Source organism: Ammospiza caudacuta, chromosome 3 (assembly GCF_027887145.1).
Source record: "Ammospiza caudacuta isolate bAmmCau1 chromosome 3, bAmmCau1.pri, whole genome shotgun sequence".
Taxonomy (NCBI): Eukaryota; Metazoa; Chordata; class Aves; order Passeriformes; family Passerellidae; genus Ammospiza; species Ammospiza caudacuta.
In genome coordinates, this window is record NC_080595.1 from 79351839 (window position 1) to 79423927 (window position 72089).

At 39.0% G+C, this 72089-nt stretch overlaps 1 protein-coding gene across 4 annotated transcripts; it reads left to right on the plus strand.

The window, feature by feature from the left end:
* The first annotated feature begins 1276 nt into the window (after positions 1–1276).
* Positions 1277–57446, plus strand: CYRIA (CYFIP related Rac1 interactor A). Of its 4 annotated transcripts, none has more exons than XM_058800836.1 (13): positions 1277–1443; positions 17295–17345; positions 19152–19220; positions 37962–38041; positions 45777–45898; positions 46806–46911; positions 47933–48069; positions 48154–48231; positions 48507–48623; positions 48718–48797; positions 50287–50413; positions 54084–54154; positions 55298–57446. In XM_058800836.1, exons 4-13 carry the CDS (start codon positions 37972–37974, stop codon positions 55359–55361), a joined length of 972 nt encoding a protein of 323 aa, XP_058656819.1. In that variant the 5' UTR covers positions 1277–1443; positions 17295–17345; positions 19152–19220; positions 37962–37971; the 3' UTR covers positions 55362–57446. The 4 variants fall into 4 exon arrangements, with proteins under 4 accessions (XP_058656819.1, XP_058656817.1, XP_058656820.1 ...); XM_058800834.1 differs by lacking the exon at positions 37962–38041 and adding an exon at positions 38230–38309; XM_058800835.1 differs by lacking the exons at positions 1277–1443; positions 17295–17345; positions 19152–19220 and adding exons at positions 36113–36144; positions 38230–38309.
* The last annotated feature ends 14643 nt before the right edge of the window (positions 57447–72089 follow it).

Sequence of the window (72089 nt, forward strand, 5' to 3'; positions counted from 1 at the left end):
GTTCAGTTCTTTCTCCTGGTTCCAGTTTTCCATGTGACTGTTCTTCCCGCTTGAAAGTGGAGCAATGCTATTTACTTATTTTAAAAGGTACTTTGAGACTTGTGGGTAAAAAATGCAAGCCAGCATCTCAGTGTTCTACTAAGCTGGGTGCTGCAAGGGTAGCTATACTAAATGTGGTACAGCAGCAGAGACACAGCCTTTTAATAGACTAAGTATGTCACTTGAATTATTTTCTAACTAGACAATTTGGAATTTTCAGACCAAAAAAAGAACAATTCAAGGACATCTGGATCAAGCCTGGGTAAAGGGCAGAAGTTAAATCATGAAAGTGATGCTGCTTTGGACTGCTTGCTCAGAGGGAGTGACAGGCCAGAAGGTCAAAGCAGCAGCAGCAGGTCCTACACGTTCACAGCTTCACCAAACCACTCCACTTCGCAGCGCTCCAAAACTTGCCTTATTCATGAGAATCACACCTCTCTGAGCACACAGCTCTCCTCAACATATTTGCCCGAGGCAGAACGCAGCTGTGAACTCTCGGGTTCACTGGCACGGAGCTGTGATGGCTTTGTGGTCAGCATCACAGCATTTCTCACATTTAAAGAACTCAGCAAGCAAAGCTCTTTGAACAATTGAGGAGGTATTTCTGTACTGTACTTCTAATATTGCCACTTTTTGTTTTGTTTCTCTTTTCTTGCTTTCTCACTCTAAATGACGCACAGACTGGCTTTTGGGGAAGGGAGAAACCAAGTGCTGCACAGCCATTCTGGCGACTTTAACCTCATTTAACCCTCAGCACAGCAAGAGGAAGTACAAAGTATTTTCACGAGCTGTGAATGGGCTCAGATCTAGTTTTGACGTCTTGAGGAAGCGCTGCCTTCTGCAAAGCCAGAAACACAAAAAAAATGTATGTGAAGTTCCGAACTCCAGGGTTCAGAGTCGCAGAATCACACGGAAACCGTCCCGTCCCACTTCCCCCCACCCCACAACAGAGGCCACCGGAGAGAGGGGGATGGGATGCCTGCGGAACGGGGAGGGTTTGGGGCAGCGCCGATGTCCCCGGGCGGGGCGCAGCGCGGGTGACAGTCACACGCACCCTGCCCTGATCCCGCCGAGCGGACAGCCCGGCGCCCCGACCCGCCGCCTGGGGAGCCAGAGGGTGTCCGTGTACGGTCCGCACGGGGTGGGAGACGCATCCCTGTCTCCATCCCCATCCCCATCGGAGGGCGCCTCGCCCCGCGGCGGCGGGAGGCGGGTCCGGGGAGCCGCGCCCGGGGCGGCCGCCGGCGGGAGCCGCACGCAGCCACCGCGGGGCGGGGCGGCTCTGCCAGCGTCGCGCTGGGCCGGGCGGGCTGGGCCGCGCCGCAGCGCCGGCGGCTGATTCGGAGGCGGCGGCGGGGGATGGACGAGGGTACCTGCGGCGGCCAGCGGCGACGGGCGGCCCAGGTAAGAGCGGGGAGAGACGGCGGAGCCCGGGGCTGCGCGGGGTGGGGGCTGAGCCGCCTCTGCTGCTCCTTCTCTCGGCGCCCCCGCATCGCGGCGGGGCGGGGACGGCGCGCTGCAGCCCCGGAATCTCCCCGCTCCCCTCGCCCTCTGAGCCTGCTCAGCCGCCTTTGTGCCCGCTCCCCGGCCCCGAGGTGCCCCTGCCCCTCGCACCGTGGGGGCTGCGGGCGGTGGCGGGAGGGACACGGCCAACTGTTGCCTGGGAAGCGCCGGCCCCGGAGCGCTGCCCGCGGCCCCGGGGCGGGGAGCGCCGGGGGCTGGCTTCGCCCCCAGCCCCGCTTGGAGAGGCATCGGGTGCGGTGCGAGCCCGAGCTGAGATTCCCGATTGGCCTCGCCGAGCCGGGCAGGCGCTTCCCCGGCCACTGGGCTCTCCCCGGTGGACGTCTCCGGGTTTTCGGTGCCGGCCGGTGGATGCCGGAGCCGCCGCGGCTGCAGGGACGAGCAGCGCCCTGGCGGAGCCGGCCGTGCCCGCGGCTGGGCCCGGGAGCCCCGCGCCGGCCCGGGCTGTCGGTCAGACCGCGCGTCGCTGTGCCTGCCTGCGCTGAGTGCGGCGGGGAGGGCGGGGGGCATAGGGAGATTAGGCTTCAAACTTTGATTACACCGAAAACTTTCTATTCCAGCTGCTGGTGATTGCAGGGTGCCATAAGCGTGGTGTTTCCAGAGGGATGTACCTAGACAGGAGATGAAAGGCTCTGTAATGCTGCTTTCATCTCGTTTAAATTGCTGTCCATGTTGGGAGGTGTTACAGCGAACAGATAGCACGCTTGCATCTGTTATTCCTATTACTGTTTTTCTCTTCATTTGATTCCAAGACCGTTTAGTTTTATTTATCTTTATCTGGGGTTTGTTTTGCTAAGGGCTCAGTAACACATTGTGCTACTGTGTAGAATCGAATGCTCCGTAATTCACTGGCAACACAGCGAGGCTCTTAACTGCACACGCTTTCAGTGGTGCTGCTAATAACTTGCCGAGGGTGGTGATGTGAGTTGATTTCCAGCCTGTTCCTGGTCTCTAATTGCCATACTGACCATCTTTACACTGCATTTTTGTTACCAGTTCTAAAGTCAGTTTATATATGTTTGGAGAAAGGGTGGGTTAAGGGGGACAGAGATATCTTTGCTTTGCTTCTTCTGTTATGATCATCTGCAAGGCCATAAAAAAATTAAAATTACTTTGGCAGTGGGGGGGGTTTGGAATGAAATGCTGTCGTGACATGAGGTTGCCTTGTGGGCAGAGATTTTCACATGCTCAGCACAGCTTTACAAAAATACCCCAACTCCTGTTACCCAGGGAAGAACTGAGCTGATACTTCCTTTTTCTCTGTTACGGTAACTTTCGTATTTCTGTAACATGAAAGGAAGACTGTTACATCAGCAATATACTTTTTAAAAGTAATTTTAAAATTAAACCTTGTAAATTTAAGTCTCTTTTCTACTCTTCTGTAATACCCCCAATCTTCCAACTCACCAGGCCCAAATTAAAAATTAATTATAAACCCCTACTGTTTCCTATGGTACACTTTAAAATAAATGTTTTAATGAAAATAAATTACAGGTTATGGGAATATCATGAAAGGTTTGACTTAATTTTATAAAGAGCATAGAGTAGCAACCATTAATAAAATTCTAAGAATTTTATTCTTCAACTTAAACTGCTGTAGTATAGTTTAACTGCTGGTCTTTAAAGTTTCACTCAGTGTAAACTATGGCAAGTATAAGCAAGGCTCTCTGAGTTACTTACATGGTTTCTCAAAGACTGTGCAATATTTTGCTGTATTCTGTTCTGTACTTCTTCAGTACCCTCCTGTGCTGCTTTTGCAGTGATGCTTTGATTTTTCCCCCAAGAACTTCTGTTCTTAAAAACTGAAAATAAACAAACCACAAGCGATTGAAAAGACAGTGTATAGCAGTAATTAGAATGAAACCCCCTTGATTAAGTCAGAAAGGAAAAATGGCGATCATCTTGGATACTATTGCATAATTACTGTCGTCAGATGTCATTTTGCCATGACAGTGAGTCTACAGTGAATTTTACAGTGCTGAGAAAATAATTCATTGTTAGTGTGCTTAGCTTGTCCTCATGACATCACTTTTGACGCTGTTTTGTCAGGCTGAAATATCTGGTCCTCAGCAGTATGGCAGCCTTACAAAGGCATTGAGGATTTGCATGTGCAGTATGTTGCAGATTTCCACATTGTGTGATATACAAAACGAGCTTAAATGCTATATGTTATGCAGATGAATAACCATTTCTGTACTTTGACATAAATAATATTTCGTAGATGTACAGGTACTATAAGTAAGATCTGTTTATCATATTTTTATCTACTTCCAAATGCCGTTCCAATTAGAGTTTTTGGAGAAAGTAGAATATTTTTTGTAGAATTACTGACATTCTTGAGCACTAGTTGTATATTACATGCAGTAGCATATGAAGTTAATCATTCAATTCACATTTTATACAAACTAGGAAAATACTATTCTATGTCTAAGCCCTGTATATGATCCAGACATCATTAAGTCTCCCATTAAAATCCCTGGAGACAAACAGGGTATTTTATTGGGACCTATAATGTCAGTGGATAGGGGTGTATGAATGCTAACAATGTATGTTAATTTGAAGCAGCCAAACATGTTAGTGTTTCCTCTGTACTGAATTCAGTATGTCTTTGGATCCATTTCAGTATTATCAATCATTCTTTTAGCAGTGCTTTCTACTCATGTTATCTAGGAATGCAAAACAGTAACACTAAATCAGAGAAAACAGTTTGAGAGGCATGAATTAAAATGTTTAATATATGGGGCAGTTTGAGAGCTGCAAAAAATGCAGTCATAAATTTGAATTTTGTTGTTTAAATTAAAATTGTAATAGAAGCTGCTCTGCACTCGTGTGAATGATGACAAGAGCAATCTGAATGATTTGAGCTGTAGAGGTCCTAATTGTTATGAAGTACCTGGAATTTGCCATTCTTCTACTTAGACAGAATTCCAATTCCTGCTTTCAATTAAAATGAAAAACGTGTCTTATTTTCTATCTTTACATACTGCTCAATGTTCTTGATTTAAACTGGTAGCAGCAGCTGATCCTACAGAAAAAAAATAACAGTAATAGGTATAGGACATAACCTTTCAGGACTCAGCCAGTGCAGCACTGACACACAAGTGCTTGAAAGATTTATATTTAGTATTTTATTTTATTTAGTATTTTAGTAGGTTTAAAATGTTTAGAAATGATGCCAACATGAAGATACCAGCCATGAGATTAAGTTAAACATCACTCAGCCTTAACTCAGGAATGGTTACTTTGGCATGCTAACAACTGAAATACTGTTGTCTAATTTATGAACTTGTCAATAGACTAGAAAACCAGGGCTCTGAGGGACTTCTTTGTGCATATTACCTTTTTTTGTTCCTGTCCATGACAGTACTTCGGTAGTGCTTTTCATTGTGGACGAGTTGACAGATTTTAACATGGTTTGGATGACCAGCAGTGCAAAAGGTGAAGCTAATGCATAAGTTCTAGTTTTATCTTTGAGTAAATCTGTATAAGGAATTTGCAATGTTTATAATGTGTGAAACATTAATTTTGAAGGTTCCAGTAGCAGTGCAGATTGTGGTGTTAAGCGTGCCTATCAAAAGTGCCAGTCTGGTTTGGTTCAAGTCTTGGGTTATTAAATGTGATTAATGAACCTGTGTTCCTCAGGCCTGGTGAAGAGCCTCCATAACATGCATTCAGCATGGGAGTTGTCGTGATTAGAATGTGGCATGGAGCATGCTGAAATGTTCAGTTTGATCCCATTTGTCTGTGATGAGCTCAGGATGACAGAGTGCAAGTTCTCACGATATAAAAACACTGTGGAGGTGGTTTGGTGTTTTTAAGGGAATGTGTAGACTTAAACTGACATTTTAGATAAAAGTCATTCTGTACTGTCCTGTATCTCTCTGATACACATAGGTTTAACTTAAAGTTTAAATAGTTGTTAGAAGCTTTCTTATATCTAATTTATGGGATTTGTCGAGGGGGGAAAATTCTTCTCTCTGCTGTATTGCTGCCTGAGTTCATAAATTATTTGAGTGGCCTATTTTACAACTAGATGCCTCAAAGCTGAGGTTGATGGTCCAAAAACTCATGTCTGAAAGCACACTTTTCTACATTTTTTACTGTGAAGAAAATGAGATGCACAGTTCTGCATCCATCCATAGCTGTTAACCACTGAGACTGTTCTGGAGAGTGGAATCTCTCTCCTGCCTCACTGCCTTTGGCATCCAGAGATGGGAATGTTCCCTCAGGATTAGAAAAGCTTGTTTTGCTAAGAAATAAGTGTAATCTATTTACTCAAACTTGAGTAAAAGCATTTGCAATTATGTTAATCTCTCTCCTCTTCATGTTTTATGGTGCATTAGTTGCATCACACATTCATTAAGTATGACACTTTATTCTCTGTCCTTTTTAGCTTTAAGCACCTTGAGCTCACACCACCCTCTTCCCAAAAGACCGAAACAAGCAGAGTGTCATAAGCTGTCCTTTATTTCACCTGCAACCTCTGAAAAAAAAAAAATAAAACCAGTAATTAGGCAAGAGGCCTAGACTCCTGCCCTGTGATTAAGGCGTTCAGGTGAGGGAAATCTGGTTTCTATGGGTGTTTCATTCTTTAATCCAGTAAATATATTTCCATTTCAGAACTTCTGCAGGAATAGTCTTAGGACAGACAATAGCCTGTGGTTTAGGGCTCTACCCTGGTGTGCAGAGATGTGGCTGGGAGGCAGTCTCTCAACCTGAGAGGAGCCTGCCCCCCACTTCTCCTTCCTCTGTGGTTGCTTTCCTGATGCTGTTAAATAGCTCCATGGTGCTTGAGAGCATGCTCCTGCCCTCTCATCCGAAACTTCAAAATTGCATGACTCCTTTCCTCAGGAGCTTGTGAAAGGAATGTATCTTGCTTCTAGAGAGCCCTGAGGGTTTTACAACCCTTTTTAATAACATAGGTACCTCTTGAGCTTCCAGGAACAGCCTTCACAACTTTCTTACCTATTAGGTTAGGTGGCTTCCTGCTTGCTATCCCAGTTATCTTACTTTCCCTTCTATACCCAAATTTGTTGCAGCCATGCTCAAAATTCTCTTGTGAGTCCAACTTGGTTTCTAGACTTATATGGATAAGTAAATCTAGGAAGAGTGTAGATTTTGAAGGGATGAAGGCCAGACTTTGGCAAGACTGAGGACTTCTGGAGAAAGTCTTTTGGTTTTAGGATGCAGTTTGAGTCTGGTTTGATTCAGTTGTCCAGGGTAAATGTTTTGTCCTGGATGAGATGCTTTGCAACAGCTGTTGCATCTATACTTGGTTAGCAGGCACAAGGAGGCCAGAAGACCCATGTCCTGGAGCACCTACTGGGATATTTCAAAACATCTCAGTATTATTTGCTTCTGCAACTGAACAGAGCCCAGTAGTGTCCTAGGAGTGTTGTTGCCTAAGCTGTGTGTGGGAGGAAAGGGTTGTTTTCATGTTTTTCAAAGATATTTCAGAGCAAACCTGGTTTCTGTTTTATTTTCTTATTGTGAGTGTATTTAATACCTAGCTTGATCATTATAATTTTCATTTTGCAACTGCCCCAGATAAAATCTGGAAGGTTAGCTTGAGTTAATGGCTTTCTGGAAAGAGGGGAGAAGGTTCATCCTCTGGTTTCTCTCATGCATATTAATAATGGTATGGAGCTGTGGGGCAAAAATTCATTACTGTTTTTTTTAGCTGTTATCAGAATGCTGAGTGATGGTGCCACTTACAGAGCAGAATTGGTTTTGGAGAAGAAGGAAAATTCTCTCTGGTAACTGGTCCTTATGATTCTATCTCCAGTAAATTGATTCCAGAATTGTATTTAAATAGCCTCCATGGGAGACATACAGTAATATTTATTTCGCATGTGTGATCTGTTGGTCCTAATTTTTCAGAGGGGATTGCTATAATACTGAGGAAACTGAGGAGGAAGTAATGGCAAGGGGAAAATTCGGTAACATTTCTCAGAGTTGATGAGATCTGTTTAGATTTGAGAAGGCTAGATTGTTAAATTTGTTATGTTTTATCTCCAGGAACAGTCTAATTTTGTCTCAGTTGTACTTTGTCCCACCCACATACACACAGTCTGTACTGTATTGCTCTGTAATTGCAGTATTTTGCTTCAAGGATCATCTGTAGGCAGTTGGCAACTTCTTCAAATCCAGATTTCATGATGGACGTTGGCATCTTTAGAAGCTTCTGGAAATAAGCCTGTAATCCTCTCCCTAAGAATGGGATGGTGGCAGAGGAAATGGGTTCTGATATCTTGTAACTCTTTTCCTTATTTTTGTATTATTAAAGCATAAAAGCCCTGTAGGACTGACTGGAATGCTTCCCTCTCCCAAGGCTGTGCTGCAGCAGGGCTCTGTAATACCAATTACTGCAGGGATGGTTTTGCTGCTCCAGATGAGATCATGATGGGGGTGCTGGAAAATGAGTCGCCCTTAAAATGTATTTTATGCTCTGAATACATTACAGATTGTGTTATTATAGTGCAATACTTAGGTCTTTGGGGTTTATGTTTTTAGTTAGTGAAGGTGTTAAAAAATCCACTTAGAATTTTTTATCAATGTCTCTTGTATTCAACAGGAAAACAGAAAATATTTCCTGATCTTGAAGTATTTTGGGACTGTGTTGCCTGTAGAACTGATTTGTATTTCTGTAGCTAGATAATCTTCCTGCTTTTATTTATTTTATTTTTTCCCAGAAAGACAAGGTCATATCACACATATTAGAGGTCCTAGATGTATAGATAATATGTTTGTCCAGTTTTATACTGTGAGCCTGAAAATGATTGGGGTCTGACTACTTATGCCTTTGTTTTGCAGAGATTTTGATTCATTAAGGCACAGACAGTATCATGTTGTCCTTTACTGAACTAGAAGTAAAACTGCCAAAAAAAAATCCCCTTTTGTTCTGCTGCTGAGGAACACTGTGGGCTGCCAAATCCTGACAGTCTGAGTCACCACAATTGTAATAAAGTGTTTGTACTTTGTTGGTTGCTGTTATTCAGTGTCTTCTAATTTATTCATAAGGCAAAGGGACACCTACAGATTTTAAATACTACTTTTTAAATAAAAAGTCAGTGTTTATAAAGAAATAACATTTGTCAATAGAGAATTAAATACACTGTAGTTAACACTTGAAAGCTTCTAAGGAGTAAATAGTTAATCTTTAACAATAAGAAATATACATGTATACATGTATTTAACAAATTCCATGTTTCATGCAAGAGTAGTGCTAGACTTCAAAAAATGATGGGATTATTTTAAACTCCTTACTGAACTCTGTTGTTTTGGCCCTCTGATCTGACCTTATAATGATCTGATAACCAGAGAGACTGCTTCCTTCCTAAAAAAAAAGCCAAAAAAAAAAAACCAAAAAAAGTTTTAAGGACAGGGCCTGTGACCCTGGAAATGCTTATCTACATTTTAGCTTTGAAGTGTGTGGGTTGTGACCCAGCGAGCCTAGCTCATGTAATTAAATTCAGTTGTTTTCAGCATCACTTCCAAACAAAGCAGTCAAGTTCTAGTAGTCAAATTAAGTTTTAATAGTCACATATAACTCAGAATGAGCATGCATAAAAAGCTGGAGGAAGGCAGGGTGGCTCTGACTCAGTGGTGGTACCTGTAAGGCTGACAGGTGTGTTCCAGTACCCACAGCAGGTGTTCTGTCCGTGACCATGTGCAGGCTGTGGTTCTCTGGCTGATGGATCCTGCCGCCTGTGCTTGGGTGGGAGGTGGGAGTACTTACAAGTTCTGGATCCCATCACCTGTTCATGGAGAGGAGGTGGGTTTCTATATAATTTCTCAATACTGTAGCTGTTATGGATGTGAGTCCTCATATTGTCTAGTATCAGTTATTGAGGCAGAAACAATGATTCCTTTCTTTCCGTTGACAAAATAACAATAAGGCTTTTATTCTCGATACATAGGGAATTTTGTGTGTCATTTACCTTTTCCTACATTGAGCTAATGAAATTTACACAGTTCTCGCTCTCAAAAAAAGCACCAAATTAGCTAAACTGGATTATTAGTAACTTTCCCCGATTTTTTTTTTATAGAGCTGCTGGTGAAAAGCACCGGCGTGGGTGTGGGTGGTAGGCACTGGGGCAGTGTGGAACATGTGGAAATTCTTGCAGCAGAAAGTACTATAATTTTAATTGCTGCTCACTGTCATACTATCACTACAGCAGTTTCCCAAAGAGGTTCGCCTGCTATTGACAGGACATTCACACAAAGGAAGGAGATGGTAGATAAGCAAATGCAAATATATTACATGCCTTCTATCCTTTGGTTTTTAATACATTCTGTGGTGACGAGTTCAGTGTGAAACACTCAGTGACATGTAATTATATATGCATTAAGTGGATGTTGATTCATGGTGTCCCTCTCTGAGAGTACCTATTCATAATGCACTGAGGTAGGGATGCAAGAGGAGCAGCACAGCTCTGAGCTGCTTAATTCATGTGGCACTGCAGTCCCGCTCAGCTGCTGACTTCCTTTATCCTTTTTTTTTGCCCATAAAAGGAGAAAAGTGCTGCCATATGACTCTCTTTAGAGAGAATCACAAGATGAGGTTGGGGCCAGAGGGAGGGAGTGGTGGGGGGGGAAGTTATTCAGGTAGCTTTGTTTCTTGTACATGATACAAAACATTGTGCTTTCTGTGTTTATTTCTGTGGTATTACTAGCAAAGTATGTTGTAGTATTTCCTTCAACTGACATTGCAATCAGACATTTAATTCTTGTAATAACTTCTTTTTTTTTTTTTTTTCTTTTGCTTTTCCATGGATGAGAGATTCTGAAGGGAAGGGATATAAATGAGTTTGGAAGGAGATAACTTCAGTTCTTAGGGATTAGGCTGTCCTCCAAACTTGCAGACAGTTTCCTGCTGGTTGTTGAGGAATGACTGTATGTGGTATTCTCCCATCTTGTGCCAGTGACTGTAGGTAGACATGCCTGAATTCATTGCCTAATTTTGCACTGTTAAAAAGCTTCATCTCCGGTTTTTCCAGAAAGCAGACTAATTAGGTGATTCTCTGAAGATTTGCTCACAGATCAAATCTGGACCACTCTGTGCCTTTTCACAAAGTCCTTGAGCTCTCTTACTCTGCAGTCTCTCAGTGACTCTCTTTTACAGCAAAGCAAGAATTGCCTGCCTTCCTTTGGCATATTGTGACAAAAAGCACAGCCCTCCCACTGATGAGGGTCACAGTTCCTCCACAGAGCTAAGGCATTAGCAGCTCTGAATGAGTTCCACCCAGTTTCTGGCATGGGTTACTAGATGGTGTTTGGTGGGGTACTGATTCTGCATCAGAGTGCTCAGCAAGCACCAGGATGGTCAACTCCCAACCATGCTGCCTGCTAAAGTCCTGTGTGTGTTCAAAGCCATCTCTGAGTCAATGATTCACAGTATTGATCAGCTTGGGTTTAGTCAGCCTTGCTGTTCCCTTTATTTACTGATGCTGTGAAGTGATTTGACATGGCAACATACAAATCAGCTGTCTCTCTTCTTGCTCAGTCCAAAACAAGAAGTTTTAGAAATCACAGCAGAATATCTGTGCAAACCAGACTTGGTTCTTTGACAGTTATGGAGATCTTCGACCCAAACATTTCCTTTCATACAAAGTGAAGCAGTTTGTCAAGGAGTCCAAAGGGATCTGGAGAAAATTGAGATCTTACTAATGAACAGTCATTTCCTACATTTCCTAACATCACCCTTTTCTACTATCACTGTAGGTATCCTGGGGAGAGAGCAAAAGGACCATACTAATTATGGATCTAAAGTAATCTCTTTTTCCCTAGCTGTTGGGGTTTTTTTTGGTTTTTTTTTTTTTTTTTTTTTTTTGGTTTTTTTTTTTTTTTTTTTTTTTTTGTTGTTGTTTTTTTTTTTTTACATCAGAGCTAGGATGTAGGCCAAGATCTGTGAAAAACAGATGTCTTTCTCATGCCTACAGTGTTATCATCACTGGGATTTAATAAATTTGTTAGTTCATGTATGTGGGTGGGTTTTTATTGTGTTGTAGACTTCTGGTAGTTTTTCTTGAAAGATCAGACAGTTTTGTGGTTTATTGGAGTGATGGTCTTTAGTTGAGCGTTGATGTCATTGTTGAGATGTATTTGTCATCTTTTCATCTCTTTGGAAGACTGAAATTGTACCTGTAGTTGAAGGCACTACAGTTAAAGTATTCACAGGTAAACCAGTGTGGGACTATTAGGCTGGAGCAGATGGTTATTAGGTAGATTATTAGGTGGACTCACTGGACCAGATAGGCAGCTGGTATTGCAACAGTTATAAATGGGTGCTCAAGATTTTACAGAGTAATAAGCAGTTTTGTCAATATTGCCGTGGGTTGACCCTGGTTGGATGGCAGGTGCCCACCAAAGCTGCTCTGTCACTGTGCTCCTCAGCTGGCAGAGAACAGAAAACATAATGAAAAGCTTGTGGCTTGAGATAAGGGTAGAGAGAGAGATCCCTCATCAGTGACTGTCATGGGCAAAACAGACTCCACCTGGGGAAATTAGTTTAACTTACTACCAGTCATATCAGAGTAGGATATTGAGAAATAAACCCAAATCTTAAAACACCTTCTTCCCACCACACTCTTCTTCCTGTGCTCAACTTCACTGTCAATTTTTCTACTTCTTTCCCTCAAAAATGAGAGAAGAAGGAGAACAGAGGTTGCAGTCAGTTCAGCCCACCTCTGCCACTCCTTCCTCCTGACGTTCTTTCTCTTCTCCAGCATGGGCCCCTTCTCACAGGAGACAGTTCTTCATAAACTTTTCTAATTTGAGTCCTTCCCATGGCCTGCAGTTTTTCATGAAGTGTTCTAGTGTGGACCCTCCCAAGGGATGCAGTCCCTCAGGAACAGGCTGTTCCAGCATGGGTCCCCCATGGGGTCACAAGTGCTACCAGCAAATCTCCTCCAGTTTGGGCTCCTCTCTCCATAGGCCACAGGTCCTACCAGGAGCCTGTTCCAGGGTAGGCTTCTCACAGGGTCACAGCCTCCTTCAGGCACCCACAGCTCCACTGTGGGGTCCTCCATGGGCTGCAGGTGGATCTCTGCTCCCCATGGTCCTCCATGGGTTGCAGGGGCACAGCTGCCTCTCCGTGGGCTGCAGGTGGATCTCTGCTCCCCATGGTCCTTCATGGGCTCTGTGGGCACAGCTGCCTCTCCATGGGCTGCAGGTGGATCTCTGCTCCCCATGGTCCTTCATGGGCTCTGTGGGCACAGCTGCCTCTCCACGGGCTGCACCAGGGGCTGTAGGGGAATCTGCTCCAGCACCTGGAGCACCTCCTGCCCCTCCTTCTGCACTGGCCTTGGGTCTGCAGGGCTATTGTGCTCATGTTCTCACTTCCTCTTCAGCTGCTCTTCTGCAGCAGATTTTTCCCCCTTCTTAAGTCAGTTATGCCAGAGGTGCTGCCACCATCACTGATGGGGTCGGCCTTGGCCAGTGGCAAGTTGTATCATCCCATCCTGTTCCCCTTCACTGCCCTCCCCCCTACCAAAACCTGGCCACGGAAACCCAGTACACAGTGCCACTGCACTTAAGACTCCAAGGTGAGGAGTTGGCACTGAGGATGATGATCTGTGGGTCAGCAGTTGTGAAAGGGTTGTATGTTTTTGTATTGTTAGAATGATTTTTCAGTCCCCTGTGACACTGCATAATCACATCTATACAAAGTTTCACACACAGTAATTCTTGCCAAGTACAATATTTATGTCCATATTTGCACCACGGTAGTTGTGTTTTCCTTTGGAAAGTTTTATATGCCTCTCTTGTCTTTACAACAACTTCTTGCTCGTGTTCCTTTTTGTGCAAAATAAGGGTAAATGCTTTCAATTCAGGTTTGCATGAATTTTTAAAAAGTAATTAATTTGGGAATTCTGACTTAGATGTAAAAAAACAAACTTGTGAAGACATATATAACTTTGTGAATTATTGAAATAAATCCACAGATTTGTTCCTAGAACGCTGATCTTGTAAGATGAATTTCTTCCTTGCCCATCACTCCTGTGTGGGTGAAGTTTGGAGAAGCAGAATCTCAGCTGTGCATTGGAATGCAGTTGATAGAGCTATGCCCATTCTATACCAGCTGACAATCAGGACTAATGTGGTACTGGCAGCAGTCCAGGCCTGCCGAAATTAAGAAATCAGATGCTCATGTTCAGTCCATCTGAACACATTAAAAAGCTCCAAAACCTAGAGAGTGCAGATTTTCTCGTGTGCTGCATATGATACTCATTGTGGAAACACAAATGCTCAGATATTACATGATTTTGTGATTCTGTTTCCCTGATTTGAAAGCAACAGCCACCTAGGCAAGGGTGATCTGTTAATTCTGAAACACATTTGGCCGTTTATGGAATTAACTTCCATATTAACTAATAAAAATGATGTTCTCCAGAAACAACTGAGTACTGTATTTGTGATGCATGTTCATAGCAGGAACTAAATAAGGAGTGGGTATGGCATGCAATTCTACTGTTACATTTTTAGTCCTGCTCATGACACAGTTTTGTTCTATGCCAGCTAACACTCTCCCAGATAATGCCCAAGCATAGTTCTGGGGTTGGGAGGGACGATGGACTGTTTCCAAAAGTCTGTTTGGATCTGGCTGGGCTGTATGGAGGAGTAGGATTTTAGTTGTCCAGCTACAAGCTGTAACGTGTTTGCTGGTTCCAAGCCCAGAACGTGGCTGTGTGCCCTGGTCTGTTTTATTTTTTTGACATATATGTGGCCACAGATCCTGCTTTCCAGGAAGCTGGGATTCAGCAGCTTCTTTAGGGAGGCAGTAGCAGCATTGTCAGTGTGTGCTTAGGAAGGTAGAAGAACAATTCTTTCAAGCCTGGCAGTCAGAAGCTGTCTGGGAAGCTGGAAAAATGAGCCAGAGCAACTTAAAATCATGGAATAATTGAGTTTCATATTTGTTTTATAAGACAAGCCCCAGAGAATACACAAGTATAATCAGCCATTTTGAAAGCAATTGTTTAAAAATATATAGATATTTGAAGAATTATGGCCTGGCATTTTAAATCAAAATTAATAACCTGAGTATTAAGCAGATGGCATCTACAGTGTTCTCAACCAGAGGATATAAATCCTGGCAGTAGAGTAAAACTTATCCCTAACCTAAGCTTTGCTTTCTGTTAGCTAAAGGAGCAGTGCTAGTGCAAACCTGAGTTGTCATGATCCTTAGCTTTTCCCTGGAGAATCCCTGTCTTCAGCAGATGTCTCAGCCCTCTTCTAATTGTCTGTTTGCCTCCTGTCTAGGAGGTGCAAGTCTAACCTTCTATTTAGCAAAAACTGTAGGGTGTGAAGTTTTGAGTGTGGGTGTTTTTTTTCCTTTAAGCAGTGTTAAAGCTATTAGCATCCTAATGACTTAACAGTGTCTGGTCCGACAGACAACTCGGGGGTTGACTCTAGTCCGTGGGGCTCGGCCATCTGTCTCACCACCCCGCTCCTACAGGACATCAGGAATAGCTCTTGGGATGGCATGGGCTTCTTGTCATGCGTTCCTCCAGCTGGCTGTGCTCCAGTGATCAGAAACTGACCTCCTAGTGCCCACACGGACAGTGCCATTCCTGGGCTGGCAATTCCTGCTGCAGTTTGTGCTTTGAGGGTTGTGTGGGGTGAGCATCAAAGCTCAGGTCAGGATGCTCTAAGGATGAACTGCCCGGAATTACTGGGATTGCCATTGCCATCTCTTGCATTTTTTTGCATAAGATAGAAATATTACCAGATTGGTAGTAGAGTTTTTAACGAGTCTGTGGTTTTTTCAGTTTTTACATTGATAAGTGTGTTCAGTTGCTTCTCCTTTTTTTGGTTTTGTATTTTAAATCAGAATAAAACTCGTTGCTTTGTTTTGGAACTTGTACTTTCTACTTCTTGAGTAAAGGACTTCTAAAACATGAAATAATGTTGTGGTTGCGTAGTTAGGATAGAGAGTTTGGCCTCTGACACACGCTTCCTCTCATTTAACTCTCCTCTTTTTGCCTTTGAACATTATGTAGTCCATTCTGTAATGTAGCTTCTCTTAACTCCTTATTTCCAAATAGAATTAATTTAGCATCTCTGCTATTTATGCTTTGTTGAATACTGATCGTACAGCCTTAATTATTTCTTACACAGCAGGAAACCTTCAAAATAGCAGCTGTGTTTTTCCTTAAGTCAAATTGGTTGTGAACTACGACTGCTCAAATCCCTGGGAGGATAATAAGCTTTACTCCCAGCAGGTCCCCCAGACTACTATGCTAAGGGAACCGAACTGACTCCCGTGTTTCACTGTATAAATGCATTTTAACTAGAGATAAATTGACTTGCTGTAGCTTCCCAAAATAGTAAAAGAGGATCTTCTCTTCTGTGTTAATATATATTATGGTTTGCCTCCTTGCTAATACCCTTTCCTTTGAGCAACATTTTACTAGAGTTTCAGGGTGCCTTATTTACTTCAGCCTTATTTACTTCAGTCCATTTTTGTCAGGCTGGTGTTTAAGAAATGATCACTTTCCTTTCTTTCTGACTCCCAGTTCTCCCAAGAACAAGAGTGGTTGCTCATAAATACATTTCTTCATGCTGTGGTTAAGTTACAGTGCTGTAAGAAAGTGTCTTGATACTTAGTTTTTTTCTGAAGTTATTAAAGTGTTGTTCCTCTTCCCTCCCTCAGCTTCCCTGTGGAAAACTGATACCAGTCTTGGGATGTTTATCTCCACTTTTAAAGGAATATTTTAAAGATACCAAACTGGAAACTAAACTTTTCAGAGTAGTTTGTCCTCCTTCCCACCCATGGCATTGGCTTTGGCTTTCTCACTCAATGGCATCTCTCTCAATCCAAGTGTTATACCTCAGTGAACTTGCCTTGCAGCCCATTCCATGCAGTTATTGCTCACAGATAATAAATGGTTTTTGGCATCTGTTTGTAGTCTTTTTTTTAATGCCCATTTCATACCTGCTAATCACATTAACCCTGTAAATTACACTGACGTTGTTTTTATATCCCGTTTGATTTTGTGTTTCTTTTTTTTTTATAGTGAACAAAATTTAGCTATCTGAGAAATTTTTTTAATATATTAAAAAGCAGACTTCCAGAATGTTGTATTTGATTAAAAATCTAGTTCAGTCCTAGCTACTACCTGAGTTATGCTATTATGAGGGATAGCTATTCTGTATAAGTTGCAACGGTTTTGTAGTTTTATAACTCAGATGAACAGGAGGTTCTCCTTGATAGTTGCTGGGGTTTTCTTTCCAAAATTTAGGGGGTTTTTTTTTACATTTTCTATATAAATGTAACTAGTGCTGGAATTCCAGAGTCTTTCAGACCTGTGATTTTTGTTGTTGGGTCAAGAGGGAAGGGGACATGTTTTCTTACATCTTCAAGCAGTAAATGCTGTACTAAACAGAGGTATGTAGAGCTGATTTTTGCAGCCCTGTAGCACTGGAGGGTCAGGAGTTGTCTCGTACTCCATCACTGCTCTGTGGGAATGGGTGGGTGTCTGGGTTCTGTGCCAGTCCTTTCCCTGCCCTGCAGCAGTCCTTCACTACCCCGGTGTGCACTAGTGTGAGATTAATTGACCTTTGGCTCTGGAAGCAATGCACAGTAGAAGACACCTTGCAGAGTACTCTTTGCTTTTGAAAAAATGGAAGTTATTCTCCATTGAAAGCATTTAAGTAACTTTTCTGATTTTTACTCATTAATTAAAGCAGTTTCATTAATAACGATCCTTTTAAATAAATTTTAAAATCCACAGATTGCAGCCTCTGTTTAAGTATTGGGAAGGCTCTGGATCATCTTCAACAAGGTAAGAGTCACCTCTGGTCCTTTCATCCTTTCAGACTTGCACAGAACAGCTGTGGAGCAGATTTGAACATCATCAATGATAAATGAATGCTCAGCCCTCATTGAATACCATCCTTTATGCAGTTTTGCTGTTGCACCTCACTGATGCTTTCAGAATGCTATCTGGGCATAATATTCTCGCCTTGAGGTTTTTATTTGTTTGCTTTTCTTGTTATAGAACAACAATTGAGAATTCTTCTTCCCATGTACTTTTTTCATTTACTCCACTGTTTGTTTTGAGTCATTTCACTGTTATTGTTCTGGTCTGTCTAAACCCTTGGGACAGAATTGGCTTAGGGAGAGAGCAGGATTTGTTCACGTCCCGTTTGAAGTCCTGGTTCTGTGATTTTTATGGGTCTTCTGCTACCATTTTTTTTCCCAGATCTTGACCGAGTTCCCATCAAAGTGTCTGAAATACAAGTTGTAAATACCATGCATTGCTACAGAACTGGAGAGAATTTGCAGCCAGAAGCAAAATAAATCAATGCTAAAAAAAAAAATTGTTTTTCCCCTAGAGAGAGGGAGTTGCCTGACTTGACCAGCTACTAATTGGCACAAAGATTTGTTTACACAGAGGAGCAATTCCTAATTAGTTCCCTGTGTGGGTGTTCTACTTGGGAAATTAGTATTACATTTTGATATAATCTGCTTTTTTAAGGAATTGTTACAATTTGCAGTAAGGAATGTATTTTTAGGGAAAAAAACCCAATCTGCACTGTACCACATGAGTTTCGAGAGATAATTCCTCTTTAGGCAGCAATCAAGGTTACTATTTTGAAATTAAATGAATAAAAGTCGATAATTAGATTAAACCAAGTTTTTAGTCACATATTTATAAATATAGCTGCAGAAACACAACCATGTGTTTTTCAAAGCCAAAACCTAATGAAGCTGAATTAAGCTGATTTATGGATGGGATGGCTTGACCTCTGAGGCTATGAGGATAGTGAAACTCAATATTTGGGAAAAGTGTTTGGGGAGCTCTATTACCATTATTAAGGTTATGGTTGAAATTGAAGTTCACTTCCAAACTTTTCTGTAGTGGACTTATTTTCCTTATTACTTTCACCTTTATTCTGGGAGCAAGCTTGCATCTCTCTTAAGTTATTTTATTTAGAGAGTTGAAAAAGTAACATTAAAATAGCTGTCTGTATAGAACCTTATGAAGCACCTGGTCTCCTTGTTTTTCTAGTGACGTCCCCTGCCCCAACACTTGGAAAATGAAATGATCACTATTGCACATTTAAATTACATTCTTTATTTCAGTAGTTTCAAAAGATTGGAAAATTAATTTCTGAACTTAGAACTGCTTAGAACTGGACTTTTTTTCATTATAAATATTGCTTTAAATAAATATAGCCTTTATACTAAATTGCTAAATGTTTTGGAAATGTATTCCATTTCCATGATTTCATTATTATATCTTTTAATTCTTAATATAATGCATACCACTATCAGTGCACATTATTTTCCTTTGGCTGTACTAGTCTTGGCAACAGCTCGTTATAAAATCTAACTTATCTTCTGCATCTATTCAGCAGAATTATATGATATAAAATTTAGTTTGAATACCTGATCATTTCAACCCAGCTGCAGTATTTCATGATATGACTACAAAATTTTTGGATGTTACAAATCTCACTTTCAATAGAATAACCTCCATTTCTCATGGAAATTTCTTTTTTAAACTAGAAAGTTTTATTGCAAAATTGAGATAGGGAAGAGCGAAACTGACCCCAAGTGTAATCTTGAATGTTTTTCATGACAGACGGACGTTGAATGTTTAGCATCGCCTCTTTGGAGTTTTGCATGTGAATTGGAACCACTTTATTTCTAGGTAAGACATAACTGTGGGTTTGTGTTAAGTACCCTCTTCCTTTTATATGTGAGTTGTGAGAAAGCTGAAGAGTGCAGTATGCTGGACTTTGCTTTATGCACTGTTTATGTGTTTGTTGAATGAGTCCAATGTAACTTGAGATTTTAAGTGCTCATTTGTCCGAAATGTCTTTGTTCCCTGAGAGAGACCACACCAGCCACTCTGTATGGTCAATACATGTACAGGAGTTTATTTTGTGATCAGATGTATAGTTGTTCTGTTAGCTCATTGCCACCTTGAGGAGTTAGCTGAGTGCTGTCTGCCCCTTCTCTTGCATCAACACCTTCACTCAGCAGGATGTAGTGGTTTAGGGAATTTGCTGCTGAAAATCTGTGGGATTGCAAAGGCTTCCCGGAGGATTACTCTTCTGTCAGTTTAGGCCTCTGCATCAGCTCACTGCGGATTCACACAAGTACTGGTATCAACACAAGGGAATCAGTGCCAGTACCTGCAGTAACAAATCATTTCATTGGCTTTAAACTTCTTATTTCTCTCTGCTCCAAGAAAAGGATACATGAGAAGGACTATGAAGAGGTTGTGAACAGCTGCAAACTTCAATAGCTGAGGGGGAAGCAGCGGGGTGATAGAAATGAACTAGAAGGTTTTGATCTGTAGATGTAATTAAAAGAAAATGTGTCACTGGAAACAAACTACTTCTTAGTGAAATACTAGAGGTTGTGCCAGTCCAGCTTCTTGTGCTTTCTACAAAGACTATAGGGACCAGAAGGGACATCTCTGTCACATTTCACATGCAGCTGAGTTGTGAGCAGGGCTTCAGGGCTGAGATTCACGGACATTGGTTCTGGTTGTGACCCAAACAGTGCTGTTTGCCAGCCCTTCCTGGATTCCTGGGAAGTGTGAAGCAGACAGGACATCTGACCTGGACTGCTTGCAGCATGTAACACCTAAAATCTGAAAGGCAGTGGTATCTTAACCGTACTGTTGGAAGATGGTGGCTTTGATCCAGTGGCTTCTCAGAGAGGTGGAAGGCACTGAGTATAGAAAGGATTCTCTGAGTTAACCCTGCTTTAGTACCAGTGAATTCTGTCATTAATTCAGCTTGCTGTGAGGGGCATCCAACAAGTGGTGCTGTGGGCAAAAGACCACAAAAACTTCCACTTGCAGGTGAAAACAAGCCCAACACAGCAGCAGCCTGACTGGGTTTCTGTCAAAGCAGGTTCACAGTACCCAGGCGGAGTCAGGGCAGTCTGTCAAAATAAAGGTGTTTGCTGATCATGTGGAGGTTTGTTCAAAAGAAATAAAGCCACCTGCAGAGGTGGAAAGTGTAGTGGTTAATCAGTTTAAGGTTACAAAGGATGTGGAACCAGCATAGCTGAAAGACAGCAATATTCCTGTTTTATTTCAGTGGATGGGTCAACAAACCCAGGTCCAAGGGAGGAGGTGGATGGGAGGGGTGGCAGGAGAGACTTAAGATGAAAGACTGCAATCAGAGCTTTGACAATTTCTACAGGGTAGAAAATGATTCTCTGTGTTTTAAACTACTGATGTGAACTTGTAAGGACTGTGTACACAACCAGCAAACCTATTTTGCATCTTTTATTTCTAAGTTTTACTTTCTCTGTTAAAAGAGCTTCCAATCTCCTATTTGGTTACAGTCATATGGGAGTTGAAATAGGAATTATGCAAATGACATACCTATTAAATTTTATAATAGCATTTCAACTAAGATTAATGGCCCAGGATGATCCTGATCCAGAGAGGAGAGAATCTGAAATCCAGGTGTTCAGCATGGATTTATCCATTCCAGTGTCTGGGACTGAGAGGAGGTGAAGGGAAATCTTAGAGAGACAGGACAAGTAGAAGGAAAAGAAAAAATAAAAAGAAAAATGGTAGGAGTGGAGATGAATACTCTTGATGAGACAGAAGAAAACAGGAAATGGGGAGGAAAAAAGGGCAGTGAAATGAGGAAATAAAGATTTGTTAAATTATGCACTACTTAATATTATTCCATGTAAAGTTAATACTACTATAGCATGATTAACTGTTTTTATTAAGTTCATTGGTAGAAGGTAATAAACTGATTGTAATTACATCTGGTAAGAAAATTAGTTAGTTTTTTTTTTTACCTGATATATGTTTGAAGTCCTAGCTGTTGGCTGTTAGACCTTTTATAGTTAAGACTTTTTTCAAAATGAAGCCCTCAAATATGACTTTACTGATCTTAAAAATATTTTTTTTCAGACTAACTAAATATAAGATTTTTTTTTGTTTCTAAAAGGAAAAGTTCTGAAGATCAAATCTTAATATAAAAGTGAAAAGCCAATACTAAATTCTAAATACTAATACAGCAGAAGCAATTTTTTGTGTTCTGAAGTGTGAGCTGTTTGAGCTGTGCTGGGAACTTTACATGATAAGGTTTTCATTTCTGTCAGTGCAAAAAGGAAAATTGAATCTTGTAGACTGTTTTTAAAATGGCCAGTATTCCTTACTTTTGAAAAATTTGACATGAATTATTGCTTTAGTTCTCCAGAGTTTGAATGTCCCTATCAGATTAAATAATAGTATAACTGTTTTCAGAAGTGTTTTGTGTATACATGTATATGGTGATCTGTTACTGTTGGTTTTTTTTTTTAATGACCTTGGGAGCAGGAGAATATGGGGTGGGAAGGGAGTAAACTGTTTTTCATTTTCAATTTCCTGTTTTCTAAGAATACTTTGGAAAGTTTCTTAAATAATATCATAATAGACAGTTGGAAGATGAACTGTGATTATATTCAGGTCTTTACATGGTAAATATGTTCTTAAAGTAGTAACTGCTTGACAAGAATTAGGCATCATTTTCCACCAAAAGTAGTGTGAAGTGTTAAAGATGAAGTTAGCAATGCAGGGAGAGTAAGATCAAACATTTAGCCTAATCCAGACAATTAAGTTGGATGTCTAAAGCAGTCTTCACTAACTGCTTAAGCATTGATGTTGAGTGCCAGAATTAATATCTGAAGTTGAATCTCTGGAGTGAATTTGTACTTCACACACAAATGTGTCCTTAGTTTACCTTAGGCCATGATAACTTACTAACATCTCAGGTATCTTGATAAAAAGAGGAGCACTGTGGTTGTAGAATTTCAGAATGCATTTCAAACATTATTTTAGAAAGTTATTAAAAGTTTATAAACAAGTTGATAACGTTTCACACCTACTGCCGTTCAGTTTTTGAGCCTGTTTTTATCTCACAGAGTATCTTGTACAGACATGTTCTGTACGGTTATGAGGAGTACCACGTAATGAAGTTTTTAACACAGACCTCTAGTTAATTCATTGCCAGGTATTTTACAGATACAATGCATAAATGTGTTTCAGGGAGAACTGTGAAGAAAAATACTGTGGTAATTGTTGGGATTGCCTTGCATTGTTGGGCAGATGTGCTTTCCCAAGAACTGGGCACACTCTCAATCTGGAATTCAGCTTTATGCCAGATTTTGGTCGGTAGTGCTAGACTGTGACTCAGAACCTAAAATTAAAAGGCTTTTCCTGAGTTTTACATCCTCAAAGAATGATGGTTTTCCAGCAGGTGTTAATTATGAGTTGTCTGCTAATTTACAGGCGCCTCAGTGAAACTTCATGAAGTTTTTGAAATTAAGGGTAACATTTTTCAAAATAGCAAAGGACACAAACTCAGTTAATTCTTATGAAACAAAGGCTCAAATTCTTCATCCACAGGAAAAAATAAGGCCTTGTACTATCTCTTTTTTAATAAAAAGTCTTTCAAATACATTTTTTTAATGAAAAAAATTGCAAGCCCTTTTTTGCAATGTTCACCTTCATTAACACAACTTGCTGACTTCCTTCCTCAGCTGCAGTTCTTCCTACACTCAGAGGTCAGCAAAGAGCAAGATCAACAAGCCACACATCTGGCTCTCTCTCTTTCCAACTGGAACAAAGAAACAATTTTTTAATGGCTTTTTGAGTTAATTGTAAACAATTTGGTTTTGGAGTCGCTGACTTGCAGCAAATGTTTGTCGTAGGCGGATGTAGGGAAAAAGGACTATGTCCTAATGCAATTCCTCTGTGGCCAGTGAGGAGAAAAAAATCACTTAAAAATCACTTAAAAAAAAAGGAAAAGGAATGTCTTACTCCTTGTAGCATTGAAGTATGCTGAGAATTTTGAGTGCATATATAGGATATTTCACAAGCTTAAAATATATACTTTGATGAGGCAGAGAGATGGAAGTACTTGCTCATTTAATTTTTCTGTAATCTTGTATACAGTAGTACTGACTTTTCCACCCCCTTTAAATTCATGAGCTGTTTATGTATGAACAAACTGACAGTGATAAAAGACCAGAGACAAACAATAGGAATAGGGGAAAGCTATTTTAAAATGAGCATTCTGTTCTAATACTTTTCTTTGGTGTTCATATTGTTCCTAAAGGCGTTTTTCCAGTAAACAATTTTCAGAACCCTTTATTAATTAATATTTTGAAAACAAATTCTTAATTAGTGTAGTCGTTTTCTTACTTTCCCAGTTGTCATAATCTTTTATACTCCCTAGAATCAGGTAGCATCAGTATATCTAAATTATTAGAATTATCTTTTTTTTTTAAAGGCTTGTGTAAAGTAAATATTTGGTGTGACTTTTGTACTTTTGCACTTTACAACAGGCTTGCTGATTTACAGCACTTCTGAAACCCCAAATACTTTTAAAATATCTTGCTGTAATTTTATGTGTCTTAATTTGATGTCACATTGCTCCCATATTTTGGTTGCTTTGTTTAATGCATTTGTCATGATTGTTTTATTTTTAATCAGACCATCCTGATAAATATTTGCAGATGTCTTGATCTGAAAAGGAAATTGCCAATGCTGTTTGGAATTATGCCAAAGCTTATAACAAAATTGAATAAAATGAATCATTCAAAGGAAATGTTTTCCATCAATTTGTTTGTGGGAGATAAAGTGTTCTGTATTATGATTATTTTTTGTCAAAATTAGGTGTTTGGGTTGCTAATGCCACTTAGTGGATATCTGCCTTAACTGCAGCCTGTTCCAAAGCCAAATCAGGTGCCAGACAGCTTCTCTCTTAATTTGTATATTGGAGTTTTCCTCCTGCCTAGAATATGTTGACTATAGCATGTTTTCAAGAAACTTAATTATCAGGTATATTTTAGGAAGTTTCTTACTGCTAGTTCATTTTTTAAATTAAATTTGTTAAAATGTCGGAAATATTTATTACAGAATTTTGAACTTAGAGGAAAAATAAGGATCTTAATTGCATATTTAATGTGATTTGAAACATTAAACAACAGTCTTGGTCACTTTGCACTGATTCTTTAGGTTAATGAAATATTAATTGATAGTAAGGTGATAATTTTGGTGGTTTAGGAAATGCTTTGCTTTAGCCCTTTTGGTTGGTGACTCAGCGAACGTGGAACAAGCTGATAGTTCAAGAACTGATTCGAAGAAAATAGTGAATATGTTTTGTTTGATGTATCCAAAATGGGAGTGGGATAGGCTCTGCTGTAATTGGACTTCTTCACACTTCAAATATCTGGTGAGAGCAGGGTGCTGATAATGCCCAGGTTGGGTGTTTGATCCCCCACATGGGCCATTCACTTCAGGGCAGGACTCGATGGTCCTCGTGGGTCCCTTCCAACTCCCAATATTCTGTGATCCTGTAATTCTCCTTTGGAAGATCTGAAAGGTGAGATAGACACCAAATGTATATTCTACCACTGTCAGTGAAAGTTATAATTTCCTGAATATATTTTTAAATATAAATTCTTTTTTTGCTAAGTAGTTTGGATGGTAATATTAATAACTTGGTATATTTGATACAAAATGTAAATGTATAAAATTCCATCTTTTGTCTGATACCAATACTTATATACATATATAATCTATATTGTATAATTTTTTTTCTAATGTTAGTGTTTAAAAAAAAATCTAGTCTATACAAAAAGATATCCCTTTTGCAATTTAAAGGCTGTTTTTAATGGAAAAAAAAATTTGACTTCTGAAATGTGTACGATTTAGGTCTTTCAATTTCTTTTTAGTCTGTGAACTCTGTTCTTTTAACTTTTTTTTTTTACTTCAGTAAATTTCCATTATTTTCCAACAACCCTGATAATTTTCAATCACTATGTATTTTTTACCTAATCTCTCGGGCTTTTCTGTATGCTCTTTTTATTAGTAAATCAGTTGAATAATTTGCAACTAAAGTAGTAATTGGCTCAGAGGAAGATAAACCACAATTCAATTTCCAGACATGTTTTACTGCTGTATTACGGGCTGGTTAAATTAACAATGAAGATTGAAAGACAATGCAAAGACTTGGTGTTGTGAGTAACAATATTTTTTAGAAAATTTCTTATCTTCCATTTGTTTACAATGAAATTAGGAATAATTGCAGGGTTTTATCTGCCTTCTGCCATCCTCCAGAGAACTCACATCATCATAGGTTATGAGATAAGAGGAACCTGAGCTGTAGGATTCTTCTTAATGCAGATGAAGTCATCCAGGCATTCCTCCTGCCCATAGATGGCTCTCAGTCACCAAACAGAAATCTTTAGTTAAGTCAATGGGTTTAATCTTTTGATTTGGTTACAGTTGTAATCTGGATGTATCTAACTTTTTTTTCTGTAATAAGCAGCCAGTTTTGAGTTCTTGGTTAAGCAAGCTCATTTGCAAGTCCCTCTGTACATGCACGCAGTCGGTGTTTGCATGTCTGCATGTTTACTTTTTACAAAATTTAAGTTTTTCAACAAAGTTTTAAAATGTTTTTACAGTTCCTATTTAAATAGTTATTTATAATTTGGAATGTTCTCAGAAACTAATGGGTAGTACCTTTTCAAGGATGTCATTATTTTAGATGTGACTTCTGTCATCTCTAAGTGTGATGGCAAGTTAGTTACAAGTCAAAATGAGACAGGGTTATGCCAAAGTAAAATTTTAAATTTTGCTCTAAACCTAAATATAATATATCTTGTATAGTTCCTAGTTCTACACGGCATGATTTGTCTTTGAAATGGGATTCAGCAAAGGCAGTAAGGAAGTCTTGGATGTGACTGCTTCCCTCCTTTTTTGGTAGCAGGTAACTGGCATTTCAAAATTAGAGATCTCATCATGTGTATCTCTTTTTTTCAGACTACAAAACCATTTCTTCATTCTCAGCTTCTAAGCTGCTTCTTGAATTCAAAAGAAATAATGTTAATCCATCCTTCTTGATAAAGTGTAAATAAAGCCAGTGTTTCTGTACCAGTTGTACTGGTGCCAGAGCTGATGTGGCACATGGCAGATGCCAGGCGGCGATGCCCTGCTGAGAACCCTCACCAGCCTCGGGATCTCACCGTGCTAAGCCTGAGCAGCCCCCATGTGTGTTCCACTCAGCCTTTGAGTGGAAATGACACTTCTGATCATTTCAGATGCAGTCACAGTTACTTTTAAGCTAAATTCTGAGTTTCAGCCAGAAGAAAAGGAAAGCAGTATGATTTGATTTCTAATGCAGGTATTAGTTCTGAAATGTGGTTATTACATTGTCTGGATTAATTTGGGTTTTGTTTGAGCTGCAAGAGTAGAGGAGAAGGTCATGCCCTGGAGCTGGAGCCCATGCAGAACTGCTGGCTGATCGTGCAGAGGGAGGTTGGTACTGTTGGGCTGATTTCAACTGCTGTGAGGGCTCCATGGCCTTTCTTTAGGTGGGAACATGAGTTGTGGAGACAGTCAGGGAACTGATGCACCTCATTTATAAGGAAAGGCTGAGGGAGCAGGGGCTGTTTAACTCGGAGAGGAGAAAGGTGAGAGTAGACCCCACCGTCAATGTGTGTGAAAAGGAGGGTGTCAAGAGGATGGACCAAGCTCTCTGGTGGTGCCCAGCAGTAGGACAACAGGCAATGGGCAGAAACTGATGCACAGGAAGTTTCACCTAAACATGAGAAAGAACTTCTCTGTGGGGGAGCAGATTGCCCTAAGGGGCTGTGGATCACCCTGGGGAGCTGTGGATTGCCCAGGGAGGCTGTGGATTGTCCTGAAGGGCTGTGGTTGTCCCACAGGGGCTGTGGATCACCCAGAGGGGCTGTAGATTGCCCTGAAGAGCTGTGAATCACCCTGACGGGCTGTGGATTGCCCAGGGGGGCTGTGGATGGCCCGGAGGGGCTGTGAATGGCCCGGAGGGGCTGTGGATCACCCACAGGGGCTATGGATGGCCCGGGAGGGGCTGTGAATAGCCAGGAGGGGCTGTGGATCACCCACAGGGCCTATGGATGGCCCGGGAGGGGCTGTGAATAGCCAGGAGGGGCTGTGGATCACCCACAGGGGCTATGGATGGCCCGGAGGGGCTGCGGATGGCCGGGAGGGGCTGTGGATCACCCACAGGGGCTGTGGATGGCCGGGAGGGGCTCTGGATACCCCGGGCGGGCTGTGGGCTGATCTGCCTCGCCGGAGCTGTTCCAAAGCCTGGGGCGGTGCGGTGGCGGCCGTGCGGCAGCAGGGGGCGCTCCCACACCGTCCCGGCCGCGCTCCGCATTCCATGGATAATGGGTCGTGGATAAAGGATAATGGATGGTGGGTAATGGCTGAGGAATAATGAGCCTCTGCAGGCCTGTGCGCCTCCCAGGGTGGGGAACCGATAGGCATGGATGGGTCTGGGAGCAGCCACCATCCGCACTGGTCAGTCAGCAGTACATACATACCTACAGGAAAGTGAGAGTAGGGTATAAAGTCACTACCGTGCATCCATTTTACTGTCTTAATAAAAAGTTATTGTGCAAATTTCATTACTATACTAGGAATGGCTTCCAGGAGTGATTTGAATTAATTACTGCAGAGCCTGCCAGGGTCAGTACATGCTTTCAATTTTCATTTACACTTACAAGAAATCTAATTTTTAATTAAAAGGATGGTTTTAATTCTGCACCATCCATACTAGTCTTTCCCTGTTTGTCATTTCAGGCAAATGACAGAATTGTTAATATACTCAGAAAAGTTGCAGTGGTTTTAGCAGCTCATGTTGAGGCACAAGGCTTGTTTGCTAATCAGTGTAAGTAAAACACATTATTTGAAAATAGATTTACTCGGGAATGTGCTTCTTAAAGTATTAGGCACAATGCAGAATTAAGAATCTCTTTGTGTTTGCATCATTAAGAGGGCTAATGTGCTTGTCTATTAACACAGTTTTCCAGGCAGGCTCTTTTGCAGAAAAATGCCACAAACCCATTCTGCTCCGTATGCCTTAATGAATTGAGTCTTTAATTTGAAAGTATGTGCACTAACAAAATAATATCAGGAGGATTTTAAAAAAATGACACAGAATTAATTAAGAAAGAAAGGAGGCATTTTATTGAAATTTATACTTTTCAGTAACTCCTGCATACTTGCAGGTTAAGCTAATGTTTTGGAGAAAACCTTTTATTGTTCAATATTCAGTCTCCTCCTCCCTTAACTTGACTGTGAGAGCAGACATTGAAAAATTCCAGAGTTTAGCACCTTTCTAACCCGCCTTATGTTTAATTTATAGTCCAGTATAATGATTAAATATTTTTCCTTGGTCTTTCTGCTTACCAGTCTGTCTAGCTCTGTGGGATTGATTTCTTTTTATCATTGAGTGGAATAATTTACATTTGTATTTATGGAATGTCTTCTGGATAGTATCTCTAGTTTATTAAAGTATTTTGAATTACAATACTGTTTTCCAGAATATTTTAATTCCCTTCTAGCTTAGTGCATATTTTAAAAGGGTATTTTCTTCTTCTCTGCCTGTCACTAATTAAAAGTATTGAACAAAACCAGATCTATACAACAAATACTGTTTAAGAATACCATCATCTTTTTTTTGCCAGTAAACTGCTGACAGCTACTTTTTCAGATTTTCAGTGTTCTAGCAAATTTATGATAGTAAATAACATTTTGCTCATCTCCAGTGCTTTGTCCAAGTTCCCTCTGTATATTTTTTCAATTCTGCCCTATGGTTATGCAGGTGTATTGATTCCTGAGCCTCAGTTTTGTCTCTCTCGTTCATCCGAATAACCTGTTGTGTATTTTCTGCTAAGTTTCTTGCACTCCCTTATCCATTAAATCAAATTTCCAAGAGACCTGTCCTTCCAGGTACCTGAGAGTACTGAAACAGCTTTTGTGAAATCAGTTTAATTTGCTGTTTTCTCCTTGTTTAGTAACCTCCTCTATTTTTAATTTCTCATGTTTCCATCCTTATATTCGGTTAATTCTCCCCATAACTACCATAAAAGTCAGTAATAGCCTCTCAAAAGGACTTTTATTACTCCAGAAGCTTGTAGAGATGCATGGTTAATTAATGCTTCTGAAGCTTCTTGCCCCATTCTGTTACTTGTATGCCTCCATACTTCAGCAGAACCTTCTTAAGCACTTGCCTGGGTTATGTGGTCTCTCAAGTTACTGTTTTGGGATGGTACCTGTTGTTTCTTTTTTTCCCCTCACCGAGACACACATAGAAGTTTTTGTTTTATCTTTTTCTGAAATTTTAAGTACATCTTAAAAGTATACATTATCCTCCAATTTATTTAAGGTGGATTTTGATTTTTTTTTTCTAGTGGAACTCTTGTTATCCATCAGCAGCTTTGTAATAGCCTTGTAATAGGTCAGCAAGTTTTCTTATTTTTGTAAGGAGATATTAAATAGGACCACTATGACAAATTTTTAAACTAAAAGCAGCAAATCCCTAGAAAGATCCACATTTCATTTCTAATTCCCCAAATCTTGAGCTGTTGGTAACTATTGCCAGCCATAGCTTTCATAATTCCACTAAGGTCAATATCTTTGATTGAATTAATTGTCCTTTTAGTATTTTAAGATATTCTTTACCTTCTTTTCCCTTTCCTAGGAAACCATACTTGTAAAGACTGCTCTGATCCATATCTTCTAAATTATTACCCTCCAAACCATACATACAAAATGGCAAAATGCATTATATCCTACATAGTGACACGTTCAGAGCAGATCACTGGGAAGTGTGCACAAAGAAATCCAGTCCCCAGTAGGATTTATGTTTGACTTACTAAGATTAGATGTGCTGTTTTGGCATTTATGTGTTAAAATGAGAAGTAAAGTAGAAAAAGAAAGCTAGCATGTAAAGACTTACTCCTGTTATCAACTGGCACAAGAAATAACTGTAAAATAAAATCACTTTGAGGAAAGTTTTTACCATAGTTGCCCAGAGAACTAGAATATGATGGTTCTCATCCTGTCTTTCAGACACTTGCATTGGATTTTCTGTGTGTATAATAAAAATACTCTGTATGGCATAGGCAGAAGACTGAATGATCAGCAGTCATTTATAGGTGGAAAGGACCAGAAACTTTTTGTTTTCTGTTTCTGAATTTTCACCCAAAAGTCCTGATTCTAATTCTTACCTGATCTAGCATAGATTTTTCACTTATTATATTCACAAATATTGAAACCAGATACCTTCTCATCATGTTCAGATGTTCACATCATTAGATTTCCAAAACTGAATGGATTCTAAGATGGCTTATTTCTTTTCCCACTGTGAATTTGGTGGGAGATGATGAGGACAAGAAAACTTTTTAAGAGGAAAATTGTAGTGTGGCTCTCTTACAAAGATATTGGAGGAACTAAGTAAAACTCCACTTGGAACAATATATAGTGATTTTATTTTGAAGGAAGAAACACACAAACTATCCAAACCTGTCCTGTGTCTTCTAAAGATGTCTCCCTGCTGTGAAAATTGATAGAGGCTCCATTTGTTGTGTACAGAGGAATTGTGTCCCTGGTTTGTGTAAAGCATCTGTTCAGACTAGGTTACTCTAGTTACTCTCTGCTCAGGCAGAAGGATCAAAGTGCAGCTTTCTTAAATTCAAATGTAATTTTACTCTAATTGCTTAATTGGATTCCATTCTACGTTTTTGTTGGTGTTTTGTTGTTTGTCTGGTTTGTGTTTTGTTTTGTTTTTTATTATGACATATGAATCAAAATCCAGATGTTTTGGATGCCTGGTTTTCATTCTTTCATGATGGCTGCTCTGACATTTTAGACTCTGAAAATATACAGGAGTTCTGTTCAAAGTAAATTCAGGTGTGAGGGTTGGCGTATAGAAAAATCCCCCTGCTGGACAGGTTTTAGGTTCATCTAAGGTGATTTTTTCTTTTTATACTTTTAATTTTAGAGAAACCACAAGCCAAGCTCTGTAATCCTTGAGGCTACAGGCATTAATGTTGGCCAACTCTTTAAACATTTTATGATTACTGAAAGACATGACTTTTGAAAGTCATTACAACCCATTTATTAAATCCCTTTGACTTGCATCACTTTTTTGTAGGTTTTAATTGTGTCCTGCAATCTGCATATCAGTTAACACCAAAAGCTCTTGGCTAGAAGTGTTCCTTAACTAGGAATTTTAATAAAATGTTTGTTCAAAGAGGGAATGATTCTTTTATCTTGAGTTATTTTCACCTTGAGCAACTTTCTTCTCTTATTCTACTTTTCACTTCTTTATAGCTGTTTTCTGGCTTTGAGTTTTGTTGGGGTTTCTTTTTGTCTGTTTATACTTACCTGCCTAAGGAATGTGTGGCGCTGATTTTTCTTTGCTTGTGTATAGGTTGCCAGTTAATGCTCTTTATGTATGTTATTTGTATTATGAAAACCTTATAAATCCAGTGTTAAAAGGCCAGCATTGGGGATAATTTCATTTTTCTGGAAAATGAATATGCCTTGCTTTCTGGAAAGAGTTTGGTTATGTTTTTGTATGTGCTTTTCTAGAGAATACTGTACATACTTCATTATCAAATATCTTTGGAGGTTTTGTGCAATTATCACCTCAACACAAATGTATGGTGACTATTTTTACTTTTTTCTTAGTATAACTGTACATTTTTAAACTTATTTTTAGAATAAAAATAAGTTGAAAATACTGTAGAGAAGTAATACCATTTTTGCAAACTGATTGTATTTGCAGAACTGAGACTAAATATCAGTTATATATTAAATATATTAAATATCAGGTGTTATGTTTTTCTTTATCAATGCAACTGCCATTTATAAGATTTAAACACTTAGCAGTAAAACAGCTGAAGACAGTAATAATACCATATCCATGCAAATATTCTCAACTTTAAGAAAATTGAAGAGATTATTGAAAAGAAACCTACTGTGGAATTTGATGGGAAGAAGTAATAAAAACATAGAATCATTTAGGTTGGAAAAGATCTCTGAGTTCATTGAGTTCAGATGTTGATCTGATCCTGCCAAACCCACCATGTCCCTGAGCACGACATCTACAAGTCTTTTAAATACCTCCAGAGATGTTGGCTTACCCACTTCCCCTGGCAGCTTGTGCCAGTGCTTGACTGCCCTCTCAGAAAAGAAATTTTTCCTAATATCCAATCTAAACCTCCCTGGTGCAACTTAAGGCCAGTTTCCTCTTGTCTTATTGTCCGTCACCACTTTGCTGGTCCTGCCGGCCACTCTGGGCCCAGCCTGGCTCATGCTCAGCTGCTGCTGACCAGCACCCCCAGGTTGTTTTCCTCTTGGCCACTTTCCAGCTGCTCTTCCCCAACCTGTAGCACTGCAGGGGTTGTTGTGACCCAAGGGCAGGACCCAGCATTGGCCTTGTTGAACCTCACACCATTGGCCTCAGCATCAGTCCAGCCTGTCCAGATCCCCCTGCAGAGCCTTCCTGCCCTCCAGCAGGTCAGCACTCCTGCCCAACTTGGTGTTGTCTGTGAACTGACTGAGAGTTGATCACAGAATCATTGAGGTTGGAAAAGAGCTCCAAGATTATCGAGTCCAACCTCTGATTGAGCACCATCATGCCAACTAGTGCCAAGTACCATATCCAGTTGTTTCTTGAACACTTTTGGAGTGGTGACTCCACCACCTCCCTGGCCAGTCTGTTCCTGTGTTTAACCACTCTTTCCTTGAGGAAATCCTTCCTGGTATCCAACGTGGGCCTCCACTGGTGTAGCTCGAGGCCATGTCCTGTCATCCTGACACCAGTTGTCTGGGAGAAGAGACCAAAAGACCAAACCCCCCTGCCTCCAGCCATCTTTCAGGTGGTTGTTCAGAGCGTTAAGGTCTCCACTGAGCCTCCTTTTCTCCAGGCAAAGACCCCCAGCTCCCTCAGCCGCCCCTCATCAGACTTGTGTCCCAGAGCCTTCCCCAGCTCCCTGCCCTGCTCTGGACACGCTCCAGCCCCTCATGCCTTTCTTGTAGTGAGGGGCTCAGAACTGGACGCAGCACTTGAGGTGTGGCCTCACAACTACAAATCCAGGTCCCTGGTAAATATATTGACTGGGACTGGCCCCAGTACTGAGCCCTGGGGAACACCACTGGTGTCCAGCCACCATTTGGATCAAACTCCATTCACCACCATGTTTTTTTCACCCTGTGTACCTGTCCAGGCCATGAGCAGCCAGTTTCCCCAAGATAATTTTTTGAATCTTGCACTTCTGTTTCCTTACAAGCACTTAGACAAACTGTATGCGTGAATATCACAGTGATTTGAAATCATACTTTTGATCTGAGAGGTCTTGAGTTTTATCAGATTCTGGTATATTTTTGAAGCCGCAATTAATTATTCATGCAGTAAGGTCAGTTCCAGTATCTTAATGATGCTGATGTGCTTAGTACATTTCCCTCAGACTGTGGACTGGATGCCTCCTGTCTCTACCCACTTAGGTGTGCCACTAGAAGTCATCATTCTGAATCATCCATTGCCACTCCTGAGCTTGAGAGCCTTTCTCCTGAAACTCCCAGTGGAGCTGCTCATGAAAACATGCAGAAGCCTTGCTTTCGTTAGGATGATCTAAATGGGGTTAAGCAGTAGGTATTTGCTGATCCAGCTCATTTTGACAAAAGCCTTTCAGACCATGTTTATGTGAGCAGACAGATTTAGGAAATATTATCTGGCAAAGGAGCACTGATGAGCTGCAAAGGCTTGAGCTGGTGAATGTGTCCTTTTTCACTAACACAAAGTTTTAAAGCTTTGTCTCTCTGTTAAATCTTCAGTGTGCTGCAGTGCTGCTGCTGGTTTTGGATTGATACTGATTAAATTAGTCCTGTAAGAGAAGAAATCAATCAGTACTTCTCTAGCAGTTTGTATAGTACTGTAGCTGTTACTTGAAAGGGGTACAAAACTCCACACTTGAGAATTGGGTAGTTGCTTAAAACAGTGTAAACCAAAATTTTAAAGAAGTGTTGAATAACATGATATTCAGTCTTCAGTTAGTAATACGCAGTTTGGGAACACTTACTGTATTTTCAAAAGTGGATTTAAGCATATAATAGATATATTTCAATATACTTTCAGTACATGTATGTAAAATCCGTGGCAGATTTGTGGGGTTGAATTCTGATTTTTTTGGGGGAGATAGTATTTTATATATCACAATTCAGAAATAAACTGATTGCTTTAGTGGGGTAGAAGGAATTTATTTTCCCATACAAGGTAATACCTCTAGAACATGGAAACTAAATCAGTGGAATCTTAGGAACACAGTTATTTGTTGAAAAAGCAGCCTGTGATATTTTGTTCAAAGCTCAAGTTTTAAAACCCACTACTGGATAATGGTAAATAAAATGCAAAATGCTAAATGTACCTTCCTGTTCATTGCTGGATTATGGTTTATTTATGTCTCTGTGCTACTAATTAAATGTTGAGCATCAAAAATTAAGCAATGAGCTTTAAAATGTCAACAATAGCTTAAAAACTATTTTCTATATGCTTACATAATATCTTAGGGTAAGCTTTAATGGTTTGGAAAACAATAGGGAAAAATGCAGACATCGTTGTCAACATGTCATAGTTTTTAAAGCATAGTTACAAGTTGGAATTTTAAGAGATTCAAACACTAAGGAGAAGCTGCTAGCATTTAGTGGTGCAGCATCAGCAATATTTTTATATATGCATTGAGTCTCAGTTCAACATTTAAACTGATTTTACAGTAAGTAAAATAAAATGCTTTCCGGTTTAATGAAATAGGGTTTTATGCTACTATGTTAAACCTTTATGATTTGCTTCTGTACATCAGCTGTTATTTGCATTTCTCTTGCAATCACAGGATATATATATAGACCTGCTCAGAATGTGTGCTGTTAGTTACTTTGAAATCTCATTAAAATTATCCTGGAGGTGGCTTTCAGTTCCTGAGGTTTGGAATATGTTATTAGAGTTTTTGAGGAAAGACAGTTTGAAAGAGCCAAGTACTGGGAAGCAGCAGGCTATGCAGAATAAAATAATACAGTTTGAGGCAAAGATTTGCATTTTATTAGCACTTCCTTTAAGTTTTGCCTTTTAATTTGAAACTAAAATTTAGTGTTGAATGATGAATTACACTTGAAAGTGTAAGTTTCATGGAACCAGATGTTGCTTTTAGTTTCGTTTTTTAGGAAACCATTAAGAAATAATATAAAAAATAATTAAAACGTGTTTAGCAGCTGCCTCAACCATGTTTTTCTGGATGTTGATGTTGAATACGACTATTTTTGGGGTTGGTGTGCTTTGAAAATGGGTGGTGTCAAACCAGAGCCTCCAGGATCACTGGAAAATGTCACCTGCATGAACATGTGTGAGTATAATAAGTTAGTGGTAGGCTTCTGTTCCATACTTGTGACCTGAATAGCTGGATCAGTTTCCACACAGGGATTGAAGGAGAGGGAATAATGTAAAAAACAAGCTAGGAAATGTAACAAAAGTTCTGGAAAAGCACTCAGAAATCTCCCAAGCCGAGATGTGCTGTACTTGTTTAAGAAGGATCAGAGGCAGATCTTGGGCACATGACCCCAAGCGACTCCATGCAAATGAGGGAGCGTATCCTCAGGTTTTTGGCACAAAGGCTTCCTCGCTGTTCGAAGCATGCTATCAGCTAAACCAGTTCTGGATGCAGTGCAAGCTTTGGCAGCAGAAGAAATGCTTGGGTACTCTCTGAAGATTGAAGGCGATGAGGTAAGTTATGGCTTAAAAAGAGTTGAAGGTGAAGAATCCAAGCTGAATCAGTCATGTCAATTGTGATGCTATTACATAATTTTTTTTTCCAAGGTTATGAAAAGGAAAATAAATGTGTGTACTTTATCGTGTTTCTCCTAGCTGATGCTGATAAAATGTATTATACCAGTGTGATGAAAATATTAAATTATTGAAGATAGAAGTTTTTAACACTGTATAAAATTTATTTTGCTCTGTTTGCATGTTTTTCCCCTTTGTAGGCTAATCAGAAAGTCAAACTCGGTGTATAAGGTGCTGATTTTGTTCTGAGAGTAAAAGTGTAAATATTTTTCCTGCATGTAATGAATGTAACTTTATGAATAATGGAAAATGTTTCTTTGTGTTTCAATTTTGTATATGCAAGATGTTGCTAATTAGGAAGAGCTTGACAGTCTGCTCACTGGATTTGTTCTGGAGAGAAAACTTTGAAGATGTATTTAATGCAAAACAAAGCCATTTATTTAACAAAAGCCTTGCTTACATGAAACTGCATGTTCTGAACAGACTATTGATTAAATTTATATCATTTTATGTTATGACTGTGGCTGCTTTGAAATCTCCAAGCCTCACATTACTTTCCTAGGTTTTACTAATGTAGAAATACATCCTTTATATGCACATAGAAATTGGGGTTGATGATTCTTTTCCTACTGTAATGCTTGTGGGAAAACTTGAAAAAAGCTTTTTGTCCTTATGTGGAGTATCAGCCATGTACATGCTTAGAATAATTTTTTGTGGTCTGATTTCTTAAGTGGGAAAAGAGTTAAACTGAATCACAGATGAACATCAGATGTGATCCCCAAGAGCCGTGGTTTAAAGTAATGAGAATATTTCTCTTTGAGGCAAAAATCAGTTTTCAATCTGTGTTTTAAATCTAAAATTACATTTTTCTACATCCCTCCAGGCAGATCTCTTTATCCTGATACGTGCTTTTCATGGTTTAATTTTTCTGTCTTCTGAGAGCAAGTTTAAGTTTGACCAAGAAAGCTCTTCTTCTACACGGTGTTAGAATAACTTACCTTCTAAAGACTGTACTGGCAAAAGAACCTTTTTTCAAATCTCTTTCCTTTTTATCTTCTGTGGAGACTTGCTTTTTTAAGAACTAGTCACTTTTCCTTTTGGAAGTTGTTCATAACTTGAAATGCAAAGAATTCCAAGATGATAAAAGATAGGAGTAACAGATAAAAAATAAGGTTCAAACCTCCCCTTTTTACTCTCTTTTTTTTTTTTTTTGAAATGCATGCTTACACTTTTAAAAGCTAAAAAGCTTTTTAGCTGTCCTTTTTGATAGAATTTTGTAGTAAACTTGTTATAAATCTTACTGACTGGAAACAACTAGATTTTTTTTTTCCTTATAGTGAGTTATTTTCTTAAAATGACATGGATTTTTGCTTAAGATCTAAGACAAGTTAAGATGTCAGTTTTTAATTTGAAATGGTTTTAAGTAATCTGGAGTCCAGCAATTTAGGGAATTAACAAATAGAGATATAGCTCTGAGTTTATTTCTCTTGCTAAGTGAATAAATTCATAAATATCTGTTTATACAGTAGGATGTTATCCTGATGTTTAAATTCCAATTTGTCAAACAGAATTATTTCTGTGTTTATCTGAGGTCTTCCTCTTCTTGCATAAATATCACAGAATTGACCATCAAAATGTTTCTCATGGTCCAGAACTTGCCAAAATGTTGATTTTATGATGCAGACTGTGTCAAGCTCTTAACTGTAGTATTCTGAGTTTACATGTATAACTGTTTATGATTTTGTTGCATTTACTAGGTTTGCTGGGATGGGTAATCTTCTTAAGGTCCTTACCAGGGAAATTGAAAACTATCCACATTTTTTCCTGGATTTTGAAAGTAAGTTCAAACAATTACAAGACGATGAGAAAATCTTTTCCTTGACTTAGCAGCAAACTGAGGAAAAACTTTTAAAATCTGATTGCTTACAGTGTGTATTTTCCAGCACAACCAGTCTGTCCAAGTCCTTGTCTCTAAAATAATTTGTTCACTCAGGACTCCTTTTCTCTTCCTTTTCTATTTTTCAGGAACCAAATGGGAAATCTTTTAAAAGTTCTCACTTGCACAGAGCTTGATCAGGGGCCAAATTTTTTCCTTGACTTTGAAAGTGAGCAAAGCTTCTTGCCTGGCTTGCCTTCTTTGCTTATTTTCTAATAAACTGCATGTGCTTATGCATCATAAAGCAATTCAAAAGGGATTTGCAAACAAATCAAATTACACTTCAGTAGAATATTACTTTCTGATATTTATAAAACCATACAAAATTACTTTATTCTGAGCAGAGAAAAGGGCAGAGAGGCAGATATGCAAGTAAAACCCTATCTTGAATTAAATTCAAAACATTTATGAACCATTGTTAAACTTACATATGAATGAACTCAACCTCAGCTTTCTTTAACAAATCAGGGTTAAAAAAATTATGATTCTTTCTTGAATAGAAATACATGTGGAAATAAAAAGCTGGGGAAAAAAGCAATGGAGGTGGAACTATTTTTGCTTGGTTTGGTGATGATTTAGCTGGGTTTATAGTTTCTAAAAAATAGTGAAATGGTCAAAGTGTATGTGCTTGATTGCATCTCTCTAAATGATTATCAGTTATCAGGCATGGTTATCAGTTGCAGAACAGTGTTTCCCATTCCAGTTCTCTTGTCACATCCATATTTGATCCAAAGCTGTTTTCGCTTTTGCTGACTACAGTTTCCCTGCATCTACTTCTAGACAGTGTCACCAAATCCTTTAATATGGGTTAAATCTGTCTTCACCACATACATGAAATGTATTTTATTTGAAACACACAGTTTGTGACGTTTTCTCTCTTAATACCTCTGTTCTAAAAAGAAAAAAAAAATAACCCAACCAAAAAGTTTTGAGAAAATCTAGTGTTTTTAAAATATTTTCCTTTTGTAGCATGGTTTAAAAGAGCATTTCAGGTGATTAGACACATATTTTGTCATCTTGAAATAGTTTTGTTCTTTAATAATTTATTCCTGAATTATTTTCTGAAAGAAGTAACTGGCATGTTATAAGCATGTTTAAATCTGATGAAATTGTTCAAACATGCATTCTTAGATGAGAGCTAGAATGTATGACTAGAACTGTGCACAAACCTTAATCTTCTCATCTAGAGCTTAATTACCTCATTATGAAAAATTAGTTTTAAAATATGAAAAAAAAGTTAATTGGTTAGTTTGGGTTTAGGAGGAGCCCTATCCCTTCTTCTCTGTCTATATAATTTGTAAAACTTTGCTGTCACCCCAGGATGTCAAACCTCTATCTAAATCACCACTTAATTTTTTTCGACCAAACTTTTGAGGGCCTTGGCAGTGCTCTGTGGCTTTGCCAAGCTATTGTGAAAACTTTCAGCTGCCCTGAGCTTACAGGTTTAATCAGCCCCATTGTGTCCTTGTTGGCGAGCAAGTGTTCCTGACCCAGGCTGCAGGCTTGGCAGGAAACAGCTGCCCTGGCAGTGGGGAGCCTTGGTAGAGGGGGTGGTGAGAGGGGGAAATACCAAATTTGTTGCCTTGGCAGTGAAGGTTGTTTTTCTTTCCAAAAGCACGTGGCCAAGAACTGAATGAAGTACCCTGTCCCACAGGAGGTGCCAGTGGTTAGGGCACACTAGTCAGGCACACCTACCTGGAGAGGAACAAAACTGTCAACTCCAAATTTCAGAGAATTTCATGCTTGTAAGTGAAAGTTTAAAAGTTTTTCTCACAAAGTACAGTCCCAGAGGTTTTTAGTGGCACAAAAATCTGTTGTGGCTCAAAGGGATGTGACTAAAAAAAGGGCTGTAGTTTTGTGCTTTGGTCTCCTGTAGCTGGCTATTGTACAGTGAAAAAGGACACTCTGAGTGAGTGGACATGGAGCAGAGTCTGGTGTGGCCTTGCTGGACGTGTGGCTTTGAGCTCATGGGCGAACATGGTCACTACACTTGGCCATTCAGAGGATGACAGGTGTGCTGAGCTGATGTGTTTACTGTATTCATTATTTGCATCAGCATCTTGCTTTTTCATTTCTGTGGGTTTTTTCATTAGCTGTCCACTAAAAAAAAAACAGAAAAAAGAAAAAGTTTTACATCGTCTCTTTTCCCCTATTTTCATGCTGGTGTCCACATTGTCACTTGCAATTCTTTTTGACACCTAACATTATTCTTCAAACTCGAAATCAAGTTTTGCAACTCCATGGTCATACTTGAAAAAACTTGAATCCAGCATTAATTTCACTTAATGTTGTATAGCAAATGCAGTTCTGTTTGCTCCCCAGTACTCATTTTAGAGTTGGGCAGTTATGCTGGGTCTGTGTGGAGAATAACATTCTCCATGCAGGTGGAAAGACCTTTTCTTTAAAGGGGTATTGCAGAATTAATGCATTCAGCCAAATTACTCTTTTTTAAGGTCTACTGAAAGGTTTAAATAGAGAAAAATAATTTCATCCTTATTAGAAAGTGCACCATTTTGCTTTTTACACTTGGATCTTGATGGGAGTATTTTTAATCAAGCTACTATCTCTTGGTTTGATTATATATCATTTACTTTACCTTAATTCCTTCTTAGTGCTCAGCTTGAAAGTCATGTTAGGAAAAGTGAGTGCCTGGCAAATCTTGACAGTGGCAAGTCTTGAGAGTCTGTGGCTTTCGGGATTTCACATCAAATTCTCTTGAAATGGATTTGTCAGTTTTGTCAGTTCAAGAGCTGTTTTGTACTTCAAATGTTGACCTTAATTAAATTAGTTGCAGATAAATTATTTCTGGGTATTTGAGTTCTTTCTCTACCATCTTAAAATTGCTCTTTTTTGCAGAAAATTTGTTGTCAAATCACTGCCATTTCAGGCAAAGTAAACAAATAATTCCACATGAATTCTTGGAAATAATTTGAAAGTTGAGGCAACAATTTAACTTGAATCTAAAAGACTATGCTTATAGATTATTCAAAGATGTCCTTAAGTGACACCTACAGTTCCATCCTCTCCTCAAATACTTTTTATAAGATGTTTTTTATCCTTAATGTGAGCAGGTTCTTTTTTTTTTTTTTACTCTTAGCTAGGTGGATTTCACTTGAGCCTAGTTAAATCTATCTCATCCCCTCCAAGAATCTTATTTTCTAGGATTCCCCATATCCCCAGAAAGATTAATGAAATTTTCAGTTATTATTCATGTACCATTAAAATGGTCTATTATTAGAATGTGTCTGGCAGCAGAGCAACTGCCCACTTTTCACATAATAGGCTATTAATTAATACTCTTGTTGCTCAGGCAGCAAGGCTGAGGATATAATCTGGGTCCAGCCTGTGGGAGGTTGCACTCAGTTCCTGAGCTGTGGAATGCCCTGAGGCAGAAACTGCTGCTCAGCCAGAGAGGTGCTGTGTGTCCATCCCCCATCCACCACAGAGCTGAACCCAGGCACTGATCTCCCTGGCACAGCACCCTGCCTGGAGCCAGAATTAACAGTTTTGTGAGCTTCACTTTATTCTAGCTAGTACAGACAGAACGAAATTCAAAAATCCCGTGTAGCCTGGATAGGGTACAGTTTCTATCCAGTGCTGGGGATTCGTTAATGTATGGAGTGGAGCAGGTTCTGGTACCCTCAAAAGTGCATTACTCACTGTAATTATAATGCCTTTGCTCATTTCTGAGCTTTTCTTTTAATTTTGTCCCAGATTGGTATGGAAAAAATCATTGTCATGGTGACAAAATCTGAAATAGGACTTCAGCATTATGCAGTTAAATACGTATACTGCACTCTAACTTGCTGACTGAGGAATTATTTGCCATGCTCAGCAGTGAAAGCTGAAAGCAGAACCCATGAAAGCTCTTGTTTAACTCACTTTCTTTTGCTATGCTGTGGAGGCCAGAAGGGCATGGTATTTTTACAACAAATATGATTCTACATTCACTGTAATGGAAGAACTAACCAGCCTCAGTAGGAATCTTCTTAACTACCGAAGGGGTGGAATAAAGTTCTCAGATTCAGAAAGGGTGTGTGAGTTGGAAGTGCTTCTTGTAGTCCTGTTGCTAGTACTCTTCATAGTACTGTTCTTTCTTCATAAAAATTGATTACTGAAGTATTTTTGTACTTCATTTGGTATTGGTAAAGGCATCACATCCTTTCTATATTTAGTCTTATCCTATGAATACTAATGTTTTACCTATCTAGAAGTTTCTGTGTTTCTAATGCACATCTGGTGAAGGATGAGGTAGATAACTAACCCTAACTAACTCTGTTAGGAGGGTTTTTCTGAAACAAATGACAGGTATTTTGCTAAGAAAATAATCATGACCCCACTTTCATGCCCCAGCATTCACCTGAAATTCTTAATGCATCCACAAATGAACTGTAGTCGCTCCAGGTTTCCTCTTGTTCTTTCTGAAGTCTGAAGTTCCATCCAAAACATGGCATAGGCCATGTGTAAATGTGAAAAAGAGCATGTGTTCATTGGAGTGGATGAATTACCATGTCCTGGTTATTTCTGATGAGCCAGTGGAAGTGTATTTCTTTCCAGATTTATAATTTTCAAATTTTGCTGGTAGAATCTGTATATGGGAGATTCAGGCCTCATCTGACTCTTGCATTAATTTGATACAGGATTCATGTAGGTGTTTGGTTTAGGGTTCACATCAGAAACATCTGTCCAAAGGGAGGTAAAAGGGTTTTCTATTTTGTCTAAAGACAGAATGCTCTGATTGCTAATCCTGAGCATTCTAAAAACTCAGCCTTGAAATGCAGTGAATCTGGCCATTATGGTAACTTGCTACTGAGGGGGTTTGCATTCACATGGGTTGGCCAGTGGGAGTGGTTTCAGTTATAAATGGGCTCCGGTTTCTGAAGCTCTTGCTGCTTCTCTGGCAGTGTGGGGATAAGAGGTGAGCACGGCCAACCAGTGATTCCACACCATGGTTCAGGACTGGCATTGTTTAATTCAGAGCAGAGAAACAAGCTTTGGTTTCATTGACATAGCAAGTCAGTTCTAAAAGTCAAAATATGTCATGAAGAAGTCTCAATTCCTTTTAGTTGTTGCTGCTGCTATTATTATTGTTGTTGTTGACAGTAAGATGAAATTGTTTTCAAAGTGATCCATTTCAGTTATTTTAGTGGACCATTTTTGGCAGGATCTTCTTGTAAAATCCCTTTTGAAAAATGGCCATGGTCTTATCAGAACATCTGTTTGCATAACTTCTATTTCACAAATAAATGCATGTTTAAAAAAAAAAAGAAGCCTGAATCATCCTCTGTACCTTTCTTTTTAAGCTAAATACTTCCAACATAAATGTAAACTGCTTCTGCAAGTGCAAGCTAAGCCTGCTGCTCTGGAGCCTTTGCAGCCCTCTTCCTCTCCCTTCCCTTTCTTTCCCTCTTCCACACACCTACCTGGCTCTTGCTCCTACTCTATCTCCAGGTGCTGGGATACTACAGAAAGCTCAATGAGTTTCAAATATTCCTCCTTCCACCAACTTCTAAAAGATGAATTGGGAACTTTTGAAAAAGACTTACAATAAAAGATGTTACTAAAGGCCTTTTTGAAGTCTTAAAGTGCTGGGCAGTCTATAGCATTTGCATCCCCCTTAAGCACTAGTACTTTTAAAGCAAATAAGTTGTAAAAATTAACATAGAAGTACCTTGTTAACCAACAAGGTTAAACAAGATGCTTCAGGTTACCTGCACATGCAAATTTGACATTCATGAACTGCACTAACAAGTTATTTATTCTTTTTTGTGTTAGTATTCACTGAAATGTTATTTTCATTATCTTAACTAATAAAATATAAATACTGATTTTTATGTGACTCCCACCTTCCCCTGCTCTGTTGTTGTATGGTGTGAAACTTTCTCAGGATCACTGCTTTCCTCATTAAAGTCAGAAGAGTTTTCTGTTTTGCTTCTTTATCACAAGATGGTAAACCCCTTACGGTGTGTACCTGAGATTTCTTGCAGCTTGAGGAAAGAACCAGTCTGGAACACTGTAAATTTAAAGTGAGTGATGGGTCAGTTCAACAGCCACATCCCAGATGGGATCTTCCTGTGGGGAGTTTTTCCCTTTGGTGCTCCTTTCCCTCACTTTTTGAAGGATAGTGGAATTTTTTAGCTAGATGAAATATTTTGACTATAAAACCCAGCTAAGTAAACTCAGTTTATATTTATTTTAACTTTTTAAATGAGAGAAAGGAAAACTTCAGAACAAAAGGAAAGTCTAGTCAGTATTATGTGCCCAGTCTCTTGGAACTCATGGTACCATAGGAGTATGGGAAGGGTTTTAAGTATGAGTTGCTTTGAAGCAACAGACATGTAAATCTAGTTTACATTTGTGTCGTGTTTGTGCGAGGTCCATAGGTAACTTCATACATTTAAACAAATTATCCTGAAACACCATGGAGAGAATGCCTGTTTTACATATACTCCAGTGTGAACCAGTTCATTTGTTTCTAATGGGGACTGGATAAATTAATCCCATACTGATACATGGGTAGAAAATTCTGTCAGTTTTCTTAAGGAGAGTGAGACAACCTAAATAGAATAGGTGTTTTTAATATTCCTTGTCTATTAATGTAGACATTAATACAGTAGCTCATCCTAGTTGGTGAGTTTTGAACTGAACTTACCTCACTGCTTTTAATTCAAACAAATAGTCTTTAAGTTCTAAGATTCAACTTCAAGGTGATTTTTTTCTTTCATAAAAATTAACATTCTACCTTTAGAGGCTAAGAAGAATCTAAGGGAAGAAATAGTTGTGTCTCCGTAGAGCTCTCATTGTCCCTTCACATATAGACTGCAATCCCATATGTAGGTCATCCAGTCTTTGGTCAGTGCCTGTCATCTTTATGTTTTAAAGCAAAAGAAGACAGAAAATCTCTACCTTGTCTAATGTGTCAGTGTTCCGGGGATAACATAACTCCCTGGTGTCATACTGCTGTGTAAATCCCATAGGAAGAGATTTGAATAGGATAATTGATCTAATTTCAAATGTCATTTCTCTCAACAGTAAAGGTCTACAGGTCACTCACACCCTGAAAACTGATAACTGGCAGAGCTGGATTTATTTTAGTGGCAGGAATGATCCCTGACATACATAAGAAAAAATTATTTTTAATAGTACTGTATCTGTTCTACAAAAGGAGAAATAAATTACCCTGGTTGAGGAAGCCTGGAGGGAAGTCAAAGTGGAGCAATATCCTACTGCTCTATCTATTGAAAGGCCTGATTTTATCCCCAAGCTGCAAGAAAAGTGAGCAATTCTTTGTAATTGAGCCATGGAGCTCATGAAAGAGAGGGACTGGTGCATTATCCTATTTTCCAATAACATTGCTTTATGATACTGCTGCTCTTTAAAATGCTGCATTATGAGAAGAGGCATTATGAGCCAGAGCATACAAAAACTGTACTGTTCTTCCTTCCTTGCTATAAAAAGCAGAAGCTTGGATGTTAGCAGAATGGCTGTATAATTGTATATTTGGAAAAAAGCTACATCAGAATGGAGTTACACATACTCAAGCTGCATATGGTATTGTTAAGTAGAACTGTGTAATCTTGCCATTTGTACTGCAGCTTCCTTTTGACTTGGTGTGTTTTGCTTTTCTCTTTCTTAGATGCGCAGCCCACGGATGGAGAAAGGGAGGTCTGGAACCAGATCAGTGCAGTTTTACAGGACTCAGAAAGCATGCTTGCAGACCTTCAGGCTTACAAAGGAGCTGGACAAGAAATTAGAGATGTATGTTTGTTAATGACAATTCTTGAGAAGCAAAATCAGGCAAAACTTGATGTGTTCCTTGCTTCTGTTCTCTATCCAAGCACATTCTATGAACTGAAGTGAAAATATCCTTAAAATGTATTTATAAAATACATACCAGATTATGCATAACATTCAGTATGAAGCTCTAGCTTGAAATCATTAAATGGTGGCGGTTGGAACTTCTTTCTGGTTTTCTGTTAGTAATTAGTTAACTATTTTTCGCTTCAAGAAACACCATTTCATATACCTTGTTTCATGTATCTCATGGCAGAAGTCAAATTTGAGGACATGGAAGCAGTAATACTCAGCTGTGAGAAATACATGATACAGATAGTTCTGTTCTGTACGTGGAATAATGAACCTCAGAAATTATAACTTCCCATCGACTTTAGAGGCATCTTATTCTCTGAAGCTGGTCCTGAAGTACACTTCTGAACTGTAACTTAGAATTTTACTCAGGTGACCAAAACTTTTCCTGCATCAGATTTGTGGGTACTCTTAGTGTGACATGTTGCTTACTTAAAAACCTCAACATGTTGAAGTGTTCAAACGCATTAAAACCTGAAAAAAAAGACAACTTTTGCAACCACTAGTTACACAAAAGGTTTTACCTGATGTTTTTACAGTAGTTTCGCTCCCAAAAGAATATGTTAGAACATATTTCTATGTGTCAGTGGTTCGCTGTAATGAATGATTTTGAAACAGTACGTTACAGGGGGAGAGGGAAGGTGAAAAACATGGTATTTTTTTTAATCCTTTGCAATGTAATTTCTCAGAATCCTTCTATGTTTTACAATACTTTTTAAAATAATGTAAGAAAATTCCAAACCACCTCTTGCTTGTTATTTATTTATCACAGGTCTTTACAGTAATATTTTCATTTCAGGCAATACAAAATCCCAATGATATCCAGCTGCAAGAAAAAGCATGGAATTCAGTCTGCCCCCTGGTTGTAAGGCTAAAGCGCTTTTATGAGTTTTCACTCAGATTAGGTGAGCCCTGTTTTATTATCTCCATTTTATATGTTCTCTATATATAATGAAAGAGGAAATTTTGTCTTTCCACAAACTTTTTAAAGGACTTACAGAGTTATTATCATTTCTGTTTGATATCAATGGACATTTAACAGTAATTGCATTTATCAAGGCATCTCTTTAATCTTAATTTCATATTTTGTTAGTTTGTCTATATTACCTAAATAGCATACAAGCAAAAAAACATGATAAAACTATGCTGTTTGTCTCTTATTTCCTGTCACTTTTCTGCACTTCTCCGGTCCATGTTGGATTAATGCAATTTATTTTTTGTAATTTGGATCCCCTGGAGCTTTAAAGGAGTGTAAGCTAGTCATATTTTGAGACTTTTTAAGAGCAGGGATAATGGGGAAAGTGTATCAATAAACTCTCTCAGAGGGTGAAAATCCAAAGTTGGATGTGTTGTACACTGGCTTTGTCATCCCAACAAACACAGAAGGTGATGTAATTACTCTTTGAATTAGGACACTGGAATGAAAATACATGTATGAAGAGAGAGGGCTCCTAGTGCAGGGGGTTTCTTCTACAACATCTTCTAACTATGTCTTTCACTTTTTGAGTTATGCTTGTAATTACAGGCACAGAAGCTGATTTATATTGCTATCACTGCCCAAGAGTACACTTTTAGTAACAGAGATGCCAGAATAATCTTTATACTGAGCTGATGGCTAATTGAGGAGGATGAAAGTGTTGAATATCTGAATGCAAGAAAAATGCCTCCTCTAGAATTTTTGATAAGGATCCCAGATAAAGGGTGACAAAAATGGAAAATAATTCAGTCATACAAAATGGAGAGAAATGGCAGAGCCTGAAGAGGCAGGTGTCTTTAATTAATGCTTCTCACTTCAGAATAGTAAAAAAAAATCTTTAGGGCTTGGCATGTTTGGAGGGTTTCTTTCCTTCAAATGCAGTATTTTTAGATATGTTGTTAAAACTTGGTGTGGACTGACTACAATTTGTGCTTCTGATTTTTATTCAGAGAAAGCCCTGCAGAGTTTACTGGAATCCTTGACATGCCCTCCCTACACTCCAACTCAGCACCTGGAACGGGAACAGGCTCTAGCAAAAGAGTTTGCAGAAATCTTACATTTTACTCTTCGTTTTGATGAACTTAAGGTTAATAAAGTCTTTCTGTATATGTTGATTGTTGCTGTGTATTTTGAACCAAAACTGATTATTTTCTGTTTCTCTTCCTGGAAGATGAGAAACCCTGCAATTCAGAATGACTTCAGTTATTACAGGCGGACAATAAGTCGCAACAGAATAAATAACATGCATGTAAGTAAATAAACTCTGGTGTGCTGCATGCAGTGAGGTATTTATCTATCAGGATGCATTTATGCCATTTTTGGTAATGTTTTTGCTTTTGATTCAGTAGCTGTCATGTTCTTTCCTTCACACTGAGTGTTAATCAGCAGTCCGGATGAAGTGATTAAAGAGGACTATTCAAGTAAAAATCTGCTTTATGACATGATCATGTAGTGCATCTTTTTCTTGCTGCTGGCAAGATTTTAAAGAGCTTTACTGACTATTTTTTCTCCTGTTTTTATCAGCTAGACATTGAGAATGAAGTGAACAATGAAATGGCCAATAGGATGTCCCTGTTCTATGCAGAGGCCACACCAATGCTGAAAACCCTCAGTAATGCAACGACACATTTTGTATCAGAAGTATGTAAAGGGGAAGAAAGGTCTAACACAGACATTCTTGATTTTAATTTTACAAGATAGTTTACTGAACACTGCCTTTTTCTTACCCTTCCAGAACAAAACATTACCAATTGAAAATACAACGGACTGTCTAAGTACTATGGCCAGTGTTTGTAAAGTCATGTTGGAAACGCCGTAAGTTTTATCTTAAATCTTGGGGGGTTTGTATGATAGAACTTATATTTTAATTAGCCACCTGGGATAATACATTCTTTTCCAAGTGAATTCCTGTATCTTTGCCTTAAGTTGTTACTTCTTTTGTATAAAAAGTATGGCCTGGTGTTAGAAAGCCATGCCTCCTGTTCTTACCACCTTATGACATCTTTCATTAGTCAGTGTTGAGTTCTATTGGGGAGAGCTTACATGGTCAGCCTGCATTTCACAAAAGGTTAAAATACAGTGTAATAATCTTATGTACTCTCAGGCTTCAGTGTCTGTGTCTTGTCTAACCAGGGCAAAAGGCCTCCTGCTTGCCCATGCTGCTCAGTTATTAGCACACAGAGGGCAAGATTTTGCCTCTTCCAGGCAGTACTTTAGCAGATACACAGGGGCTATTTCAAGGATCATTTAAGTAGATTTTTTTTTGATGCAGCCATCTTATTCTAGATAGGAAAAAAGTCAGCTGTATGAATTTTCATTCATATAAATGTATTCAGCTGTACAATTGTGTTCATATCTGCTAGTGTAGGCAATAATAGCCAGTAGGGTTCTTTATTTTGCTCTGCATTTAGTGGAGTATATTTTAGGTTAGATGTCTCTTCAACTGGAAAACACATATAAGATAGAGTCAAGGTAGTCTTTCTGCCTATGAGTCATTTGTTCATGGAGCCATGTAAAGGGTAGAACTCCTGAGGTTTGTGCTTTTTCATGAAGATTCTGGAGGAGTGTCTGTAGGGGTAGGACTCATCTCACAGTCTTGAGACATCATAGAAGTGGTAATTGAAAAGTAGCCTTACGAGTCAGCTCTTTTTTTGGCAAAAGGAGAGAAAAAAGTTGTGAGTCATCTAGAAGATTATCTGATATTTAATTCTAATTGTGGGATAATGAGGCATTTTCACATCAAAACTTCTATCACCTTTAAGTCTGTTCATGTTACAATGCTGTGGAAGAATAAAAGTTGAAGTTATTGTAGACTGAGAGGTACTCCAATACATACACAGAGAAAGAGAGAGAGAGAGAGAGAGAGAGAGCATGACTGGTAAAATCCATCTTGGTGAAACCCTGAACTTTCCAGCTGCTGAACTTGGGTCCCACTGGACTATTCCAAAGTAGTAATTTAAGCAAAAGCAGTGGCTTTCCTTTGAAGTCCTGGCATGTGGTGTTTCTGTGATTAAACTGGAGTATTTCAGATCAGTCTGCATTATATTTCATTAAGTTTTCTATGTAGATTTTGAGGATCTCAGCTGTGCATGGGTATGACAAGAGATTTACATCTATCTACTCTCTAACCATTCCTGTAAATTGGCACAGGCTTACAGAATTCACTGATATTCAGTGTCCTACTAATGTGCATCTACAACCTTAAAATATACTTTTGGTTCAGATTTCACGCACTCCCAGTATAGTTTTTTATATTGTCTAGTAAAAGGTCTGGAATGTTTATTTCTTTTGTTCTGTCTTGCAGAGAGTACAGGAGTAGATTCACCAGTGAAGAGACCCTTATGTTCTGCATGCGAGTGATGGTGGGAGTTATTATCCTGTACGATCACGTTCATCCTGTGGGAGCTTTCTCAAAGACATCAAAGATTGATGTAAGAGAAGTCTTTCTTTAATACTCTGTAGGTTTGAGTACTAGTCTGCAGCTCTTTTTCAGCACAAGCTTATGCTTGGTAGAAATAATTTTAATTACTTTTGAATGGCAGTTTAGAATTTGTCTTCACTTGTGCTCTTCAATACATCAGTTTTGACCAGCTTTTTAGCTTTTTATTTTTTTACAGACACAGATAATAATTTTTCTCAGTTACCTCTGCTTTTTTGCCAACTGTATAGTTAGGCTAAAATAATTTTATATTACACTTAGTGTGGAATATGTTCTGTGGTCATAATTTCTTTTTTAATCATGTAGTATATCGATGCTGAAATGCTCATCTTTGGCAGTAGTTCTCTTGTAAAAAGTAGATATTCAATGTTGTCTCTGCTTTGTCTGACATCTGAAGTAACAGAACTGAAATGTTACTGTTGTAATGTTGATAATGACCCTTCAGTTTTATCTTTGGCATGGCCAGTCACAGAGACATCAGTCTTATTTTTCCATTTTAGAAATTGCAGGCACACATGAAAAGAATACTCTTGTCTTTTCTACATGTTTTTACAAACCTAAATCTCACACACCACTTCTTTCAGCAGAAATAAGCTTTTAATAATGAAAAAGATGCCAAGTCTTTCGATTTACATGAGAGACTTTTTCAAAAGAGAAGGAAAAAACCAAATATTATTGCTCTCCATGACACTGGGTCTTCCTTAGCATTTTGCATCTGTGGATACCAGAATTTTGCCACATCTCCTCTTTGGCTCTCTACAGAGGGAAAGATTTTTCACAGAGGTGAATAGAGTTGCTCAAGGTCATGAAACAGATAGAGCCTGGGACTTGAATGCAGATTTCTTGAATGCTGGTTCAGTCTCTTGCCTACAGAGGCAACACAAATGAAATTCTGATAGGATCAAATGTACATTGGGTGTACTTTGTTTCTCACGTTTATCCTAAAGCCCTGTCATCGTGCAGGAAAGTTAGGTAGGTGTAAATGGGAGGCAGGAGACATACGACTCAGTTTTAAAAAATGAGTACATGGTCCCAAATCTTGATTTGCGTAATTAGCTCCATGATTTTTTTTTAATTCAAAAAATCTCCTAACATTTCAGATTATGAGTTTGTTTTACTGTGGTAAACAATTCTTTTCTCCAAACTATTCACTTCAGCCATTCAAGCCGTTTCAAGATAATTTCAGGGACAGTGGAGTATATTACCCTTTCCTTACTCTTTCAAGATTGGAGGCTGTATTTTAAGCTCTTAATGACAGTCTCCTAGCTTAGACGTCTGTCTTGGTTTGAAAGACAGGTGTCTGCCAAGGAAGGCAGGAACCTCCCTTGGAATGGAAAATATGACCCCTTCTCTCTGAATTATTATAACTTTGAAATTAAGTGCAAGGCAAAGATACGGGGAAAGCAATAACAGTTCTTTACTAGTATGTATGTGTATAACAAGGCAAGCAAACAACAACAATGGCAGCAAAAACAAACAAAAGAAAAATCCCAGAAAACCCAACAAACAGTTCCTGCTCTCCAAGCCCTATTCCCTTGGGTGCAGTTCCGGGCACGGCCGGCAGGGGCGCTGCTGGCTCCCGGCGGGCAGGGCGGGCGCGGTGATTCCCCCGCGGCTGCAGGGGGCGCTGTGGGGCGGGCGCGGTGATTCCCCCGCGGCTGCAGGGGGCGCTGTGGGGCGGGCTCGGGAGCACACGGCAATAGCGGGAGGGTAAAAAGCGATCTGTACAAAGCCCCAGGGACAGCGATCCCACTGCCCCAGCAGCTCCTCGGGAGCGGCAAGCTGGAATGGCAGGAAGGAGCACAAGTCCTGGCATGGTCGAGGGAGGAGTTGTATGAGAAACTCTGCAGCTGTAGCTGGAACCGCAGCATGTCCTGAAGGGCAGGGAGTGCAGGGCTACAGTGCAGCCGAAAGAACGGAGGGGCCGGGCAGCCACAGCAGATGGGGAAGAGTACTTTTTTTGCTTAGGTGGGGTGTTAATAAGGTGAGGTGTTCGTAAGGTCCCAGCGCAACAGCCACTCTTCAGAGCAGAGCTCCACTCGCAGTAGAATAAAGGCAGCAGGAGATGGAGCCCTGCAATGGTGATGAATTCTCCCCACAGCGACTGCAGCCTCTCTCCCCTCTGAATGCCCAGAGTACAAGAGAGCTGGGGGCTGCACCCAGCCCCTTTTTCCCAATCCAGTTTTCGTTGTGTCTCTGCTCTTCCCAGAGAAACACCCGGGTAAAAAGAGAGAGTAGCCAGCTGCACTCCTCCCCTGAGCTGTGGCAACTTTTGTCTCTCTTGAGTATGCAGTCGTTATTGTCTCCTAGCAACACATAGGGGAGAAAAATTCCTTGAGAGAAAGAAACAAAAGGAAGAATCCTAAACCCCAACATTATCCTACTTGGTTTCGGTATTCTGATTGTAACAGAAATGAAGAATAATTGTTTGAATTTTTATCCCCTTTGACTTGGTCTGGTCTGATCAGACCTGCTGGGGCATGTAAACCAGTACTGAGTGATGTGCACATAGACTTGAGCTTCTCTAATTTAGGAAAAATAACTGTGTCACTTCAGAACACATGGTGCTAGCCTGACAATCTCATCTGATCTGGTATTTGCAAAGCTAGTTACATTTTCCAGGTAGAAATGAACCAGCTGAGCAGTGAGCAGTGTTTGTTGGGCTGCTCCCTGTCAGGGATGCTGAGCTACATTTTCTAACTGTTTTTTGCTGGGACCCTGACTTAAATTATGTGTTTCATCATCTGCTTCCTTAATAAGGCAGAGGTGCTCTTCAGCTGCAAAGAAATGTCTACATGTAGATTTAGCACTCCAATGTGACTCGGAAAATTAAAGGATTTAAATCTTGACTCAGCTGTCTTTGTCTGTCATTTTGAATAAGATGGAATTAATCTAGGTTAATTTCTGAATAGCTAGATTTGGTGTCTTCATAGCAGTGGGAAGAAAAAAGTACTACTAGGGAAGATATATTCTGAAAAGGTTAGAAGAATTCCTTGTTTCTCTATTGACCAGCTAGGGAGTCTGTACAATGGGTCAAATGAGTTCTGCTCCTGCTTTTTCTGCTTCATTTCCCCTTTTGTAAATTTGAACAGAGTTTCAGCCTGTTTTTTACAGTCTCCACAAAGATGTTCATTTAGTGTGGTGTTAAAATCAACACCATGGACTTCTTAGATTAAATTTTTAACCACTAGTTATGAAACAATAAGTTGTCGCTGGTTAGGTTCACAACTAAAAACTGAATACTGAAAATTACTTCCTTGTATGCAAATATAAAAATAAGTCAGAGTTGAAACATCTCTTCTTAGAGTTAACAGCAATGATGCAGAACTCACAAAATCTCTTTTTTTTCAGCTTGTATCAGATAGTTTTGATTTTTGTGTTTTTTACTTGGCTTGAAGAAGCAGTGTGCAAGTTAAAATGTAGACCCTTGATACATAATTTACACTCTACAAACACTTATTAAAGTAGATATTTTCTCCAAAGTTAAGTTTTTAACTTTGAGATAATTTTTAATAAGTTGTAATGCTTTTATTGTGTCATGTAAAGCAGCATTAACACTCAGTAAGAAAAGAAACCTGCCTGTATATGGTGAATTTTTTCCTTGTTTTCTGCTAGTGCAATTCATATATTATTGTTCAATAGTGGCATGCTTCTGTTCCCAGATGAAGGGATGCATAAAAGTTTTAAAGGAACAACCACCTGACTCTGTGGAAGGACTTCTGAATGCTCTCAGGTATGTGTGATTCAGCCATATAAAATTCCTCTTTGTTTTTCTCCCAATCTCTTTATATTTAAGATTCTTCACTTTAGAGCATTGCATTAATAAGATTATCCTCTCAGGTTTCCTCTTCATCACCTGGGTTTTTAAATATTAATTTCTTCCCATTTCATTTCATTTGAATAAACAACAAATGTTAATATTTTAAACAGTATATCCTAGCTAAGATTTACTATATAAAATACCCCAGAATCTATAGAACATTTTAGAAATGAAGTGTCATTTCTATTTCTCAAACTCTAAGTACTTCCCTTCTCCCTCTCCCTTTCCATCTCAGTAAGACTGGTTTTTTTTTTTTTAATCTTGCTAAATTACTCAGCTTCAAAAAAACAGCATCCTAAATCCCAGTCCTGTTCATGGTGCTGTCCTGGGAAGGAAGACACTGAGGGGTCTGATACTTCTCTGAAGCTGAGAATGTTGTCAAACCCAAGTTTTTCAGAGCTGTTTTGAGTTCTCTAGCTGTTGAATGCTTGGATAGAGGGAGAGCTGCACTTCCTTATCATATCTACACTTGCTTATCATATCTTTTGAATTAAAGTTGATGTGGAGTTAAATGTACAGGTATCAAGTGTGTTTCAAGCTTATGTTATAATCAGTCTCCCTATTAGCATAAACAGTGGAGAATGCCTGGATTTAAATGGAAAAAAACAATACTAAGGCTCTTCAGTCCTCTCAGAATATTTAAGAAAACTGCTTAAAGTCATAGATTATGCCAAAATTCAGTCTAGATTCCTAAGTGATTTTAGTATTTACCATATTTCTTATGTCTTTTCATTATTTTGCTTATTTTGAAGCTTTTAACTAGAAAAAATAAGAGATAATTTTGACCCAAGATTATGACAATGTCATAGACAGATACCAGACAAGATTTAGCCACAGTTCTCCACCTTTTAGCAGGGAATAATTTATTGCATAGGGTATTTAGAAGATAAAGAGCACCAGATTCTTGCCAGTTAAATTCCAGTGATCAGTAGAGGAACATGTAAATTTCTCCTTTGTGTAACTGAACTGTGCTGATTTCAAAAACAGGCTCAAGTGTTCAGACTTTTCCTGTCTCTGTTCATTTTGTAAATTATTGTTTTAACTTGTAATTTCTAGGTTCACTACAAAACACCTGAATGATGAATCTACTTCAAAACAAATTCGAGCTATGCTGCAGTAGTACCCACAGACAAGTAGATGTTTGTATTGATCACAGAAGATGTGTATGTTTACATAATTTAATACAGTTTGATGTTAATACTTGTGTGTATTTACATAACCATTTTCTTCACATTGCTAAAATATATAAATCTGTTCATAACCTGACTGACTTTATATAGTACAACCTAAGTTCTTATTCCAGCCTTTATCTTTTGACTTTTAAAATACTTTTTTACTTAGATACTTCAGTTAAGACAATTTACCTGTGCATTTTAATCTTTAAACACCTTCTCTATCAGAGAAGTTGTAGTGAAGACAAAATGGAAATCAAACTGAAATGTCAAAGGTACCACAGAAAAGGAACTTTAAAGAAGAAGAAAGTTAATATAAGAGAAAGCAAAATTCATTTCGTGTGTTTTGAAGAACATGTGCACAGTTTTTCGGTCAGTTTTAGGATCTTGTCAAACTAGTATGAATAGGAGAATACCTGAATGTTCATTACTCACAAAATGCATTGTCTTTCCTGTAATAAGTGGATTTTATGGATTATGTGCTGTCTGGCATCCAAAAATGTATTTCAAACAGGTAATTTTACCTTTTTAATTAAGTATAACTTGTACCTTTCAACAGCCTAGGAAATTAATATCCTTTTTCAGATGCAGTATAAATGAAGAGAAAATATGCTTAAAGATCATTGATAGATTTTGAAAATTCTGTATAATTTTATTAGATTTAGAAAGGAAAGGGAAAATACTAATGCCTTGACTTAACTGGAAAAGGTTTGTCAGTGTAAATATATCACAGTGAACATTAACTACCAGACAGCTTTAGCCAGTAATTTTTTGGCTGATCTAAACTAGTACACTCTTCTGTAGCAAACTTCCTGGTGTCATATCAGCTGCATCAGACTAGGGATGGTTTAGAATTAAGAGCTGATCTTTTCTTAGGAACTCCATTAAGTTCCTGGTAGTGTTATTCATTAGATGACTCAGAATCAACACAGAAATATTTATCAGCTTACTGCTCTTCACTGGCTTTTGAGATGTGATTGATACTTCAAAAAGTTAACTTCCTTGCTGAGTTGTTTGTTCTTACTTTCTGGTAAATGTTCCAGTTAATGGAATAGAATACTTTGCCAAAAGCAGCAAAGTGCTCATGCTCTGTTATGTGTGTCTACTGGGTGGTCTGCAGTTGCTGTACATATTCTTGCAGAGGTCACGTTCAGAAAATGTGTTTGATTTTGTGTACTTTGCTTGCATGTATGTGTGGAAACTCCAGTGCTTGTGCACAGATTCAGATTTGCATTTGCTTATCCCCATATAGATAAATCAGGGTTTGTGTGCTTTCACTGGAATTTTCATGCACATCTCTTCTAAAAACATTACCTTAAGACTTTGAAGATGCATTTGGTCTGCTGGAACTCGGCTGCACTGTGACAAACTGTGTCTTTGAACTCAGTCCTTAAACAGTATTAATGTCACAAGTTCTCTGGAGTAGGGATTGAGAGCTTATTTCTGGGCGGAGCAACCCCTGTGAGGTTTCTCAGACCCAATCAGAACCCACAGGTGCCAATGTCATGCGTGTCCTGATGCTGGACAGCACCACAACTCCAGCATTCATGTCACACCCCTGCAGGTGCAGCAGCCGGTTGCTATGATGTTGTTGGGGAGAGAGGTAGAACTCACTCACATTAGATCTTTTTCTTTTTCTGAAAGCAATGACCACACTTTTTTTCACAGTAGCAAATCCACTGTTTACAGGCTCCATTTTTAATGGGGGGACATTTTAAAATGTATGTTAGGGAAAATCCTGCTTTGTTCATAGTCACTTCCAGTTAGGTAAATTAGGTGGATGACAGGCCATTCTGTTGAGCTTTGGTAACTGAAGTTAATATATGCTTACCTGCAATTTTTTGTCAAACAATGAAGTCTTATCTTTAAGTAGCCCAGAGAAAAACTATTTGTCACTTGTATAATAAAAATGTAAACCTTAAAGCATTCTGTGAGTTGTCATGTGCTGTTTGTGAAGTCACAGGATTTCTTGGCCTGCTTTGATGTTTTTGTACAGAAGTTTGTTTGAAATAATAAAAAATTTGGTACAGTAAGCTTTGGGACTCCCTATATTTAGTGACAACATAAACAGGTTGAGAAATACCTCATTTAAAGTTTTGGATCATAGGTTCACCTTTATGTGTCCTAAAAGCACTTTTTTCACTTGTGTGCTACAACAGTATAACCTCACATCACCTAAAAAATCCTGTTTTTCTGACATATATTAGCACTTGTTTGTCATCATGGCCAAGGGGAATTGTTGATACTGCTGAGGGCATGAATCCCTTCTCTGACTTTTATATCTTCACATTAGTCATCCTGACCTGTGGGGGCCAGCTCAGGTTATGTTTATAATCAATAAGTTTACCAGAGGATTATTCATTTAATTGTAAGATAAATTCAAATGAATAGCTTTTGGAAGAAGATCCATATAGACTAATGGAGATCAAAGTTATTGATCTCCATTTTGTCAATGCTTCTTCTTATTTTGTCTCATTGTTATGTAAGAATAAATGTTTGTGGTATGATAAACATTTAAGCTTCATAATATTCAAACTTCAGAATGCTCATAAATAGGTGTGAATAGTTTGATTCAGAAGAAATTTTACTAGTCTTGTGGTGGAAGAAAATACTATTTTAAGGTTGTATGAATTTGAAAGACTATGATTTGTCACTTTGAACAATAGAATGTGTTTGAAACATGATTTATGACTTCTAAGCTTTCTGCTGCTACTGAGTGGCTGTCATGAAAGATAGCTTCTGAAATTGCATTTACAGGTCTCTGGTAGACCACATCACTCAGATAAATTTTCTTACATTTTCCATGTGTACTAAAATTTACAAACCAACAAGAAGTCCTCTCTCTGTTGCTTTCTCTGTTGTATTTCAGCTAAATCTGAACTGGAAGTAGAACATAAATGTATGCAATTGCTTGCATTCTTACATACTGAATTAAACAATGTCAGACATAAATTCTTCATATTAAATGATCTGTCCTCCCCCTCCCCCATTTATTTCTTGATCAGTTAGGTGCAATCAATATATTCCTATGACAATACAGTGTCATTTCAGTAGATTCCCATTTGGGAAATGGTGCATCACATTTTCATGCCACATCTGAACCAAAGCAGTACAGATGTCCATTTCTCAGTCTGTCAAGGTCCCTCTGAATGGCAGCACAGCCATCTGGTGTCTCAACAGCTCCTCCCAGTCTTGTATCAGCTGCAAAATTCCTGAGGGTCATTCTGCCCCATCCTCTGGCTCATTTATGAAGGTGTTAAATAGTATTGATCCCAGTAACAACCGCAGGGGAGCACCACTAGTGACTGTCAAGATGCATTTTGTGCTGCTGATGACATCTCCTTTGAGCTTAGGGTGCAGCCAGTTCTCAGTACCCCCCACTGCCAGTTTATCTCATCCAGAGTTCACCGGTTTGCCTATGAGGAAGTTAAAGCGCCAGAAGCCTTGAAGTCAAGATAAACAAGATATCAGCCAGCTCACTCCACATTTATGGTGCATCCTATCATGTCTCACTGATTGTGTAGGTCTGGCTTGTTTAAGTCTTCCCACCCTGATCTATGATCTGCCCAGAGTTAAGTCTCTCTTGCTTCAGACTTCCTGGTTTCAGAGGCCTGGGATTCCTGAAAGCAAATCCTACCATTAAAAGACTGAGGCAGAGTGGACACTGAATTCCTTGATCTTTTCTGTATTCTTTGTCACTGGTCCCATAGCCCATTTAGCAGCAGGCATTTTCTGTAGCTTTCCAGTTGATGCCAATATACCTATAGAATCCCTTTTTTATTGACTTTCATGTCCTTCACCAAATTTCACTTCAGAAGGGCCTTAGCTTTCCTAAGTCCAACCATGCCATCTTTGCTTGGTTTCATGCTTGTCAGGAAAGACCTTTTTGAAGTTGGAGGAGGTGGTCCTTGAAAATAAGCCAGTTCTCCTGGACAAATCTCTCTGGGGTTGTATTCCATGCAATGCTTCCAGCCAGCTCCCTGAACAAGCTAAATTGAAATTCCCAAGCCTTTTTTGTAAATCATCTTGTGGCTGTGTAGTCAGAAATAGCTTTTAATGTTTTTGGACTGTTAGAAGTGTTCTTTGAACATCAAAGGTCAAGAAATACAAAGTCTTGCATATCCAAAGTTTGCTTGTAGTTGCAAATAGTTGGAAGAGGTAGAATTTTGGCTCTTTTTCTTTAAAATGTAGGACACTAATTACTGTTTCCTTGCCTCAGATGAATTCCCTTATCCAAAATTACAGAATCTATAACTTCGTACTGTGCAGCACACTAGGTAACACAGTGCAAGTGAGCAGGCTGAAGCAGTGACATGAATTTGAATTGCCAATAAGAGAATAAAACCCAGTTTTGATTAAAAAGCCAGTGTAGCAAACCAGTATTTTAATGTAGCAGTCTGTAATGCTTCCTGGTACAGACTAATAAATGTGAATTCCTGGCTGCCACATAATCCAGATTCAGCAAACACAGAAGTTTTTCATATGGATTTGAGTCAAATATAACTCAATGGACTTCAATAGAGCTTTTTCTGATTGACACAGGTGTAAACAATGCCCTTTGTCTTTTCTCAGTCGTGGCCTTTGACCCAGGTTGCTTATTACTGAGCAAATTGAGTCTTCTCCTTGTGAGGATCAATGGCGTAACATGATAGTCTTGCAGAGATCTCCTGTGCTGAACTGCTTTGAAAATAAAGCTAAAATGAACAATGTAGTAGGTGTTCTAGAAAATAAGGATATAGTTAAAATACAGACCAGCCAAGCACTGTTCCCTAGTTTAAGAGGAAGAAACATTATTTTCCAGCACATATTAATTTGGGTTCGAGCTGGAATTAATATCACTTTCTTGTCTTGCATATTTTGGCTGTTGGCAAGTAAATATGTAGACTTGGTTATTAAGAACTTGACATACCTTTTCACATTTTAAAATTGCTCCCAGAACTTTAAGGTTAGACTCTTTGTATGTGGCTTGAATCAAAAGTGCTATTACAGCTTGTGATAATTCTCATCCTGTGAGGATCCATTTCATGTAAGTTGGAGATTGTTTTGGTTTTGTTTTCTTTTTGTTTGGTTTTGGTTTTGTTTAGGCAATTTTTTTTTGTATTGCATATGAAGCTGTGTTTAACTACAGGCACTTTGACTATTAAACTCAGGCTTAAATAATGTGCAGTAGCAGAGCTCAAAGGCTCTTTAATAGAAACCTTCCCAAACAAGATGCCTTCCAGGAGACTTGAATTAGGTGTCTAGGATTAATTTACTGAACAGGTAAGTGTGGTTCTAGTTGCTGAGATACTGAATTATATCAATACAAGACTGAAGCAGGTATTACATCTCTGGGGAAATTTTTAGTTTGGGAAAAGAAAAGTTGTGGTATATAACCAACCTAATTAAAGCATTTTGTGGTGATTTTTTTGTGTATCAAATTAAATTAACATATTCTGATTAATTTTGAATTCCCCATATTCAGGTATACATTCATAGTAATATTTATGATACTTATACATGAAAGTTTTTTTGTAACCACTGACTTAGCCTGTTTGCAGCTGTGTTTTGAAACTACAGAGTGAATACCACATTTGTTTTACATAGCCTGTCAGATTGGTATTTGCTTTATTAAATTTGAAGCTTAAGATTCCTTTTGTTCAGTGGTTTCAGATTCACATTGAGACCCACTGTTCTGATTATATGCTGTACAATTGTAATTAATTTAGATACACAGATAAGACCAAATTTTTTTTCTTTTATTCTTGTCATTTACTATATAATTAACCAGAGTTTAAAATGATGCATGTTTAGGTTAAATAGAATCAGCAAAAGTAAATGTATACTACATGAAAATTACTTTACATTATTTTGTTGAAAAATATTACTTCTGAGACAAGATTATTTTATAAACAAGTAAAAGTATTTTTGTATTTTATTTTTTTCAAATAGAAACTGAGGGTTTACTGTTACAGATATTGCCTGAGTATTTGAGTAGTTTAAATCAAGAGGTACAGTGTAACTGAGCTGAGAAAAGACAACAATTTTGTTAGAGTTTGATATAGGTGCCCAAGAAACTGATCTCTGTTCATGTTGGAAAGTTAGAGATTTCTCAGTTCTTTCATACTGATTAAATTAGAAGAAAAAAAAAAATTCATTTGTCTTTGACCCCAAGTACAATTTGAAATGCCATACTTAATAAAATTTAGCCAGTCTAACAAGCAAACATTGTGGGGTTTAGCTTTGAAAGGCACTGGCTTCCATTTAACTCAGATTATTTTCATGCCAGGTACTAGTGAGAACATTACCACATGAAACAAAAGGCCCAGGGAACAGCAGAGATTTGGCCTTGCCAAAGTCAGCGTGGGGTTTTGCATGTATGTGAAAAGTTAATTCTCCTGGGGCTTTCATTCAGTTGTATCCAACTGTATTGGAAACTAATGCTGGAATAATTCTGGGACATCTTCTATTGACTTTATGGGTCAAAAAGCATAAAAGTGAAAGATAGTGTTCTAGACATGGCAGTGTCAGGTCATTTACCTCCCTGATCTTAAGAGCAAAGTGAAACTAATTCATGGTTATAATACTGATAGCAGAGTTCCTAAAATGTCATCCTCTTGCCTTCTTTTTAATGGCAGTAATTTTTATTTTTCTAATTTTATTTTTTTAAAATTCTCTTTTCAAAATTAGAAATGTATTTTTGCCTCCATTTGAAATAGATCAGTTCTTCCACAGCTTTGCTTATATAGATATTAACCTGATAGGCTGTTTGAAGCATGGATTTTTTTATCTTGCCTGACACAAATATCTTGAAAATACAGGTGACAGGTGTTACAAACTTAGTCATGTGATATTTCAAGGCAGAGCACTTGGAAGACCCATAGGTTTTAAATATTTGAGGTAGCAAATTATACCACATTTGCAGTCCTCCAAAGGGTATGGAGAGAAAGACCTCTAAAGACCCTTGTTCTTTGTGTTAGGGAAGACTAATTTGTCCCCAGAAATCATAGAGTGGTTTGAGTTGGAAGGGACATTAATGTTCATGCAATTCTGACCCCCTTGCAGTGCTCAGGGACACCTCCTGCTAGACCAGATTGCTCAAGAGCCTCATCCAACCTGGCCCTGAACACTTCCAGGGCTGGGGCATCCACAGCTTCTTTGGACAACCTGTGTCACCCCCTTCACATTAAAGAATTTCTTCCTAATACCTAAACTGAACCTACTCTGAAGCCATTCCTGCCTGTCCTGTCACTTCAGGCTCTTGTAAAAACTCCATCTTTTTTGGTGGCTCCCTTCCAATGCTGGAAGGTCACATTTAGATGATCCCAGAGCCTACTCTTTTCCAGGCTGAGCAATCCCAATTCTCTCAGCTTTTCCTCACAAAAGAGATACTCCATCCCTCAAATAATCTCAGTGGCCTCCTCTGGACTGGGAACCCAGGGCTGGCTGCAGGTGGGGTCTCACCAGGGCAGGGCAGAGCAGAGGGGCAGAATCCCCTCCCTCCCCTGCTGCCCACGCTGCTCTGGATGCAGCCCAGGGCACATTTGGCTTTCTGGGCTGCAGGGGCACATGGCTGGGTGATGTCCAGCCTCTCACCCACAGCACCCCCAAGTCCTTCTCAGCCAGGCTGCTGCGATCTGTTTGCTCATCCGCCAGCCTGGAGTGACACCAGGGGTTGCCCCAACCCTGGTGCAGCACCAGCACTTGCTCTTGTTGCAGCTCATGAGACTCCCATGGGCATCATTCTCTGTCTCTCCGCTGTCGCCTGTGGAGAACATGGGCTATTACCTTAAATTAAATGCCAGCTCTTACACTCATCTTCAAGAGGGGCATCAAAGCATCTAAGTGTTCTCAGTATCTGAAAGTTTTTTTGCTTTGAGCAGTATCTGTTGCTATCCTGTTCTGGGATTTCTGCAACAGCAAGAGGGAGACAACACAAGCAGCATTATAAAATAAATGACATGGTTTTCATTCTAATTTAGTTTATCTTTGAGGATCTGATTCAAAGTCTGTTTGAGTCATTAGCTTTCAAATTGCCAAGCTGAAAATAAACCTTAAAAAGGTCAAGCAAAACTTCTTCACTCTTACAAGTTGTACCTTTTTCTTCATGTGTGCTTATAAATCATCTTCTCTGTCTAGTAGCACTCAGCTACCTGACAGCATCACCAGCAATGCTAATTTCCTCAACAGGGGTCAGCAGTTCAACCTTACTGGGTTACTAGGAACACCTTTGACTTACTCTCTCTGGTCTCTTCCATCTGTATCCACTTAGAATAAATGTCCTCTAAATACCACGTTTTAAGACATGTTACCTTACATTTGCCAAAACACAAGTTTTTTGCTCTGCTGCAGTAGTGGAGAGTTACCCAGCATTTCTTTAGTAAGGTCTGGGTGCAATTCTGCACTCATTGTATGTCTTAATAACAAGTATCTTAATTGTAATTACAAGTAATTTTTAATTCTAATTACAAATAATTGTTCAAATGGAACCATTCAATAGATAATCAAAGCATTTACATCAGCCACTGTGCAGCAACTCAAAATGGCAGAGCTTTTTTATCACATAGATTCTAGAAACAACAGCACTTACTAAAATAAAACTAAACAATAAATATAAATAACATCTATTTATATTATTATATTCTGGGGATTTGCTTGCATTTTAAAACAAATATATTCCCCATTTTATGCCCATTACTGTGTTTGTTTTCTTTGAGATATAAGGAGTGTTTACTGATAGAGCAAAGTCTAAGTGTGAATTCTAGAGCACACAGAGAAAAGATTTGCTCCTGAAACCACTCCAAAACTTTTCCTCATCCTAACAAAGAATAGTAAATATTCAGCTCAGCTAGAGATTTCAGCATTGAAACAAACCACGGTTCAATAACAGCTTTCAAAAAATATTGATATTTTGCATTGGAATCCAAGAAATTTACACACTACTGACTGATGGAAAAAAAAATTACTAAAGAATTCAAAATTGAGCTTCAACTTGCTTTCAGTAGAAAGACTGCATGAATCTTCTCTGACTTTGGACCAGCTTTAAGCTGACTTGTAATGATTGCCTTTGTTTTGATCAGATCAGGTGCAGCTGATCAAACATACAGCTCATTCTCAAAATTTATTGTGATGGTGTAAGTGAGAATTTTTTTAAACTAAAGTTGGGGGACTGGATTGTTTAATAAGAGTGAAATTGCTTTTATTGCTTGTATTTTTCCCTGAGTTGGACTTGATTACTATAAACTGCAAACATGCTGCCAACCCTGGGCAAAGAACTCTCTGCTGGCATAATCCCATTAATGTAAGTGTCCTAGACATAAAAAACAGCCTTTATCACACATGTGGTGTGTTACATGAAGCAAAGGCTTTCATGTGCTATTTATACATCATGAAATGCAAGACAGCATAGGGAAGGACAGTTTGGCCCTGAGTTTAATCTTATTAGGCAATTATCTTTTCTGAGGTTTCATTGTGAGACAGATTTCTCCCTTATTGCCAGTCCTACTCTGGCAACTTTTTTTCCCTTGTACTTAGATTTCATAGAACTTTTTTATTTTACTTCTACTCAGATCTGCTTTTGTCTTATAGAGAAAGAAAACTAAGAGACTGGTCCGTTATCTCACGTTTCACTTAAGTCTAACATATATTTGCTTAGGGGTAAAAAAGGTTGAGGAAAAAAGGGAAATGTCAAAAATGAATAATAAATGGCATATAAACAGAAGCAGATTTTCTGTGATATGTTACCCCTGATAAACTTGATAATGTTTCCCAAATGTGTTGCCTTGGTTCAAATCCAAATCTACTGGTCAGGTTTTACGTGCTATTTTTAATTTTACTGCTTAAAAAACCTTACATCATCTTGTAGGAATTCCCTCCTACTGCATAGCTGTATCTAGTTATTTGTAGGTTAAAATTCATCTTAATATAGATTCATATAAAACATGTGTCACCACAGAGGCAGCAAAAAGGCAGATCTGGGTGGGTAAAACAAGCTGGATTTGCAAGGAAACTCTTTTTTCTTTTTAATGAAATATGTTTTCCTTTGAGGTCACTCTGCTGTTTGATATTGTAGACTCCAAGGTCTTTCCATTCAGTAAACTTTCCTTGCCCTTTAAACAGTGAAATCAGAATGTGAGAGGTGAATGCAAACAACCAGAGACAGGGAGATCTGGAAATATTTAAGATCCACAAAAAGCCTCTAGAACTAGGCAGTGAACTTGAGACATTGCAGAGCAGTTCAGCTCTTTGGAATGCTTAAAAACAGAGACTGTTTCCTATAACCATTGACTTGGTAGAGGTACTCTACTTCTACATTGATAGTAGTGGAGATATTTATAGAGAAATAAACTTTCTCAACATAAAATATTAAAAATGTGGAAGCCTTAAAATGGATGGAGAAAGGAAAGGAATTATGCTTCCAGTGGCACAATACTGAGATGAGAAAACAGAACCCTGGTAACAGAAGAGCTTTGCAGTGCTACTTGCTGCTCAGTCCATTAGCTAGGGTTTATTCACTGTTATTCCACACCAAGTAGGAGGTATCGCAGAATCACAGAATATTTGGAGTTGGAAGGGCCCCACAAGGATCATCAAATCCAGCTCTTAAGCGAAAGGCCCATATGGGGATCAAACCCACAATTGTGGTATTATTAACACCCTGCACTGACCAGCTGAGCTATCTCATACACTGCAAGTAATATCCTTAAATATTGATTCCATGCTTCCCAGCTTTAGCTAATTGCAATATCTTCAGGTAGATTGGGCCTGGTGAACTTCATTGTAAGGAATTTGATGGGTTAGCACAGTGTGTAGTTACTTCCAAATGAGAGGTGTCTTGTGCCTGCCCTTAGAAGTCAGGTGGGGGTGTGAAAACAAGCCTGCATAGGTAACAGACTGTGCCAGACCATGTCCAAGCAGTAGTTTCCTTAAGAGAAGGAAGAAGCACAGAAGAAGCAGCAATATTAAGTTCATTTGCCTCCATGAGGCTTTGGATACTACCCCACACTGGTGGCCTGTAAGCAGCTAGAGCAATGTGGTCTAGATAAATCTAGACAGGATAAACAAACAGCCTTTCTGGAATGCAGACATTCCAGCTCTACAGGACACAGGGTGAGGACTGAGAGCCTCTTCAGCCATGCTCCCAACCTGTGACCTGAGAACCCACCAAGGTCTATGTACAGCTTGAGCCTTTGCTCTGTCTGTTGGGACTGGGTTGTTTTGGAGGCAGAGGTGGAGCAAGGACGTGGCTGTAGCCACATCCTGCAAGTCAGCCCACTGGCCAGAGACTGCACATGTTCAATTTATTAGTAGTGATGATGCCTTTTTTTGTAGACAGTTTGCATCTTACTCCAGGTAGCAGTGGTTCAAGGAGACAGAGCTGTTGGGTGGGGGAAAAAATGGTTCATCCAACAGGTTTTGTATTTCATTATACTTTTTATGTAGTTATTCCTTTAAGCAAACACCATAATCTGTTCTTTTGTATCAAGAAAAATGTCCAATGAAGTTGTTAATTATTAGGTGATATTTAATAAAAATGTAGCTAGCTGATGAAAAATACAGCCACTCCCATGGAGTCTAAAATGTGAAGCACTTAGATGTTATCTCTTGTACCCTGCCAGAACACCATAATTGATTTAAAATGTAATAGTCCTGACTGACCTTTATGAATGTTAAGGCAAAATACTAACATTCTAACAATAATATTTTTAGAGCTTCAGTAGAAATTAGTGGGTAAGATCTCCTTGTGCTGGGACTCATGAGGAAAGCCACCATTTTGCTTTTATTTACCAGTTCATAGAACAGGAATAATTATGCAAGGCTGGATAATTTAATCAGCGGGTTAACAGGGCTTGCATGAATACCCTGGAGTCAGAGATTACATTTGTTTTTCTTCCTTATTTGACTGCCCTTTAACTATGAGTGGTTTGTGAAAGCCATGAATTTTAATTAAATATAATCTGAGAAAGGTGAAGTGTAGCATAATTGAATATGGGTAAAATGTTACTCTCATTCCTATATTCCTGCTGTATAATATTTATCAGCAGATAGTCAAAATAGGTAAGACAAGAACAAATGAAAATCTAATTGTTATAATGACAGATTTAATAAACATAGATGCCAAACAACAGCAAAATTTTGTGACCCATTCTTTATCTCACTTCCATCAGTGCTTGATCTTACCTGGGGATGAAAAGTCTCCTCTCTTTTCAGCATAAACTGTTGAGAACAATGTTTTGGCAGCAAACTTAAGTATTAACACATTTTATGATCTCTTCCTTTTTTTTTTTTTTTTCTTTCCTTTGGTTAGGTTTGGTTTGTTGGGTTTTTTTGGTTTTTTTTTCTCAGTATGGATGTGAGTGAAACCAGGGCCATGTGAGTTACGGCTGACCCTGGCTGAACGCTGAGCCGTGGAGTTCCCCGCCCTGTGGCTCCCTTTGCTGCCAGCAGCCAAAGGTCTCAGGACCTGCTTGGAGGAGCTCTGTCCCCGGCAGGGCTGACCTTGCAGTGTGTTCCTCTGCTCTGCAGGCTGCTCTTCCTGCTGAAAGGCGGGAATCCGAGCTCTGATACATCCTGCAAAGAGGCCAAAGAAAGAAGCAGAACACAGCAGCACTAAGAATAAAAGGAGAAAAATGGGCTGTGTACAGAACTGGAGGAGAGGAAAGCAGAAAAAACCACAGAAAGGCCTCAGAGTGAGTTGGAAGAGGGAAAAACACAGCTTTTTACAAACCACATTCCATGGAGAATGATGTGTGTGGCTCAGAACAAGGGTTTCCTCACTCAGACGCCTGTGTAAACATGGCTGAGGAGCCCAAGTCTCTTCTTTTGCATATTGTTTATGCTTTTATGTAATTCTGTTAATTTAAATCCCATCAGAAGGCAATTCTCAAAATAAAAAGACACCAAGCATTTTCTTTCATCTAAAAGTTAGGAAAATAAATTGTTATCCCTCTGGTAAAAGCCTAAGAAGATAAATCTCATCTGTTAGATACACATAATATTGCTCCATTCATGGTGGGAAGGTAACATGGGCAGTGCAGTATGGAAATTATATATTCCTTGTATCCTGTTGAAGCATAGAAGGGTGCAGGTACAGTTTTTGAAAGCAAATGAAATATAAAGCAAATTCATATGTCTATGAAAGCAAATTCATATAAAGATAGAATGATATCTAGACAAGGCAGCTGAGATGTCTGCTGAATTGAACCCTTCCACAAGGTTTACACCTGAGTAAGGTCCCCTTGAAAACAGAGGAGAGATCAGTGTCAGCTTTAATTCTGGATAAACAGTAGGAGAGATGTGAAGCCACCTAACCATGTCATTTAGGTTGTGATTTTTGCTTGGGAGAGGAGATTTTATGCTTGTTTTGTCTCCTGCCTTGTTTGAAAAGGCAGAAGCTGGAGGCTGTAGGTGAAACAATTATATAGAACACAGGGATTGCTACAGGTGTTATGTGCAGTAAGCATTGGCAGCAGGTTCAGTATCAGCTCACTGACTTGTGGGACAGCCTTCTCTCTATTTTGCCCTACTACTTAATCATAACCAAACTGGAAAGACAACCCAAAACCCACATGGGTAGCACAGAAGTACAGGATCAAGATGGTGCAATCAGAAGTCACCATGGGCATAAAAAAAACCCAAAAAACCAACCCCCCCTCTCCCAAAAAAAACCCTAACAAAAAACCCCCCAAAAACAGCAACAACAAAACAGAAAAAAAACCCCAACCAAAAAAACCCCAAAACAATACAACAAAATCCCAAAACAAAAACCCAACTCCAAAGGATGAATTGCAATCCTGTAAGTTGCCTACAATGGACATCTGTATTTCTTAAGTACAGTACTTTACTCCTATCATATTTAATCCTATTTCCTGTGAATATCCCACTTGTCAAGATTTTTAACTCTGTTTCTGTTTTTCAGTGTTTACTGGGGTGCAATTGCAAGGTGCCTTTACAAAGTCTGTGGCTCACTGTCCTGAGCCAGGTGTCCTGTCACTTCCCCATATACCATGTGTAATGTCAACTCCAGCATGAATGTGTCTGAGACAAAACAGGAAAACAGCACCATTTTTAGTAGCAAGATGTACCTGAGCCTTTTTCTTGCATTCTTAGTCATTCTTACATTGCTGTTACTTAAAAATGTGTTGGAAATATTCTCTAGTCCACTTGCCATGACTTTTTTTCCTTGGGAGAAGAAATTGACACCTACAAATCTTTTGTTACACACCTTCCTTCTGGCAGTGAACTACTGATTACTGATTTTTCCATTAAGAGATTCATTTAAGCTAATTATTTTGGATTAATATGGATTTTTTTGTTTATTTTGTTGAGGGTTTTTTTTTTTATTATTTTTATAGGCAGATATGCCTGCAACAACGTTCATGCTAAGTTGGTAATTTCCTAGGACAAGTATTGTTTTGCACTTCTAGGGTATTCTTGGACAGGAGCTTTATATGTGCAGAGATGTTAAATCAAAAAACTGTCCCTGCCAACTGTGAGGAATATATTGCTTCATCAGTCTTCAAGGATGCTGTGTCTAATTTTTAGGAAGTTTTTCTCCATATCAAAACATCTCCTAATTTGGAACAAGTCAGAATAGCTCTATTTAATGAGTATCTCTAATTAATCAAAGAACAGGATGTGAACTTACCTAGCACTGCATTCTAAGGCAAAATATGGACAGTTTATGCTTGAACCCTGTGGAACTATGTTGTCTGTAGAAATACAGGCTCCTATTTTTGGTCTTCAGTTATATAACTGTATAAAAAAGGCAAAAATAGAAGACAGGGAAGATTTCAGTGTGAGCTGAGGATAAAATGTAATTTTTACCCAATACTCCACAGCACCTACAGAACTACCAACTCTAGAAATTATTTTGATTGGGACCCCTGGATATCAGCAGCACCTTCATCTGTGCCAGGAAAGCTACACACACAGAACCTGCAGAATGGGTTTTAGCTGTACTAGTTTTGTGCAAAGCATGGAGGATTTTGGATGCATTGGTGTCTGAGGTCAGGTGGGAGGTGCTGCAGACCTTAAGTGTGCTCATGCACTCTGCTTTCTGCTTCTTGGAGATGGTAAAATAAGGGATGGGTACACCTTGCTGACTTCCCAAACAGAAATACAATTTCATCCTCTTTCACCAGTCTCTGCTGGAGTAGACAACAAATTCAGAAGGCTTTGTCTTTCCCAGGAAAAAAAGCTGCAGTGCCACTCTTTTGAAGAGAGAGATTTATCTGACTCTGAGGAAACTTTTATTCAACTCTCAAAAAAAATTAAACAAGAAAAATCAGGAGATGGGTAAGAGGTATGTGCAATTTCACTACAAGAAAACAAGGCTTTTCCCCGAGAAGACCCCGGTTTTGGTGGAAAGAGATCTTACATGTATGGGTGTGAGCCAAGCTGTGATCTTTGGCATGGTTTATTTACAAGCACAGACATAGCCTGATGACACATATTTCCCACTTCTTTAATGTCCAATCTGCAGTTGACGTTGAAGAAACATGAGTTGCATTTACCCCCTCTTCTCCATCAAATGAAATGTGTGTGGTGGGGATAGGACTGCTGTGGCTTATTTTGCATCGGCAAAATAATGTAGCATTTTGCATGGCTGCCTCTGAGATGAGGGAGAATGACGTGGCAGAGTTTGCATCCATATACAACAGGCCCATGGTAACAGTTAAGCAACATATGTGGGTGTATCTGCCTTAGTCTTTTTAATATATATCAGGGGATTGGAGTCTTTGAAGCAGGTCTCTGACCCATATAGTGAAAATGTCTTGGAGCACACAAAAAACTACTTTGCCCTGATAACAAACCAGGTGATGTGCTCCAAAAGTTTCTTTCACAGCTCTGGCTTCTCATGGGCATTCAATTCATGTCACCAGAATAGATCTGGTCTTATGTAAAACCTCCGAAATGTGCATACAGGGGACAATGTCAGCACCATGACAGCTTCACTGTTTTTCAGCCACAAAAGAAAATTGGGTCAAATCCATTATTATTTAACATTGGTCAGAACTTTAGTATACACTTGATACAATCAACTTTTTACCACAATCAACTGGACATGGTGGTAAACTGCTCAGCCACTTGTCTGATCTCTCAGCAATCACAGGAAGATGTAACAGAGAATTATACCAAAAACTAGCAAAGTCCAGTTCCCTACAACCAGGTGAACTCCTGCCTGTGAGTATCAGTGAGTAAAGCACACTACTATGCAGCAGCTTACTTCCAAATTATTTTCATAAAAATGAACTTCCCTTTAAAATTCTGCTGTTGCAGTGTTGAGTAATAAAACAAAGTCTCATCATTCTGTAAAATTTAGAATTCCTAGGAAACCAGTCTGAATTTTTTCCCATGTCTGGAATTGTGCTTCACTGGAGGCAATTTCACCCAGCTGACTGAGCTGGGATCCTCTTTAGGATGATCATCCCAAGGGGCCAAAACCCAGATTCTCTCTCCACTTTTTCTCATGTTCATCTTCTTGTTTCTAGCAGTTACTTGTAATAATTTTCAAGTGTGCCTGATGGAGTGAAATAATGGAGAACCTTTTGCTGCCAGCAGCAACCTCAACTAATTCTGCTTTATTAGCATTGTGCAAGATAATTTCTTGCCAAAGTATAAAGGATTATATTTCTAACAAAATCTTCTAGAAGTTTATTTCATCATGAAGTACAGATGTTTTCCAAATTCTGTAC

Coding starts and splice junctions, on each gene's coding strand:
- CYRIA (XM_058800834.1), top strand. CDS start 38,237: ATGGGAAATCTTTTAAAAGTTCTCACTTGCACAGAGCTTGATCAGGGG. Junction 46,912..47,932: donor TGAGTTTTCACTCAGATTAG/GTGAGCCCTGTT, acceptor ATTTTTATTCAG/AGAAAGCCCTGCAGAGTTTA. Junction 48,070..48,153: donor TTCGTTTTGATGAACTTAAG/GTTAATAAAGTC, acceptor TCTTCCTGGAAG/ATGAGAAACCCTGCAATTCA.